Source organism: Chanos chanos, chromosome 1, assembly GCF_902362185.1.
Source record: "Chanos chanos chromosome 1, fChaCha1.1, whole genome shotgun sequence".
NCBI lineage: Eukaryota > Metazoa > Chordata > Actinopteri > Gonorynchiformes > Chanidae > Chanos > Chanos chanos.
Window position 1 is genome coordinate 33711195 of NC_044495.1, and position 72089 is coordinate 33783283.

General features: G+C 39.7%; 5 protein-coding genes across 5 annotated transcripts; 2 read left to right on the forward strand and 3 right to left on the reverse strand.

The window, feature by feature from the left end:
- Positions 1-7299: 7299 nt before the first annotated feature.
- Positions 7300-25011, forward strand: oaz2a (ornithine decarboxylase antizyme 2a). The gene is given in 9 exon segments (XM_030784130.1): positions 7300-7386; positions 10684-10814; positions 11175-11259; positions 16339-16460; positions 20455-20521; positions 20523-20603; positions 21948-22120; positions 22399-22484; positions 22763-25011. Coding segments are annotated over 9 exon segments (963 nt in total). The 3' UTR covers positions 22894-25011.
- Positions 25012-26537: 1526 nt separating this feature from the next.
- On the reverse strand, positions 26538-31962 carry psma4 (proteasome 20S subunit alpha 4). The gene is made up of 9 exons (XM_030771263.1): positions 31906-31962; positions 31215-31240; positions 30765-30807; positions 30340-30502; positions 29276-29353; positions 28805-28893; positions 28599-28729; positions 27338-27461; positions 26538-26771 (listed from the first exon to the last, which is right to left on the reverse strand). Exons 2-9 carry the CDS (start codon positions 31215-31217, stop codon positions 26617-26619), a joined length of 786 nt encoding a protein of 261 aa, XP_030627123.1. The 5' UTR covers positions 31218-31240; positions 31906-31962; the 3' UTR covers positions 26538-26616.
- An 871-nt stretch (positions 31963-32833) lies between these two features.
- ireb2 (iron-responsive element binding protein 2) lies at positions 32834-47643 on the reverse strand. Its single transcript, XM_030770279.1, has 22 exons — positions 47611-47643; positions 44775-44867; positions 44258-44423; positions 43659-43796; positions 43351-43575; positions 43181-43250; positions 42757-42940; positions 41477-41616; positions 40855-41026; positions 40646-40746; positions 40292-40408; positions 38883-39042; positions 38631-38766; positions 37916-38000; positions 37594-37750; positions 36985-37109; positions 36657-36761; positions 36415-36557; positions 35552-35699; positions 35046-35168; positions 34453-34638; positions 32834-34351 (listed from the first exon to the last, which is right to left on the reverse strand). The coding sequence occupies exons 1-22, from the start codon at positions 47633-47635 to the stop codon at positions 34238-34240; spliced, it is 2913 nt and encodes a 970-aa protein (XP_030626139.1). The 5' UTR covers positions 47636-47643; the 3' UTR covers positions 32834-34237.
- Positions 47644-48622: 979 nt separating this feature from the next.
- Positions 48623-51722, forward strand: slc25a44a (solute carrier family 25 member 44a). The gene is made up of 4 exons (XM_030781635.1): positions 48623-48765; positions 49581-50267; positions 50668-50795; positions 51468-51722. Exons 2-4 carry the CDS (start codon positions 49634-49636, stop codon positions 51657-51659), a joined length of 954 nt encoding a protein of 317 aa, XP_030637495.1. The 5' UTR covers positions 48623-48765; positions 49581-49633; the 3' UTR covers positions 51660-51722.
- A 3377-nt stretch (positions 51723-55099) lies between these two features.
- Positions 55100-61068, reverse strand: skic8 (SKI8 subunit of superkiller complex). The gene is made up of 11 exons (XM_030776132.1): positions 60994-61068; positions 60644-60710; positions 60398-60425; positions 60209-60314; positions 59040-59212; positions 58019-58167; positions 57451-57544; positions 57038-57131; positions 56686-56778; positions 56471-56549; positions 55100-55424 (listed from the first exon to the last, which is right to left on the reverse strand). Exons 2-11 carry the CDS (start codon positions 60653-60655, stop codon positions 55335-55337), a joined length of 918 nt encoding a protein of 305 aa, XP_030631992.1. The 5' UTR covers positions 60656-60710; positions 60994-61068; the 3' UTR covers positions 55100-55334.
- Positions 61069-72089: the final 11021 nt, after the last annotated feature.

The following is a 72089-nucleotide window of genomic DNA, read 5'->3' on the forward strand; positions in this document are numbered from 1 at the left end:
CGACATGGATTGTCATTTACTGAGTGTTAAAGCCCCCAACTGTTGCGCATGTAATGGAATCGTCAAATCTGTAGTTTCTACACCGTCTACTGTCATTTTCTGGAACTACGTGTTTGGCAACGTTTAATGGACATAACTGTAAGCAAAAAATATTTATTGACCAGCAAAAGTAAATAATCTTACATTCTACCCTGCAAAAGTAACTTTGCTGAAAATATGTTTGACATATTTTTGCACTTGGCTTTTGGTAAAAACGAATCTGGAAACTACTGCACCCGTTTAGAGAGTGCCCATATGGTTGGACAATTACTACAGTTTTAACGTCTCATGGCCTTCTTGATGAAAATACGTTGTACATGAACCTCATGTTATTTTTAGGAGAATATCACATTCTCACTAGCAAAAGTGTAAACAAAAGGTTTAATTTTCTTCTTTCTAGAGCCATTCTTAAACATTTTTAAGTCAAATCTAGCAAATACTGTGTTGTCATCAAGAAAAAATTGAAAGAAATAATTAGACAACTCAATTTCAAACGAAGATTCATGACTGGCTCAGCATTTTCAAATCACTTTGGCTCAGATTAAATATTATGTATTATTGGCTGCATTTATAAAAACAGACACTGGTAGGGAGAATGATGAGGACAATAACCTCTCAACTACAAAGAGCACAAGAGGGAAAAAAAATAATGGTGCCATTCAGAATAACGTTTCCATTCAGAAATGTTAGTTGCATCTCTGATGTGATCATTTTGTTGAACTTGCCATGTAACAGTCAATTAATAATGACCCTTGCCACTTTTGGATAGATATCAGATTCGTTCTTCCACCAGCCCGGTGGGGCTGAAGATGCCAATAAAGTAAAGGTCCTTACAAATATGCATTTATTTGTATAATGGCATCTGTAGGTGAACTTTTCTGTTATATACTGAATACTACTAATAACATTTATTATAATTATATATAATTGTTTTATATATACATTCATTATTCGTGTGTGTGTATATATATACATATATATATGTGTGTGTGTGTGTGTGTGTGTGTGTGTGCCTCTAGGTGTTTGGTAAAACATGACTTGATTGAATGCATGTACAGGTGTGTGTTCTCAAACATGGGCAAGTCATAATTCATTTACATTTCACAGATTGTGAAGTAAACAAAAGTTGATGTATTATAACAATGTAATATGACAGCTTGCAAACAATTTAAACTATAAAACTGTCCAACTGCATCCAGTAACTATTTTTACAGCTTTTTGTTTGTTTTTCGTTTTTGGTTTTGTGATTCTGGGCCATCAGACATTTTGCTTTCTTTTCCTTGATGGTAATGTTCTCCAACACATTTAGAAATTACGATTCTTGTAATGGCCAGTAGGTGATGCAATTACTAAGGACATGATTGTGCTGTGATACTTTCATAAATCCCAGAGTAAGTGAGACATCAGAGAGAAGAAAGACGTTCATGTGATGTAGATCCTCTTCGCTGTTCTATCTTCCGCTTGCTGCTACAGCACTCGTTCAACGTGACTTCTGTCCCGTTCTAGGGTCAGAACTGTTTTTGTTTAGACCTCATTTGCAGGTACAAAGGAAGCCGCAACACACTAATTAAAAACTACCATGTTTTGTTGACTTCAATGAACCTGAAGTCTTTAGGACTTTAAATGTGCATTTACACAATGTTAGATATGTCTTCTGATCGAATGTGTTAGGTGCTGTAACACAGATGGCTGCAGAATACAAAAAAAGAATAGCCAGAACTTCACATTCGTCAATAAAACCACTGTGCTGGTTGCTCAAGGAATGTGTGAGGATCATTGTCTGGTGCTTAATTTGAAAAGTGTCAGATTTGCCTGTTGTCCTTAATTTAAAGTTCAGGAAAAACTCCTGTACACACACTGTGTGAAACCCTGAAGAAATGTTGCCCCTTCTTGTACCATCTCTTACTTCTCTCCCACACTAGCTGGTAAGTTAGACCAAATGATTGTATCTTCTAAAGAAGACAATACATCCTTAGAATTCTCTGTGACAAAATCAGTTCTCAACCCTTTGACTTTTGATGCATCTGGTTCTGTAATACAGATACAAAAGTTTTTTTCAGTTTTTCTTAAAATCTCTTGTGAGAATACCATGAAAAAGAAGGGTCCTCTTGATGGAGATATGGAGAGTTTGCTTTGCCAGTTGACATTTGTCCAGTTGACAGGTAGTCTAAATGTGTACTGTAAGTAGATATTGGAAGAACTAAATTTAAGTCCACAGAAACATGTATTATATTGGTTGAAAACAAAACTTCCTGGAGTGGTAAGACATAGCAAGTAAACACACTTGTAGAGAGCATTGGAAGGATACAGAACATCAACATTTTGATTCCTCAATTTCAATTAACCAGAAAACCATAACCATAAAAATAAATCAGCATACACCATACGCTGTTACTCACAGACAGAACTATAAATAAATCACCCTGACTGAGGCAGGGTAAATCAAGGGGAAAGGAACAAAAAAGTAGTAGTTATTTGTTTGTTTGTTTGTTTTCTTGAATTCTCTCTGGTACTAAATGCTTTTAGACAAATTACTGCCCTCTACTGTATGTAAGTATCAGTTGTTAATATCTGGACCCTGCGAATGCCAGACGTTAATCCCCAGTGTCACCTTTCCTGATTTTGCCTCCAGACCATGGACTGGATGACTCAGGAGAGATTATCCGTACCACGCTGACTGCAAAAAAGTGAATCATCGAGATGATCAGTTGCAATCAGCGTTAACACTCTTTTGCTGATTGTATTATGTTAGTAAATTCAATATGTTCTGAAGATTTCTGAAATAAGCTGGCACAACAGAACATGCTGATCACCAGGGAGAGATTAAGCAGGAGATGGAAAAACAAGGCACTGCAACTTTTTTAATGAAAATTAGTTGTACTTTATAGTTGCTTAAAAAGTTATAAACACATAGATTGTGTGTTGCTTTTCGTAGTTCATGGATTAGCTGGGATGTACGGTAAAACCATAAAGTCAATAATGTGTGAACCATGGTTTTGTCACATAGATATGTATATCTATGAGGTATTCTCTAATTCATTACAAAATATGAAGAACATCATAGATTTCATTGAATGGTTCAGCAATAATTAGGTCTACATGGATTCAAGTTTGATTGCTCATATCTAAAACATGTAAGAGGAGAAATTGTCACTACTTATTAAAATTCTTCAGTTCTTAAACCTGAGCGCCACAGAGATACCAGAATTGTCCTTAACCAGACATGTACAAGTATAAAATAGGGAGTGTCTGTGTATAATTGTGGGTAACAAATATTATAATAGTCTGTCATTCTCCATTTCAAAAGCAGTCTGGCTTACAACCATGTTTGATATGTAAAGGCTGTATGTCAAATCAATGATCCCTGTGCCTTCAGCAATGGTGTAAACTATGAACACATTAGCAAAAATATAGTAACTGGTCTAATATATCTCTTGCATGAAAATGTATGTCATTACTCTTAGATTTTCAGTAAAGTGTCTGGAATAACATATAGGCACAGATTTGGAACAGAGCAATAATCAGGCATGAATTATTCCATATTCATGTCCTGTTTCTGCTGAGATGGTATACAGCCAAATGCATTTATGCAGCACGGTGTGGATCCCAGGCATGGTTCGATTCCTTGTGTCCAGGCAACAGTGGCCACATCCATCCTCATTTGCATCGGGGTCAGCCATTCTCTCTCTCTCCCTCTCTCTCTCCCTGGGTGTTTATATTTGAGCAAGGGGCTCAGAGGAGAGTGGATTGCATAAATAGACAGTCTTGCGTAATGTGATTTGGTACTTGTGGCCCATTCCTGAGGGGACATTTAAGATCACTATATTCCCAAGGACAATTTTCACATGAACACATCATAAACCACAGTGAACACACTCACTGTTACCTTCTAAAAGGGTGCCCTGACTGCACTGCAACTCCTTCTTTTTACACATCATGTTTTTGGTTCAAGAGTTCACACACACAGTTTAAGATTCAGGATTCAAAATGTATGAAAGTATTCATGCTGAACAAATGCATCTGCTATGGGGCACACATGCATCATGTATACAGTTTACTGATTTGCATACAATACAAACCTGGGAGAGAACATCACTGCATCACACCCTGTAGCTTATTAATGTCTATTTTAGTTTATGTTTTCCAGTCAAGCTACATGCCTCTGCCCATGAATCAGTGCTTAGTCATTGAGACATTAGTCATTCATTACAGTGGAATGTAATGCCTAATCCCACATTACCAGATTTATTCCATGTCTGCTAGGGCACGTGTTTACTGGCTATCCCATTCAACAACTCCCTTTTGAACCTTCCATTCAGACATTTCCTCTGTTTTCTTTTACCTTTAAATGCACCACTGCCATTGGTATATCACCTGAAGCCACTGTAACAAACACATTAGCAGGGTACAATGGGAGATCCATCAGAAGAGTCTCGGCTCAGGAGCATTTGAGGCCAATAGAGGCACCACGGCTAGTAAACAGCTCCCTGCTTGTGGAGTTTTACAGAGTCTGTGGCAGATTCAGCCCCAAAATAGTTTCCATAATGACATATAGCACCCAGAGGAGCGTTAGATTGGTTTCAGATCAGAGGCATTGGGAGCTGAGTCACTGCGGCTTTTACAGAGAACGGGCTGCTCAATGCTAAGCATTTATAAAGTTATGGGAGAAAAGATGATGCATCCCTAATTAAAGCATTAAAATGCTTTAGGTCTACCCTTAATTCGATGAGATTAACTGTAAATTACACATCTATCAAAACATAAGGCCTCATAAGATAATGATATGGGCCAATAAAGGAGGATCTAAATATGGGTTATGGGAAAAAATGTCAAGTATATAATTATCCTGAGCATGGAATCTGCATCCAATGGACAGGCTCAATCATTATAAAAAATATGTGAGATTGTGGTCTTTGAAAAACAGCAGTGTTTTTCAGCAGTGACACAAATGTTGTGACTAGGTCCCAAATGGGAGCCAAAGGAATTTCAGGTCATCGTGCTTCGAGAAACTTCTAAAGATCTTGTTTTAAATAGCTTGGCTTCTTTTGGATGTCAAGGGTCTGCTTGTTTGTTTGTCGTTTCACATCCCCATGAAAGACTATCCAGCACTAACAAACACTGACCAGTAGCAGAAACACTCCATGGCAGGAATCCAGCAACAGTAAGTGAAAGATACACGTAGTCTCCTCAAATTTACTTGTATTGTTTCTTCAGAAGAGTTGAAATTATGTTGATGTTTGTGGCCAAAGAGGTTTTGATCATTATACAGTTTCATAGGAGTGTTTTGAGTACAGCATAAGGCAAAGCAAAACACAGTCTGAATGCAAAGGAAGAGAAAGAGAGACAGAGAGAAACAGAGACAGAGAGAGAGAGAGGCCAGGAGTCACGTACATACTGATCTCTCTCTGTCCGGTGCTCATTTCATGGACTGCTCTGGAGCTTCCTCTTAATGGAAAGGCATCCGGTTTACATGTTTTCCAGCACATAATGTTGCATGCTAGCCGTGCAGTTCAGCCAAACCTCAATTTAAAAAAAAAAAAAAAAAAAAGATAAAAATATATACAGAAATAGGACCCAACCAGCACACCCTTTAAAAAGCAGCTACGTGCTGATACACTTAACAAATATCAGAATACACAAGTATATCTGTAGGTGTTCAATTATTGTCTTTTGTTGCTTTTGTAAATCATATTTATGGTCCTACAAACCGAAAATCTTTGTACTCCTATTGCAATTCGTTGTAGTAGACCACAACTGGAAACACAAGGTTATAAGATCAGCTTACCAAGAATGTGATTCTTTTGTACTTGTTCTGACCCAGGGACATAGTCCTGTACTGGGACGCCTTTTTTGTTTTGCTCGAGCTCAGTCACGCATACAGTGGCTCACCAGCAGGGAAGTTATGGAAAGAATTCCCCACAGTCGGCACAAATATGGACCAAGCTAAACCCCTGTTGTGCAGCCTGGCCTAGTTTGGGGCTGATTTGGATTGTGCAGGCCTGCTGCAGTGAAATGGTGTTATTCTACTCCATACAGGCTCTTCTGGGTAGTGTGTGATGCACCGGACATATCTGACATAGTTCCCTCAGGAGGCTTTGTGTCAGAACCGCAGAGATTAGGGCTGTGAGGAATGTTGCAGGTTGTTGTTGAAAAACTGTGATGCTATTTTAGACAAAAGTCTTTTAGTGGACATTGTTTTCAAGGAATTGTGCCAATGTCAAGAATACTACATTATCTGGCATGTCATAATTAGTCAGTTACACCATGATACAGAATGAATTAGTCAGTCCCATAACCTGGTGTTGGCAGTGGCTTTAATAGCTGGTAGTTGGCATCCAAAATTCAGACTCAGATCTATAAACTGAGATGTATGATTGCTAATTAAGTTCACATTAGTGTCATATTTGTTGTCTCTTGCAATGCTTTTAAAGCTACGTTCTAACATGGAGTTCATGACATTCTGAACGTAACAGAGCAAACAATTTCCATATTGCTGAAACGAAAACTTCATTGGTAATGAAGTCGTTTATCAGGAACTTGATCTCGTAAATACAGAGCCAGTACAAATCTTTTATCACGCAAAAAAAATCTGTTTAGTAATAAATCATTATGACTAGAGCACCTCCTGACGTGAGCAAAAACTGCTTCTAACAATAGACAGACCAGTGTTTTTCTCTAATATGCATTTTGCATCAGCTTAAACCTCAAATGACAGCAAGGTCTGAACAAAATAAAATAAAAGTGGATGGTATTATATAGTTATGAGGGTTTGGATCAAATATGAAGGGAAGGCAAACATGTGTTGCTCACTAAAGGATATTTATTCGTTCGGACAGTAAATGGGGAAATAAATCAGCAGTGAAGATGTAAACAGTGGCCTTGACATCGTGGGAAACTTCACTGTGAGAAAGGGACTGCTCTTTTTTTTTTTTCCTGAATGGGCTTCCAGGTCCAGAGAATTGAACGTCACACTCCCAGAAATTCCCCGCCCAGATCCAGCCTGCACATTGTGATTTGTTTGTGTGTGCGTATGTGAGTGTGTATTGGAGAAGGAGATATAGTGTGTGAATGTGTGTGTAAAAGAGAGAGAGAGAGAGAGAGAGATGCTGGATGTGTGAAAGCAGCATTTCATTGTTCTTCAGTTTCCTCACTTCTTTCTTTTCTTTTCTTTTCTCTTTCCTCTAAGTGTTTCTGGCATTTTAAATGGAAGCATTTCTCAGGGACCTGGGGCCAACATAGCCAGAGAGTTACCACGACCTCATGCCCTTCCTGCACCTCGACCACTCACAGAGGACCTGGCAGGATGTAGCTGAAGGCCTAGATCCCATTCACAGTGAGCTAATTTGGGTAAACAAACACATCTGTTGTAGAACAGGTTGGTTTATAATTGTCATTTTTTCATGAGAGTTGGGGGGGGGGGTGGTTTACAGATTGTCCAATTTTTCTCGGAAACATAACATAAATATAGACAAAATTGTGATGGGAAAAGAGGAAGTGTAACAGCTGCCAGAATTTCAGGGTTAGAGAGGGTTTTTTTAGCATAAATTAAAAAAAAAACAACAAAAAAACATGCTATCTGGCCTTTGATTTCATCACCTTTGGCATTTGGCAGTATAGAATTATTTGCATACAACAAATATCCATTGATTATATCAGTTCAAAAGTTTCATAAGAGCAATATAAACATTTGCAAATATTTATTACTTCAACCTCATTTAAAGTAAGAAAAAAAGAAAAGAAAACAAAAAGAAAACAAAAATTAAGGAAAAAATGTCATTTTCACCGTATTAAAGGTAACCTCCTATTATGGTTAAAAGTGTTTTACCAAGACATTCCATTCAGTGAGGTAAGCACAAAACCTAAATTATCATCAATCAAACTTATAAAGGAAAGCTTCACTTACATTCTAGGTTTGACATTAGCAGTGTGCAGTGTGATATAGTGATCCATCATGGCACAGCTGGGTGATCTCATATGTTAATTCTCTGTTCACCTCCTCGGGTTCTCTGTGGGACACAGTGTTCCATTTGTCACCTCCTCCCTCTGCCTCTGGTGTCTCTCAGTTAGATCAATCTGGCAATTATTGCTGCAAATTGTCCACGTGTCTGAAAGCGATCTCTGCATCGGCTGTGCTGGTACAGAACATGCTCACGCAAGGTCAACTGGGACTGATCACCTTGGCAACATTTCAGATGGAAAGGTAACTTATAAGGTTACAAGAGCTGACATAGCTGTCTTCATACCTAGTTTCTCTACAGGGTATCAGCTATGACAGAACAAAAGCAATACCTGCAACGATTTAGTGGCTATGGAGGATGAACGAGGGTTTGGAGCTTTTTCTCTGTGAGCCCAGGCTGCGCTTCACAGCTAACTAAAGCCTGAAAGTATGGGCTGAAACCATGGGCCAGACCTTTTTTTTTGAGAAATCAGAAGCACATTAGGATTAACTAGCACACAATACATGTGCAACATAGTATAAGTCTCAGTCATCATTACAGAGTTTGGCATCAAAAACAATTCAACTGAAAATTTAGTGAGGATGGAAATCTGCATTTTCACTTTTGATTTCAACATACAAAAACCACTCTTCTCACTTAAGCAATTCTGTCACAAAAACAGGCCAATGTTTCTCTTTAGAATACACCTGCACATTTGTTCACACTATGAATTACACCACATGATATCGCTAATTAGCTCACCACCAGGAGTAAGGAAAATGCCCAACCACCAAAGTCAGTTGGCGCAGTCCACAGTTGAGATAAATACTGCAGTCAGTGTGTTGCTCAACGACTGGAGTTTGACGTCTGTGTAAGCATGCAGCATCTCGTCCTGCCTGCCCAGCAGTTTATTATTTACCACCAATCTAAGATCAGCTGGGGGTGGGGGCGGGGGGGGGGTCACAGAGCCTCAAGCTATGCTTAGTTAGTGGGGGGTATTCCCGTGGAAGCTTACCATGGAAACCTGGCCTCCATGGGTGAGCTGTACAGACTATGTCCTGCGGTGGAGTTTGTTTCAGTATGGAAGAGACACTGTGCCAAAGAGCTGGCTGAGCAGCACCGGTGTTCCTTCTGATGCAGTGATACATGATTACCTCTCTTGAACTTGACTCCTAGCACAGCCCAGCAAGCGATACTCCCTGGCTGATGTCTACGAGAGCACAGTATAGCGGCATGTGTCATGAAACACTGTCGGCCGACATCAGAGTCAGTGCAGTACACTGAATATCAGCTGATGGTACAGAATTGTCATGCTAAGTAATTTTCCTGAGGAGGGACTTTGCAATCACAGAAGTCCTTGAGTGGGGTCTTAAAGTAATTTAATCCTGCTTTTAATAGGTTTCTTCTCAGGATTGTTCTTAAAAAAAATACCATCAATAAGTTGTGACATGGGCTCTATATTTACAATAGGAACCAAAGCGCTAGACGCTAATTACTGGTGACTTGCACCTGTGCAAAATAAATCCATTCAAACATGCATATTGTCAGTGTAGTCTGGCTGCTTGAATACAGAGGGAGGCCAGACAGCAGATCTGGCTCTGACATGGCATTCCTAGTGTAGGTATGGTGATAAGGGATCTCCTGTGGTTGTTTGTATCTTGGTGAAAGAGTCTTTGTAAAAAAAAAAGCAAAAAGAAAACAAAAAAACAATGTAATGGACCTTCTAATTGAACGTTTTTATATAATGAAGATGAATCGAGTGAAAACTAACACAAAGAAAAGGCAGAGGACACAGAGAGGGAGAGATTGAGAGAGGGGATGGGAAAAGAGATCAAGGTCAAACATGTTTGCAGTTGAACACTATTCATAGAATAAACTAAATTTTGTCCTTTAAACAAACATGACTCAAACTGATATTACCAAGTACCACAGCAAGTTGCAAGTTACAGGCAAAGTCCTCCCCACCATACAATCAAGACAATCAGGTCTGTGAGGAATTTTTTATCTCGACTAATCTGTGTTTGTTGCGATTACCTGACATGGGTAAATATACATTTCCCGGACATAAGAGTGCGCCAGAAGAAAAACAATGGAGCCTTTAATTAGATCAAGGAGGCTGTCCAGAGAATACAATAGAAGACATGGCCCTTCTGCATCTACAGATAATCATTCTGAGTGTCCAGAATCTGTCAGATGAACGGAGACATTTATGCATTTGTGAGGATCATGCAGAAGTGTACAAGTATTCCCCTGTGAGAGATCAGTGATTGTTTGGATGCCAGAACCCTGATTTTTCCAACCATTTTCCATTATCTGGCCCCACCATCTGGTAATAGGAGACAGTCTTCGTTTGGTACATTTTTTCCTCTTTTGTTCTCAGCTCAGGGCTGCTGAATATTTCATTGTACAGGTTGCACCAAGTCTCTGGCACCTATTGAGCTATCCTCTTTCAGGACCTCTTAAGTAGAGGAGTGTGCTGCGGAGTGATCACTGGGGTCAGAGGTGTCGACCTGTAAACAGTGGAAGGTGGAGTGGGAACACTGAAACTTGAAGGTTGCTTTGTTCTGTTGAAGAATCTACAGTAAGCTTCAGAGCAGATTCGTTTGCTCGCAGTGCACAGGCAGTGCAGAGATTAGATGGAAATGATAGAAAAGCTTCCCAGTTTGGTGGAATTTAGTATGAGATATGTTTGTGTATCTCATTCTAGGGTAGTGTGAGAAACGTGGCACAGGCACGTGTGCTGGATGGAAACAGCTTAGATAAGTCCCAGAGACGAAGAGCAGCTGAAAAGGAGCATTTACTCAGCTATAAATTATCCAAGACGAAGAACCTCACTGGGCACATAACAGAAATAATAAGATACGAACAGAAGTACAAACTTAAATAAAATACTTTCCTGGGACCCCCCCCCCCCTTTTTTTCTCTCTCTCTCTCCCTCCTTCTCTCTCTCTCTCTCTCTCTCCCTCTCTCTCCTTGATTGTGTTTTTGAATCTGTGTCTTTGTGTTTTGTGCTTGTGACTGCTATAGGAACGACAGAATCATCATACCTTTTTACAGTAGAGGGCTGGATGCGGTCAGTCTGGCAAGCACAAAAAAAAAAAAAAAAACTGCTGACTGAGTTCCTTCCAGCTGTACCAACTGTCTGCAGGCGCCTTGCTCACACAGGGGCCTCATATGCTTACTTTGGGTTTTTTTTAGCAGTACAGACAACAAGGCTCTATACCTTCATTGTGTCAAATATGAAGCACCTCCTCTCCCTACCAAGAATGAAGAGATCCAGATGGTGAGGTCTGACAAGACCAGACCCATCTGAGAATGATGGCTTTAGGACCTTGCACAAAACCCCGAGCTGAGTAAAGAGAGCTGCAACCTGCAGCTGGAGATCATGCATGTTGCAATAGCTTTAAATAAACACAGGGCACACCTGGATCCAATAGTGGTGGAGGAGCATGCCTTTGCAGGAAGAAAAAAGTTTTTCATTTGTTATTACAAATGTAAGAGGCTGACAGGGCCAGCACCCTGGGGGGTGGGGGGTGGGGTTGGGCAAAAGGGGGCACAGCCCTCTCAGATAAAATTTTGCCCCCTCAGTTTTAACTGTAGCCTAATCATAATGTACACGTTTGCTCCCTTTCAAATCTCAAATGCCCCCTAAGTCGTTGCATCTTGCAGCCGGCCCTGGAGGCTGATGCCAATGTTTCAACTGTTAAATAGCCAGAGTGATAAATTAAGATAGGGTTTAATCCAATATTTTTTATTTATAGGCCAGAACACACATATGTCACTGTCAGAAAGCATGTGTGTGCCCTTTTAAACACTTTTATTTGGGCAGGCAAAGATGGCCGTCACAGATGGCAAAATCACTAGGAAAGAGTCAGCTCATACAGTGTCGGTCCTTCTGTCTTCTCGACTTACTGAAAATAGAAGTTCTGTGCTACTAGCTGAGAGGGGACTTGAACACTTCCAAAACAAAATGGGTTAAAAAAAAAAAAATAAAAAGGACTGTGTGAAGTGGTGGGGTAGAGTGTTGTCAAAGTCAGTTGTTAAACAATGTTGCAAGTAGCCTCTCCCCATGTATTTTCCACCTCTTTTCAGCCTTTTGTTTGATTTGTGTTGTTTATTTTTTCCCCTCAATATAATTATTTAGTTATCTATTTTCTGTTTTCCTCATTCAAGATAAACTTCCTATGAGCCTGCTGAAGTTCTCTGAGGACAAGGTATCTGTCCATGCACTGGCTTCCTGGTTTTAGCAGTGGTATATTAAAGGAACATTTTAAAGGTCTCTCTCTCTCTCTCTCTCTCTCTCTCTCTCTCTCTCAATACAGTCTACTCTTGAAAGTCTCAAGAGGATCCCATTTAGTATCTGGGCAGATGAAACTTATCAGTGCCTACACACAACAGAACATGCAGTTAAGAATTCTGCAATCATACAAAATATAGTCAAGAAAAAACAATGAGGTGAGATGCCAGCTCATGTAAATAGTTATATTTCTTTTTGTAATGTTACCTTCAAATTATGTGTAATTTGACGGTACCTTCTACCCTGACTATTATTATGATTTGCGTTGTTTCATTCTTTCTTAATCTTATGGCCAATCCTTTCCTCTTGTTCTTTTTTCTTTTTTGTAGCGTTAGCATTTTTAAAAAAACATTTTTACTATTAAGATTATTCCTTACAGTTTTGACTGACTTATCTATCTAAGACAAATCAGTGGTCCATAAGAAATGTTCTTTCCCAAGGATGTATAGGCTCGTCTTTAATGGCATAATCTACACTTTGCTGGCTCTGTGACAGCCTGGGAGCTGCTCTAGATTCTTCTCTAATCCATTCTTGATTGTTCTAAAGATTGTGAATACTGTTGGAGCTCATTGTGTTTTTGTTCCCCACAACCTAGCGACCTTGATTTCACCTTGAGGTCCTTGTATTCACCGGTTTTGTATTCACTGGTTTTGTATTCACAGTTTGCTCTAATGTGACATTGGTGACATCTGGAATATCTATATCAGTCATTAGGAATCTTTTCATCTTCTTGTTGTCCATCACTATGTGGTGGAGGGTGTGTCAGAGTGCCATGACATGCTTGAATAACAATGTCCTAAATGGTGGTGAAACTGTAGATTTTGACAACACTCTCTGACATAAGTTTATACTGTTTGTCTGGCACCCATTTGTTGACAAATCAACCAGTGGATACTGTTAGCCACCCCGCTGTGTTTGTATTGATGCCAGCGTTGTGCAACCACCTACTAAGCACATTATGTTCCTCTGAAGCTAATTCTCAGAAGAATTGTCCTTATAGGGCTGTGTTCTTTATCATCTCTATTCTCTCTCCCTCTCTGTACTTGTCCTGAGTTTAGTGTTAGAATCTAGACTTTAGATAATAGTCTTCTTTCTCTCTTGTTTCTTTTAGAGGAGCACATTTAGGTTTTATTGTGTCATATGTTTTGACAAAACTCATAAACTTTAATGTAGAAAGATTAAAAGATACCTCATTGAAACGTTCTTCATTTTACACCAATTATTATCGCATTGTATTACGGACACAGTAGCGTTAAGTGCCATTTCTAGTTGATCCTGTACTGTTTTTTTTTGTTTTTTGAGGGGTTTTTTTCTTTCTTTTTTTGGTGCTTGAAGGGTCTGGCAGTTGTCACTAAGGTAACAGTGGCAGGCTCTTTCCATCAGTAGTGTCCAGATCTATCTGTTCATACACCTCCCTTTGTGCAGTTTCCAAGGCTTTCTTCACCTTTCTGCTGAATAATAAATGGCAACATTTTGAATGTGAGCTTCTGTTAGCCAGGCAGAAGTTGTGCCTCTACATTGTTGGGTTAGGTGTTACGCTGTGTTCCAGTTGATCTATGCAGTACAAAAAAAAAAAAAAAAACAACCCACAAACAGCACCTCTTATCAACTCTATTCATAGAAAGAGAAACAGAAAATAAATAACACACAAGTGAATGGCCAGGGATGAGCCTGTAATTGCAGCCATGTACATTCATTGGGACTGTAGGCAAGAGCAATGACATCTTTCATACAGCCTTCCATTGTTATATGAAATGGATTTGTTCATGTTTGATGTGTTGTCAGTTTTCAGTATCTGATATTACAAATTAATTTATTCAGTATTAACATTTTATCATTTCTTTCATCCATCTTAGCATTGCTAAAAATGGTCCACTTACCTTGCAAATTAATAAATTAGAGAGTGGAAAACAAATGTCCGTTTGTCATTGTCAAATGTTTCAGTTAATCAGTTACCTCTGTCACTTAAAGACTTTTCTTGTGGACAAGAGAATAATGTTGCACCTCCTGTTAATTTTGACCAGAATATATCATAACTTCTGAGCCAATACCGTTGTAATTATAAGTATTTTTTTCTCATATGCAACTGGATTGTATTGATTCTTTTCTTCATTGATTTTCTAGTCATTGCCACCCAGACTTACATTTACTGACTTACCCCAGCCTGTCACATTTAACCCAATTATAGCTTATGGAGACAATTCTTAATGAGCCTGTGTCCACTGCAAAATGAATGAAACTTCGCTACCTGTCAGTACAACTTGCAAGAAGGAATACCTTGTTGGCCGATGAAAAGAAATAAATATACTTGTGGTTTGAGTGATGTATGCATGTGTGACCACGCTGGTGTTTTCCTGATCTCACCAAACTGTGCCATTATTCTTATTCTTATTAAATTCAGACGCATCACAATAAGTAATAATGGCAGTTAATTATACATTACTACCAGCACAGCCATTTTGAGCACAAGTCATCATTGTCATCACAAAAGAGTGGCGATTATTGGCTTTTATATCGGATTTGATGTAATTCTGCATATTTTCCACTGAAACACAAGCCTGTAGCATTCTGAGAAGCTCAGTCCAATGGGGTGCTCCATCAGGATCAAACTCTTACCCAGTAACTGACTGATTTCTGCCCAATTCATTGCCAAGATCAAATGGTAAGCCTGGGATTGTGTTACTAATCTGGTAATCCACTTGACTGAGGGTTGTTTTCATCTTTACCCTTACATAATTATTTTCCATGCATGCGTCTAGCATGGCAAGGTGCTGTGGTTCAACCTAAATTTTTACCACAAGAGAATTCTGTGACAGGAGTAATCACGATGAGGCAATGTGAGGTGAACATGTTGGATATGAGTCTTATATTTTTTTGTCCCTAACACCAGTGTTTACTGTTGATGTCTACCATTTTCACTCACAGGTAATGCACGGTGCTTGTAATAAACCACACCTACTGTGAAACGTTTTCCTCTTTAAATGAATTAATTTGAATTGCAGCTATATGGCAAAACATTTTGTGGTCTGGTAAAGCCAAATGGAACTCTCTGGCCACCATATGAATACAGATTCGTCACAGATTCGTGTTATGGGGCTGGCTCTCACTGGCATTGATCAGGGCATTACATTGGATAGAGTGTAAAAAGAATAGGACAAAGTACTTCAGTGTCCATGGGGATAACTGGTGGTCTTCTGCAAAAAAGTTGAAACTGGAGTTGAGAGGAACCTGATGAACTGCAGACCCTTGGACTTCCAGCCACACTCAACAAGAGGGCCATGACACAACTGGGATTCAAATGTGGAACTGTATGTGCTGGTTAATGCTTGGAACAACTTTAATTTTAGTTTACCTAAATTTACAGAATTTTGCACATGTAGGGAATGGAAAATATGATTTACATAATGTTACAAATCACCATTAATTAATACTAAATGTGATGCACTGACTAAATAACAGTCTTTCTGTACAGATTTTCTGTATGCACTTTGAAATATATTTGCAAAGTCTAAACTGTATCATTTTATTTGATCAATGGCTAATAAATTGGATTTCGCGCACATTTGTGCACATTAAAGTAACAACAACAAAGACACAAGCATTCCATTAGGAAAAAAAAAACTGCGTGGTCACAGTATTGTCAGTGCAAATGAGCTGGAATATGATATGCCTCCAACTTGTGCTACTATGAAAACAATCCTAAAACCTAAATGGTAAAAGACGATGATGTTTATGAAGAATAAGTCAGCAAACTTTGTCTTTCATAATAACTAGTGAACTACTTAAAAAACATCCACAGTAACCAGAAGTTAATGACATTTTTTAGTGTAGTCTCGACCCCGTTTGCAGTTCGACTCCCTTCGCCTACATTCGTGGCGCACGGAGACTAGACTTAAAAACTTCCTCGTCTCTGCTTTCCCACAATTCCACAGCCTAGCCTTTAAATAACCCGTAAAGCCATTTGCACTGAATCAGTCTGATGAGCGTGGTGTTGGTGGAGGACTACGTTAGTGTATTGTGTGGCAGGTGTCTACCTTTGCGTTAAAGCTGGAGACGTTTCTTTAGTTCGGGTATTTTACGAATGGTGATTTTGTGGAGCTTCTTCTAAACAGTACTTACTTCGGTTGTCACCACAAACTCTCAGTTGGCCATTTCTTTGAGGAGATCATGCGTAATACAGAGGAGAGGTACGGGGAGAATGTGACTATTTTTCTGTATCCCTGTGCATGTGATCCAGTAGCCAGACGTTTGAATAATTTAGTTGATATTGACATAATAACTACATTTGTTGTCGTTGCTAAGTACTAACCATAGTTATTTTACCATGCACCACGCAAACTTGTAATATCCAGACGCTGTGCAGGGTATTCAGCATGCGTTTGCGTGCACTAGCCCACTGTTTTTGTTTTTTTTAATTTTGTTTTCGATTTTGCGTTTTTAATTAATGCTGGCCAGTGGCTATGTTACTGTGCAAGTCTGTGTGTGTAAATTATTTGTCAGGATACTTTAAACCTTTTGAACATACCGACCTAGCTTGTTCATGTCTTTCTGTCTGTCTTTCTTTCTTTCTTTCCTTCTTTCTTTCTTTCTTTCTTTCTTTCTTCCTTTTCCTTCAGTATAATTAAAGACATTGCTAAAAAGTAGTCTAGAGGCAGATAGTCTTAATTGTGATGGGGAAGCAAGAGGTGTGTTTGTCTGGACTCGGAGAAAAGAGTTTTTTTTATTCAGCTGAGGAGACGGATCAAGTTACCAGCCAAACTAAAGAAAAAAAGGAAAACATTTCCGCTCTGTACGTACCACATTATACTCAGCTGTATCTAACAGAAATCTGAGGCAGTTACTTGCGGTGTTGTGGTCATCAGTGATGCGCTAGTTAGTGAGACAACAGTGAGTCGGTGACGTTTTGTTTATAGTCAGAGGTACCACTAAGAGACATTATTATTGTTCCATCCTGTACGGCTCATCCTGTACTGTACTGTGCATCCTGTGGACTATAGTTATATCCTGTTCGCAGACAGCGACCTATTAGGGCACTGTGGATTGCTTTCATTTTTAATCGGCTTTGATGACACGTACGGTAGGGGAAATTGCTCCGCGTGAGGTGCCTGGGACCACACAAGGGGTGAGGATAATCGATGCCAGGAATATTACAGTGGCTGTATCATCTGAATTAGGCTCCAAATGCTGAGTTGATGTTTGTTATCATTAGCAACTCGGAATGGACGCAGGCTCTTTATTATGACCTATCTGCCAGTTGCAGATATCAGCTGCCCCTCCTCAGACCTCCATTACGTAACTGTCTAGCTAACAGCTTCAGTGGAAACCTGGAAAGAATCTTTTCAGTCACCTCCGTGCTTGACTTTGTAACAAGATTAAGGCCAACTCAGGAGACGGTTAGGATTCATGAGATCTGACTTTCTAAATTTTGCTTGACCTTAATGGTTAAAGCTCTTGTTGCCCTGTCCTTTATAAGAAATACTGAGAAATGTTTAAGAAGTTAAATAACTTAGATAGCCTAACTGCTTGCGCAAGACTGAAGTCCTCGAGATGAGAGAATTCCCGCTTTTGTTTACATCAAACATGGGGAAAATGTTTTCCACACATTGTTCAGTACAACAAGGATAAAACACACCTCATATGTGTATGCTGTGGAGATAAAATGGTGGGAGATCTGTTGTATCTGTTAATTCATTTTAATTCATTTGAACTGAAGGCAACATTATATTAGCAGAAAATTGGCTTGCAACACTTGTTTTTTTTCCTGAGGAGATCACCTTTGCCAAGTCGCGTGACTGGGAATAGACCCAGGTCTCGAGATGGGAGGGGTCAGAATTTCCACACCTCATTCCCAGCGAGTTCTCAACGAGCAAACCACTCAGGTTACACAAAAATGTGTCATCCCTCAGAATTCCACCCCCTCAAACTAGATGTTTGGGAACTTGAAACATGTGTCTGTTATTACACACTTGACCTGTATTTTCCTTTTGTGTACTTAGTACAATGAAATAACATGTATATTTTTTTTTAAAAAACAGAATGCATTCAGTCTACCTTTCGCTATTTATCTCTTACCAAATTCATTGCTTTAGTTCAAAGCATTTATGTAACGATGAGGAAAAGTCTTGATTGCCTGTAAGCATGTGGTCCAAATGTAGCTAAACTATTAGCCATGTAAGTTTGCTTGGTCCTGGAACTGATTGCACTTACTTACAGTGGATATTTAGCCTAGGCCTTCTGTTTTAACGCAGTCTTGTTTTGCAGAAACAGGGAAGTAACAAGCAAGCATTGAACCTGTGCCATCTCTGGCCATTGTGCGAAGCTAGGATACATGTGCAAGGGGAAATAGTGGGTTCATTAAAATCAACCTGCTGCAGGAACACTGTATCCGTACTAGAACTCTTATGCCTGTGTTATGGCGAATGTACTTACCACTTTTAAAACACTGACCTACTTCCCCTTTTAAGTGAGATTGTATAACTGGTCGGGATGTCGGGAATGGGGCTTTGAAAATCATGATCTTGCAGTAGTTAACCCTGTAGAATTGGGGGGGGGGGGGGGGGGGGGGGGGGGGGCTGATTCTGAATGTCAGAGGGTGAGAGTGTTTCCTTTCAAAACAAGCTGGCATTTTCGTTCGTTGACAGGCTTAGCGTCTCAAAAGGGTATGTTATACATATGTATGTATGTATCAGGTGCAGCTTTGAGCTTTATTTCCTCATGTGCTCCTTAGAGAACAGTTACGTTTTGAAAATTAATTTGTAATTGTTCACCATGCTAAAAGAGACCTCAGGGTAGTTGGTGCAGCAGAGACATAATGTAATGGGTTTGTTTTCCACTTCATCAACCTCGTCTCTGTGTTCTTTGATGTTGGCCAATGTGCAAATTAGGTCACCCAGGCTACCTGGCTGGTTACCAGGGCAGGGAAACCACAGCTCTTCCCTGTCCTGAGCAGTTTGCTGAGCATGGCAGTTTGTGAGCCTTCAAATATGAACTGCGAATTTGTGTCTGTTCCTCAAGCTTCCTGTTAAAATGAACCAGTTCAAGGGTTCATTCAAAACCCTTGCATATATCCCAAACAGTTCAGGGCAGCAGAAAGCCATTGGCTATATATGCCAGAGCCATAGACTCAGACCTGTGACCTGCAGGGTTTTTTTTTTTTTTTTTTTTGAATACACATCAGTGATGATGGCTACTAATATTACTGGCCTGGAACTTTGAGCTGTAATTCAAAACAGCAGTTTGCATGTTCCCAGACTCAGAGCTATTTGTGGACTTGTTTACAGATCATGTGCTTGTTTGTGATGCATGCCTTTTGACTGAACATAAGCCTTAGCTGTCTCTCTTTGGCTCTCGATTTGTTTCGCTGATAGATTCTGATACAAGCATTTGGAGGTGTAACAGGGTAAAAATGTTTGTTTCTTTTTCCAGTAAAAGGCTTTTGCAGTAGCATCTATGTCTGGATTTTGTTTATACAGCTACTAACTCAACTTTTCCAATGCCTCATTCATTTTTATCATTAGTGGCTTGACCATGAGCCAGTGCACACTCTGTTGGAACAGATGTGAGACACCGTGTAAATCCTGGTTAAATGACTTATAATTAGGTAGCATGTTGTGGTTTCTCAGAAAGCATAGAAAAGGTATGATGAACTAGGTCTGTTATGTCACAGATGAAGGTTAGCCAGAGTAAAGCATGCAGTGTTAAGTGTTTCTGAGCGTCACACAAATGGCATGACTGGAAGTCACAAGGCTGACACCTGCGTGTGACACTTCTCTGCCAGTGCTAATGTGGAGATGCTGCTATGGGTGCTGCAGCTTTTTTTCTTTTTCTTTCTTTCTTTTTTTTTTTCTTTTTTGAGGCTGCTCTCAGTTTGTTTCTTAAATGTGATTGCTCATAACATTAAGTTGGAAATCGATTAGGTTGCAGCTTCCTGCACTTTCGCCGCCTGGTCAGCCGTCTGGTTGTTTTTCTTTCTGAGGATCATCACAAACCATGATAATCACAGAGTGTGCAAGCTTAAAGGATTTTGTGAATTTATCATTGTGCAACAGTGAACAACTGAAGCAACACCTAAAAAGTTTGTTTTTGGATATAATCTCTCCTTGTACCGTCACCACTTAACCTAGTTTCTTTGTTTTTCTCGTTCACTCTCTATTCCTTTGTCGGCATCAACCTTGGCTACAGCTCTTCTCTAGTGGGATCCAGGCTCCATTGCTCCAGGCACCAGGCTCCAGGGCCTCTGTGGTGTTCCTGATGCCCCTCTCCCACTAACAAAGATCCCGGGTGGGCGAGGGACTGGCAGGGATCACTCTCTCGGTGTGCCTCTACACAAGGTCGGTCCCGCTCTCTAATCTCTCGATGCTCAGACAGTATTCGTCCGGGTCTGTTATAGTGCTGGGCGTAAGCAGCTTGCTTTACCGTGACATCACCTATCATCACGTGACCTTGTCATAGTAGATGTGTTCAGTTATGGCCCTGTAGTATAATACAATACACCCTCCTTATCTGTAATAATATTAATACATTATGGTACTTTGGGTAGTGTCCATAGAGTTGGTAAATGACTTATGTTGAACTATGCATGTATTTTCAAAAACATGCAGTATGTATAAACTCCTTGGCCTACATCAGTCATGCTCTGATAAATCTAATACAGGTTTTATTTTTCTGTGTTCAGTTTTTTTTTTTGATAGCATAAAAGTTGCAGGGTTTTTTTATTGGCCTTGTGTGACACATAAGATTTGTATTTATGTCACAATGTCTCACTTTTAAGAGCACAGTACTTTGCAGCACATTCTTTTGGAATGTCCTGATCATTTTCGCAGACTTCAGAAGAATTCATGACATTTTTGTTCTAAATTATGGTGTCTGTCTTTGTAGCCTGTTATCCTGGACTGAATTTGGTAGTGCGAGGAGTATTACATTGAAAGGCTCCAGTAACCCATTACTAGTATGTCTGATTGTTGCTTGGTAGTCTAGTCTGAAAGGACAGTCTGGTCTTTTTCATGCACAAGTAACAAACCATGTGATTGGCTGTGCAAACATTCTAGATATGCTAAAGGCGAGAGAATGCACTGACCCAGTCAGGGATACTTAAACTTAGTTTTACAGACACTGCTCCGCAGACAAACATCTGGATTTCTGAACTGTAAAGTGAATAAGTAATACAAGATGATTCAATAGAAAAACAAGAACTTTTTCACCTTCTTTACAGAGCTTATAGGTGGTTATGGGGTTATGTTTCCATCTGCCCTACATACAAGACGAGTCCTTTCCCTCTTAGTACTAGTTATGTTGAGAGAGAGCACCTGACTGTGTCCACAGAGACTGTTGCTATGGAAAGTGCTTTTGTGCTAGTTCTCTCTGTGTTGCCAGAGCCTGGAGTATTAGGCTCAAACACATCAGTCACACCTGTGATGTCGGCTCTATGAACGTGCCTTTTGTTACAGCAGGTGATTGAACTCTCTCTTTCATCATCTCAACAATAGCCTTGTTTATTTAGAGACCCCAGATACACCAAGGAAGTTTGAGGCTGTGTGCATGATTGTGCACTACTTAATAATGCAATTTTTTTATCGATACGGTCTCCTCCTGTAGGGCAGTAGGTTGACAGTGACAATAAGCAGTGTATTTATAGGTGCATGTATAGGTACAATCTCCTCTCTCCTCTGTTGCAGGATGAACAGTTGACAGTGACTCAGTCAGCACTGGTGAGTGGCACACCACCTATCCTACACTTCCAGTACAAACTGAACGAACGGCGGACATCCTGCTGGGACACAGTGCTCTCTACTGACTGTCTCTATTTGGAGATCCCTCCTGGTGCACTTCCAGAGGGCAGTAAAGAGGGGTATGTGTCTTCCTCTCAGTCAAACTAATGTACAAACTGCTGTTTCAAGCTGCAGTGCTTCATCCAAATTTTGCTTCCCTGGATTTAGATGTCCTCATGAACACTTCAGCTCTAACCATGAATATTTAAATCAAATCTAAACCAATAAAAAGATCATTGAAAACGCACGCACAGCAGTGTTGGGGACAAAATTTTGACATCACTGCAGCTTCTACTGCATTATTATGTAAGGCACACTGATTATATAAAAGTGCTACAACGTCATCTCTGTCCTGCAGGCTCACCAGTCTGCTGGAGTTTGCAGAGGAGAAACTGAAAGTCAACTATGTATTCCTATGGTTCTGCAAAAACAGAGAGGATCGATGTAAGACATTTCAACCAGCAATTCTCATTTTTATCTCATTTTTACCAGTTTGTGAGTTTACAAGTGTGGTAATCAAATTTAAGTTAGAGTAATTTTGTGCAGGATAATACTGTTTGGAGTACAGTATATAATAGTTTTAATATATACAAGTATTGGCATCAAAGTTAGCTTTTAGTTTAAGAATATATTGATGATAGACAGTGATAGAATGACCAGCAACAACATAGTATACTGTGACATTAACTACAGGATGCTTATGTTCTGCTGTTGTCTTTCAGTATCCATAACAAGGACTTTCCACTACATGGGTTTTGAGCTAGTGAAACCGGGCCACCCTCTTGTCCCAGCTCGGACAGACCTCCTCTTCATGGTCTACTCTATGGATCATAGCAGCTCTGATGAGGAATAGCATGACCCTGCTCCATGAAGACCCTTCCTCTTCTTGCCCCTGTCAAACTTCTGCCTCCCACTGCTGCCTTTCTCCTCTTCCAGTCTTTCTCTCTCTATACTCCCACCCACCTCCTTGATCAGGGTGCTCCACACCAAAAAGTGACATTTGAGGAATGTTGGAGAACTCAAGGGATTGGTTGAGTGTATTTAACCAATCGCCACATTGGTCCAGACCTTCTTGCTGTCCCACCGATTGCTGTTCATTCTTGCTCGTCCCTCTGAACTGTCACACAGGAGAGTATGTCAGCTGTTTTATCTGGGGTGTTGGTTGGTGCTCAAAGAGAAATATAGCATATCCTGTGATCTGTTGCACATAACATTACATAAAGGTCTATAATCTTCCTATTTATACCATGTCTTTTTTATTAAATACACAATTATTATTGGTAAAGTTCAGTTACAGGAGCAACAAAATGCATGATAAAACATGATAATGTACACTTGTGAAGTAGTTCTACTCATAGTGGCACAATCACAGTTCTGTGTTACAGTGCTTTAATTGCTTTTGGCAATTAAAAACTAGCCCTGTTCCTTATATTGTACCAGGTGTTTGAAGTGAAGTTTATGTAGTCAATCATAAAGTAAGCTATTTTCCTCCAACACACCAACTAAAGTAACCTTTGCAAACTGTAGTAGCTTTGTTGCGATCTAACAAAATGAACTCAGTTACCAGAGAAACATGATTTCGGTCAGTCATACGCAAGTGGAACAAGCCCAGTATTGTTTTCTTGTTTGTTCTTTTATATTCAATTTATCACACCCCTTTGTCGACAGTGTGTTACTGTGTTTACAAAAAAACGTGATGTAAGGGGGAAGAAAAAAAAACTCCAGGCTGAGTGACTGCATGAAAATAAACCACAAGTGCATGGTTCATTTTCATGCACCGTTTTGTCTTTATGTGCTCTTAACAGGCATTGGTTTAGGGAAATGTAACGTATATAAGGGAATTTAGTACTATAGATTGTGAGCTATGTCCCTGAAGTTTTGTTTTTGGGAAATGATAACCAAGCCGTGTTTGCGTTTTATGTTCTGAGAATCCTCCCTTGTTTAATGCAGTAGCGTTTTCATTAGTATTTTGTGTGTCCTCAGGGTTTTTCAGCTCAGAGTAACACACTCAGAAAAGCGTCAGGACAAAGCCCACTCATTTTTTTTTTTCTTTTCAGACTAAGGTGGTCACAGCGTCGTCCTATGGGATGATGAACTGTAGAATGGCCACTCACAGACCTAGGCAACAGTCTCTCCTCTCACTGACTTTTAGTTAAGTTTAACTAAGTTGTCAGCCCGTATGCCTAACCACATTCAAAATTCATCTGACAGAAAAACTGAGGTCTTGGTGCAGTGACACTTTTACGGAGAGTGAATCATTCCAGTTAATCTGAATTTATTTCTGATGGCAGTGAGTGCAGACTTGGACGTAACCTGAGACAACATAATGCAATAAACTTTGACTGTCTGAGCTGTTTTATTTTAGTTCCAGCTCACCCAGTGTACCCTTTAAGTAATTCTCTCAACCCCAAAGAGCATTTCTCAAGCTACAAAGGAACAAGCCTTGTTCTTATTTTTGAGGGTGTGTTTGGTAAAGGCCTTTTTCTGAACTGAATAAGAGTGCAATATTCTCATCCAGATCAGTCTTCACTGTCCCATACCTGCCCAGGAAGGGATAGACAGAAAAGAACCTCCCCCACCCACACACTTGGGTCATAGTCACTTTAGATGGACACATGCAATGCAAGCTCAGGTGCATTATGGGTACACCACAGAAAGCTGTGGGCCACAACTTTGAGATGTCTTGCAGTGTGAACAAACTTGATGTGATTGCCAAAGAAACGGTACCCATTCAATGAAAGTACAATGTGTTTCCAAATGCAATGTTTTAAAAAAACAGATAAAACTTGTTTCTCTGCAACCCATTTATAGGCTTTAGGTTATCAGTTAGATAACTACAAAAGCAAACACTCAGCAATACATTCCCCATAGATGAAGCCTCTGTCTTCATGGAAACACTGTGCTGCCTGTGGAATCAGCGTAGGTCTGTGCTTAACTTCCATCCCTGGATGCTCAGCCGGGGGGGGGGGGGGGGGGGGGCTGTAGTTCTGCATGTGTACAGCTTTTATGTTTCCATAGTTACTTTTGAGCTGTGACAATATACTTACGGAGGAAGTTTCTGTTCATTTCTTGAGATTTATTTTTGTCTATCTTGACTGATTTGATTGAATGTTCTTTATAGTGTAGAATTTTGTTTACAGTAAACAGATACAGGTAATCATTCAGAGACAATCTATACTTATATACCTTGAACTTTTCTCCATGTTTGGAAAAAAAAATAAAAGGAAAAATGTATTCCAACAGTAATGTGCATCATTTCTTCGAACTTTCACTATTTTATATATGCATTTTGCAAGACAAAGAACTAGCCAAGTGGTTCCAAAAAGGATAAGAAAATATGGATGTTTACAAGCCATACTGTCAATAATCAAGTCACTGCATGGCCACAGCATTTAAAACATTATTCATTAAAAGGGGAGCCTTAGCAGTGAGTAACACCACACTGGCTATGAGGTTAAGGCCAGTGGTAAGGCTGTTTCATAGAATTTTGCACATTAATTATGACCTTTTCTCACCGACAGAGGAATTTAAAACAAAATCCAGATGCATTTCATCCATGTTCCTAGGCTGACTCACACATACTGAATAGGTGCTTTGTGTTCAGTACTGTGGTAGAAAGCCTTTCGTTTTTTTCACTGTGGCAGGTGTATATTATTGAGTAAGAGGACACTGGTACTTGGCCCAGGCTTCTTAATCTTCCTTGCTATTTTAGTTTTATGACCTGCTACACTGAGCAGTATGTCTTCACCTTAGATCTCTAAGCTCTCATTGTCCTACTTTTTAACCTCATTCATTTTAAACTCTTGACCGGCTCTGTTGCGGCTGTTACAAATTGTGCATGACCTTGACCCTGTTGCCAAGTGACGGGGACTCTCGGGACATCTGTCGTTTTAATGGATCAAGAGGTCATATTTTAAACATTGGGTTGACTTAACAACCTATGCCTGTCTAGTTAATTACATCACTAAGTAACTGAGTACATACTGTGCAAATAAGCACTTATGTTCTCACTGAATCAAAGGTAGTATTCTACTGTAGGCTTATTACACAGGCATCGATCCAGGGCCTTTATATATCTTTACACACACCTGCAGGAACATTGGTTACAGAACACCACAGAGTTAATGTGTTTATATCACAGTTACGTAACTATCCAACTGACCACACCAGAGTGGTACAGTGTGGCATTTAAGAGAGCCTGGTACTGGGTACAGTATATCTGTATGTTACATCTCCTTAAATAGGTTCATTCTGCGTCAGTGCTGGCCAACGTGATGTCCAGTGCACAACAGGTAACAGAGAACAGAGCACGTCTTACAGTTTTTTAGACTGATAATATTTAACACAGAGCTGTCTGAACAAATCATACTGCTTTGAGACAATGAATTACACCTGCAGAGAGTTTCTGCTCAGAATGAATCTGCTGACACAACATCTGCAAAAGGCAAACACACTCACAGGACACATTTTGTTGTGGTTTATTAAAGAAACTGACAGACAGACAGACAGTGTGGTACAATTGAAGATTCAAAACTTTTTTTTTTCCCCTGTTAAGAAAAGCAGAAGTAGAAAGCTCTCATTTGTCTTTTTCCTTCTGCTCCTTCTCTTTCTTCTCTTTCTCAGCTTTGGCCTCTTCCGCTTCATGCTTCTTAATGAGCTCCTCTACCTCCTTCTGTTTCAGTACTTTGATTCTGGTTTTCCCATTCTCTCGCGTCAGTGTAGCAATCTCCACTGGAAAGACAGACAGAGACAGTCAGGGATGTGCAGGAAAGAGAAAAGACATTCAGAGATGGCTCTGATCTGAGCCTGCGTCTACATGTGACTATATGCAACAGTATCACCAGATTCTCACTTGCTGACAGGTACTGGTTTCATTTCAATCTAGGCAGAACTGTGTACACTTAAACACAGACCGCACTATGTTTCCCATCTGAGTACACTGAAAACAAATACATGTTGTTGTTTGTGGGTATGATACAGTCTGTCGCTCATTGTATTGGAGTTTAAAACGCCAACAATGGTATCCTCATAGCTGGAAACAATGGGAGAATATGAACCTGACATCTGACTGGTTGAAATCACAGGTCTTCGTTTAAATCTCTGCTTTAACAAATGTAATAATCTACCTCGTTGTCCAGTAACCTTAACATATTCAGTTCATTCCTGTGAGTACAAATGAAGACCACTCTGATTAAAATGGAAACCACCACTTGGCCATGTGTAGTGCATGCCTCAGGTGGCTGGGCAGATCATCCTGCAGTCTGTAAGGTGGTCTGTGTTTTCTCACACACTCATACCTTTTTCTGCAGACAGCTTGCTCACGTCCATGGTTTTATTCAGCACTTTGACAGCCAGGGCCAGAGCAGCAGACAGAGTCATTTCTCCCTCTTTATAGTCCTGTTTCAGCATGGAGACCGCCGCCTGGGAAAACAAGACACACACACACACGTTGAAATGAGAGGAAAACACACATAACATACTGATGGGTGCCAAATGTGGAAGCAGCAGTTATAATGGTTGAATCTAATACTGTTTTAAAGTCACTGAAATTTTACTAACTGCCCTCCACTGTTTCAGAGGGTAGGTTGGAATAAGAGAGTACTGCTAACCATGAGGTCAACACTGGAGCATGGGCACTCTCTAGTGTCAAAAGACTGGTATCGCCTTAGTCAGTGCAAACTGAAGGTCTTATGTAAATCTCCCCCCAAAAGGAGTCATAGAAATGGATTATCTGCCATGATCTTTATCAAAAGTCAGGGGACAAAAATAGCAGTGATTGGAATATTTTGAATGACCAAATTGTTTCCTGTGCAAGATTCTTCAGCAGTTTCTGAGAGAGTGCTAACAGTGTTCTATTCTATTCAGTAATATATTTTAGGGCTGCTACTAACAGTTATTTTGTAATCGAATGGTCTATTGATTACATTGTCAATTAATCTGAATGATTAATGTCATTCAAATAACTTAATTTGAAAGTATACATTCATATGAAAGTTTAAGTTAAAATTTATTTTCTCCCATGAAAACATTACTTCACGCCACACACCATTAGAGGTATCTTGAAAACAGGACATAAACAGTAGCAGCCTGCTAGTAAAGTGCGGGATGTGCAGTCAATTATAATAATTAAAGAAGCTAATCAGCAATGCTCTGAACCAAGACAAAAATGCAAAAAATGTATAAGTCAAACTGCAAAAATGCCTAACAGAAAGTAAACAAAAATACTGAGGGCTTCTATTCTTGACTACCTAGCATCAGTAGTTCAACTCAAAAAAAGAGGTTCTGCAGTAGAGGAATTTCACTGCGCCTACATGTACACAAAGAGCAAAATGCACAACAGAAAGTCAGAAAATAGTGACGTGCTGATGTTATAGGAATTACGGTATTTTTACTATTGTTAGAATAGTAATTATTTCCAAATGAAAATGGTAAAATGCTGCAGCCTAGACCAAACAAACTATGATTGTCATCAATGTCCATAAATATGTAAAACATGATGGAGACATAAAGATAACTGCCTGTATTATGTAGTGTATATAACAGTATCAGGCTACATACGGCACTGTTGTTTCCGATGCATGTGGCTTTCCAGCCTCCGTAGTTTCCACTAGGGTCACTCTGGTACAGCTGGAACCCATAGTGCTTGTCCCAGCCCATGTACAACAAAGACACGCCAAAAGGCCTCTTCCCTACAAAGTGAAAAGAGTTAGTCAACATGACAACAACAACAATATCAAGAGGGTACACTCTGTGAACCAGTTTACCTCCAAACTGTGTGTAAGCCTGTTTGATGTCACACAGTGCAGTCACCAGCTGCTCACAGGGGATTGGCTCCTGGTACTGGAGCAAATATCTACAGACAGACACATACACAAACGTTATTATCCACTGTATCTGAGTTAGTTAGAGTACATGAACTGAATCATAACTTTAAGCTCTAAGGTCTTACGCACATTCACTGCCCTGTCAGACACACTTCAACACCTTTCACCGTTCAATGTGCTGTTTGACCGTTTCTGAGCACAACTAAAATTTGGCCTGTTAAGACTCAGCAATTCCTGCCTTTTGTACACTATTCTACATGTATGCAGTAGGCGGTCGGGGTAAATAAGACAGTAGTACGTTAGTTTAAACAAGAAAATGTGTTATACAGCTACCAGAGGCCCTGAATATCATTTTCATTAATGTAACTCAAATCCTAATGCACGTGTGTAGACAGCTAAACACTCTCTTACCTCTGTGCTATCAGCCTGAGCTCATTGGTGAGGACGTTGGCATCTGACGTTATCCCAGCAACACTACAGGCCATGTCCCTGCAACATCACAGCAAATCAGTTTATGGGTTTTTACACAGCAAGTAACCACAACACATTCTGCAGTGTCTTAATGTTCTAAACCATGCAAGTAAAGGCAGCTTGCACAGGGCGTTTGAGACAAACAGACAAACATAAAGAGAGACAGATGGTGATATGCAAAAAATAGGGTATACTGATTTTTTTTACTGTTAATAAAGTCATTTTCCTCAATTTTCACTGCCCAATCACTAGCAATCTTGTAATCCTCGATTTTGCAACATCATCGTAGCCACGGCAGGGAAGGTGCATGAGACTAGCACGTGTTTTCTCCATTATGTGTGAAATCCATGACTGCTTTATCCATAGGCTTTTTATAATATCAAGCATCGAGAACGCATCAGTGGAGAGTGGTATTCACGTAATTCTGCACACAACTACATGGACACCTGACCATCAGTGACCACTACTGAGCAGGAGGGGTAGAGGGATCCTGGCTGGCTCACCCACTCAGGGGAACAAGGCTGACTGTGTTCCCACAGACCCCCTGTCACCAAAAGTATGTGTGACAGGTGAGATCTGAAGCATGAAGTCCTGATAATGGATGACAGATCTCTGCACTGTTAAACAATGCCTTAATGAGGTGCACCACTTTGGGACCGTGGATGCTCTTTCTTTTAAGATAAATCACAGTCGTACCTATATTTTGAAATATTTCATGTCAAATTATGAGTCAAGTTAAATTAAATTGTTTTTCTGAGACACCCTCTGTAAAAAATAAGCAATTGAGAGACATTATTGTTTAAACTAGCTAACAACCACAGATAATGGAAAGGACCAATATTGCACACCACATAAAATAAAAATATATAAATATTTATCCCTGTGTTTGCTTTTGTTGAGGTAAATGAGTCACTGTTTTCTGATCATACTGTCCAGCCTGATGATGGTATAAATACTCAAGTACATATTAAACAACCACTGAACAAATAAAATGCACTACTCACTCATTCAGTTTGTAGATTTTTTCTGAGAAGAACACTTCATCCAGTAGTTTGTGGATATTCCTCCTCTCTGCTGCCAGTAACACTCCATCATTGGCTAGAATCCCCAGGCATGTACCAGCATGTCCAATGGCTTCCATTGCATACTCCACCTGGTACAGGCGGCCTGGCACAGACATAAGCAATACTGTTCAACTGACAGGGTGGAAACTAGTGAACTTTTCAGCCTGTTTGTCAGGTCACTGGAGCATAAAATAAAAATTGCAGTACTTTTTCAAGCAACTAATCATTGAATGTTTGCTGCTCCATTTGCTGTATAGGTAATTTTAAGACAAAAATATGCAAGACTAGAATAAGGCATTTCTGATAAAACAGCAAGAATAAATCTCTGAGCCCAATTCATTATGGAAAAAAAACCCCATACTTGCCTTCAGGAGAAAAGATGGTCGTTCTTGAATCATACCTCCGAGACTGGAAAAAAAAAAGATTTATTTCATATTTTTAAATACAACATGAGAGTTAAAAATGTGCATGTATACTTATTCATTTAGTTGATGCACTAATCAAAAGTACCTTAATTATTATTTACTGTGTTAGAGGCTGCACACCTCTGTGGCAACCTCATGGTTAAGAGACATTGTTGGGGTCTGGTCTTAAAGAGCACCTGTCATGCACTATGTTAAAACCCCAAATCCTCATTACTGAGCCCTTTATCCTACCACTCAAAACTGATGTCATAGCCTTTTAAAACGAGAGATATTATGCAGGATACACTGAATCAAATCAAACATTTCAACTGTCACTCAAGGCAATGTAATTCATTTAGTTGAATAAATACAGTGCTCAACTGCGCATTATACTTAGTTAAAGTGCCTTACCATTGTGATTTATTAGCATATGACACCTGTAAATTAAAAAAGGAGAAAGAAATACCGTCATTCCTCCATTAAGATACGCTCTACCACGAACTACATATTTCAGCGAAATTCAAGAGGCTAGCATGTCCTCCCCTCCATTTGCTGAAATGTAAATTTATAAACACCGCTTTGACTAATTACAATACGAATGTTACAATATGTCACAATATGAATCACATTTCATATCACAGCTACAGAGGATTCAACTGTCAGGAAAAAACAGAACAGTGGTCATTTGTCGACAGAGGAAACTGAAACAGAAAGCGAGCAGGATGAAATGGCTAGCCAGCAGACTCTAACAAAAAAAAACTGCATACAACAATACAGCGCACCACTCTATGCTAAACATACAATTTGAGTGATGGGTAGTGGTTAAAGCGTAACCATATGTAAAACGAAAAATACATGCAGAGTTTGAAGCTAGCGAACAGCGGACTGTCAAGCAACTTCACTGTTCTCAATGAAAGCGAGCATGATGAAGCAGCAACTTTGAGATGCTAGCAGCATCAATTATACGGCACAAAGCTTCTTATATAATTGCCATGTAACATCAATTTTGCTCATCGTCCCATTCATTCCTGTAAATGTTATGCATTTTCCTTGACAAGATTATGGTTGTTTATTAAACTATATAATAACTAAACTAACTTACCTTCCAGCGTTACTTAGCACTTCTTGTGTTTCAGCGTTCCCTGCGTTTTACATCCGGTGCTGGCTAGACGTCACTTCTTCTTCTTCGTATACTTCAGTTGAAATTATAACAGTGCCGCTACAACTGCAGAGGCGCATTCTGCCACCTACTGGGATGGAGTATGAAGGCCGCGTCGTGAGAGAATAGGAAATGAGAGGGGCAATAGTTAGTCGTTTGGACTCCGACATATGTTACAGACAAGATATTGGTTAGACAGAAAGTATCACATCCTTCAGATACTAGATCCAACAGTTGCTCAGCATGCTTCGTACATTCATAAGAAGCAACTCCAGGGTTGAAATCTCGTAAATGAAAAGGACAGCAAGTGTTGAGTCTCTGAGTCTCTTTATGTGCCAGGAGAAATGCACATACTGCTGTTCCTCCATGTTCCTTGTAATAGCCACTGCTACTGCTACAGTAGCACTAGCATACCTTAGAGCTCAAGCTGCATGTACAACACAGGTTTTAAAGTCAAACTCATGCTGCAAAGGGGAAAAAAATCATATGTTAAGAATATAGAATTAAAACACCCAATACAGTGACCTTTGCTCCACTTCCTTCAGGACCTCCCTTAAAAACAGTTACATTCAAATTCATTCCTCTTATCCAGAGAGATCCATCATCTGTTTAGAGGGAGGTGGTAACATCCAGATTGACATATTGTACAATACCATTAAACTGTAGGCTAACAAAACTACCCAGGCGTGATTCATTCTCAACCTCATTTTTTCTGTTACATATGATTAAAGTGTCTCTGAGAATATAAAGTTAACTGTAAACACCACTGTTAAACAGTGAAGGACACCGACGTTAAAGTAATTAGAGAAACAATCCATTTATTTAGAATAACTGACACTCGAAGGTCAAATCAGCCAAATGCCAAACATGGTTGTAAATATGTAATCCTTTATTAAAAGAATAACAGGATAAAGTCGGAACAGAATGATCTGTCAGCCTCTTTCCTCCACTTCCCCTTTGCCAGTGCTTCTCTGTGACTGCTGCAGTCACATGCTGTTTCAGTTGCCACCAAAAATCATACATCTGCTAAACATGACTAAAAGGAATCAATAACATCACAGTCGTGTTGTAGACCGAAATTCACCATGTTGTTGAAAGTGCATGCTTCTTGAAAAAAACAACAACTTGATTTTACAATAGGATGATGAGATGTACAACTGAAATACAGATTTGATTGTCCTTTCTTGTCAAAATGGTTCAACACCAATATGAAACAATGTGGAGAAAAGCAGCGTATATCAAGGCAACAAATACCCACGATGCAGTTGGACTACTAAAGGTGAATCAAGGTCATATCAGATTCCTTGTGGAAAATTGCTTTGGCAATGGACAGGAGTGACATTAAAAATGTTTGCAAGGAAACACCACTGTAATAATAAGGTTCACTGTGGACGACAATTTTATTCTTTAGAACAAAAGTGACAGCCTCCGTGGACAGCCTAAGACAAAACACTAAAGAAATACTCATTCATGTGTATTGTATTTATTACAATATAGCATTACCCAAAGAACCATAGGTTCAATCCATCCATCATTTCAGAAGAGACATACACTGAATCAGAAAAAAAACAGTGCCTTTTAATGTAGCCAGCAGTAGGTGAGGTAAAAAATTTGCATGGCAAAACTAACTATGAATCATAATAGAACAAGAGGAAAAGGAAGAAATGACTGAAAGATAAACATTTTAGTGAGACATTTCACACATCAGCTTCTTCTTTTAAATTATTATTTGGTACATATGAAATTTTAGCAATTTTTTTGCCATTATGAAGGTAAGTACGCTTGCTCGTGAACTGCAGCGCGATAATGACTTTGTGAATGAATCACTTCAAGAAGCACCACTCATGAGGGCATTACGTTGAGTTTCTCTTTAACTTCAGCACCATTAATTATGACACTTGACAGTAAATCTCAAAAGAAAAAAAAAAAGTTCAACAATGTACTGCAGAGCAGATATTAGCAGACATCCCAAACAGAGGTAAATGGACATATTTGTAAGTGCAAGGACAGATGAGTCCGTGGGGACCGATGCACTGGGATGGATGATGTCAGCACTACAAGCGCACGCTTGCTGAGAGGGCGGGGCCTGCTTACAGGGGCTGCGGCAAAATTGGTCCAGTCTCAGCACTGAAGCAAACAAAGACCGATCACTCCTGAAGCCTTTGCACGCTGTGTCAAGCCACCCTGCACTTCTACTTCTCTTTTTCTCTTTTGAACCAGAGAGACAGTGTCGTTCCGCTGCGCCAGTCAAATGACCTTGGTGTGGTGGGCGGGGCTACTGAAGCATTCTCCGTGCCACGTATTTCATGACGCCGCCGTGTTGGTGGAATGCCACGTCCACCTGGTTCTCAAACAGCGCTCTGACTCTGAAGGTCTTTCCAGTGTTCGTCTGAGAAAAACAGGATATCACAAACGTCAAGAAACTGGAAGAACAAGACGATCATGAACAAACAAAGTGCATTTGGCTTCATCTGGGGTTCCAGACGGTACCTTGACTGTGAGCTCTTGTTGAGGGGAAAGGTCCTCTGGGATTGTGATGGTGAATCTCTCTTTACCGCTGAGCTCCAGGGAATCGGCGTTTTCTCCAGGGAGGAACTGCAGTGGGGCAATGCCCATGCCAACCAGGTGGTTCTTATGCATCTTGGCAAAGCTCTGGGCTATCACTGCCCGCACCCCCTGTTAATCAAAACCCACAGGACGACCTTCAACAACTTCTAACATTCAACAAATCCTTCCACTGCTATGGACAGCTGACAAAGGCCAAAGGTTACCCATGCTGAAAAGGATTTTATTAAATTAAAAAAAAGAAAGACATTGATCAGCTAATGAAGTTAATGAACACTAGGTGTTCCACCTCTACAATACACCATGAATGAGCTGCCTAATGCATCAAGGCAGATTTAACTCATTGCCAGACTTCTGGTACTGGCGGGCAGATAATACTCTTTTGAAGTCTAATGGAAACCTTGAGCATTCCACGAAAGACAAGCTAACTCTGAGTCCCCACAGATAACTTGAGACTTTTCCTCATGCAACTACACCTAATGACTGAGTCCAGATAAATTACAAACTGGGCCACTCACCAGCAGGTAGGGACCTTTGGCTGTCCAGTCACGAGAGCTGCCTGAGCCGTACTCCTTTCCAGCCAGGATTATAAGGGGAATGCCATCTCGCTGATATCGCTCTGCAGCTTCAAAAACGTCCATCTGCACCATTCATACACACACACACACACACGCACGAAAATAAAATACGTAAGAGTGGCACTCCCACACACACTTACCAGACCTTTACCTTTTTAAATATTACTATACAAATCAAGCCAATGAAAATATTATTCTGTCAATATCATTTCACTACTCATTTTAGAAAGCTTTCCTCAAGCTCTATATATTGAACAGAGCAACTGTACAATGAGCTACATACTGACCCACCAGTGCGACTCAAGTAGATTAAAGCTTGAAATACCGTATTACACTAATACAGTTGGGCATGCGCTAACAGAACCGCAGGCATTGATAAGAGCGACTGGGCCAGCGGCTGCAGTACAGGCACTCTCTGACTGGTGTCCAGTCACGGTCATACTCACTGTCTGACCAGAGGGAATGTGCAGGGTCTTGGGGCCGGTCTTGCCTATGAAACGGTTCTGGAGCTTAATGCTGGCGAATGTGCCGCGGGTCATCACTGCGTCGTTTCCTCTCCGAGCACCGTAAGAGTTAAACTCACGAGGGGTGAGGCTGAAAGGACGGTTAAAGAAATTGAACATCACATGTTATGTTTACAACCATAAAAAGATCAGTCTTCTTCACACCGTTTAATGGTAAGGATGAACAAGAGCATTGTTTTCTTCATGTTCAACTGGTCAGTGGCTGATATAAATGCTGACAAACCAAAAAGCTTGTTTATGCGGTCCATACTGAGCCACCACAGACCAGTTTCAGGTCTGCTCTGTGGATTTCTTACAGCAATTTAAAAATGTTAACTGACAGTTTACAAAAAAATCAGCTTAGACACTTCACAGCAATTAAGTGACAACTGGTTCTTCTGACCCATTCCTCCTACGTAATCAATCGTTGGCACAGCTGATGAATTATGCCCTTCGTAAACCAGGTCCCTATCAAACATGTCACCATCATCTGAAGAAATGATTACACTCTTCACCACATGAAGTATTGAGTCAATCCCCATCGTTTCAATTCATCAACCAAATAAATTATATCTTTCACATTTAACATGTCTTCACCTGTCAGTCATTGATAGGAACATAACCTCTGGATGTTTACGGTGAAGGAGATCATATATTTCTCACATTTGGTATGTTTCTGACCTTAGACTATTATGACGTTCTACAAACCATGAGGTGTACGGCGAATACTGTATACTGGAAAAATGCCTCGTCTAAGAGTTGACAGGTGAGAAGGGACTGGTATGATCAGAGAGACAGTCTCTCACCGTTTGCTCTGCAGGTACTTGGCCGCTGGACTGACCCGCGCGATACTGCCAGCAGGTGATATGTGGTCTGTGGTCACATTGTCTCCCAGGAAGAGAAGAGCATGGGCATTCTCAATGGACTGAGGACCGGACATCTCTTTATCCTGCGAAGGCGCATACATATGGTACATCACAGGAGGATACTCCATGCAGTACTGTACTGTGTCATATATGGCTGGGAAAATCTCGCGGCGCAAACTCACAAATTTGTTAAGGAAGGGAGGACATCGAATATACGTTGATTTGGGATCCCATGGGAACATTACTGACTCTGGACATTCAAGGTTGTTCCAAAACTTGCTTCCTTTCTGGAAATGAGCATAAATGAGAAATGAACCACAAATATCAGAAACGACAAAAATGCTAACATGAACTACCAACAAAATGCAAAAAGAGCCAATGAGCACTTCACAAAACGTTTAACTCACTTATGATCAGATCATGCAACGAGAGGTATTCTGTTCTCCAAAACTTAAGATCTGCAAAATCACGCCCTCCCAACACTATCACATCCTCCATAAATCATCGTACCTCCATCCTAATCTTCACATCCCTGAAAATAGAGGCAATGACGGTGTGCTCCTCTATATGAAGGACTTCCTCTTTAGAAGGCCAAACATCCCGCAGGTACACCTCTTTCCCCTCTGAGGTAACCCCTATAAACATTACCAAAAAAAAAAAAAAAAAGACAAACACAATTATTAGCAGACAACTCAAATAAACAGCACTTTGTGCTGTTTGTGCTGCAAATGCGGTTCTTAAATTAGCAAAGAGTTATTCCACACGACTAATACCTTTAAAGGATCATTTAATTTCAAGTGAATTTTTATACATGTCAAATCATTAATATGAGAATAGAGCAATAACAACTAAGGAAAAAGAGCAGGTTACAGTTGGCTATTTGCAGACCTAGGCATTTCTTTATGTTTCTTTATGTTATGTTGTGTCTGCATACAACAATTATCTTAGTGAAGTCCAAAGGTAATAAACAAGACTGGGTAATGACTGCTCTTCAAAAAACTGTCTTATGCCAGTACTGTCTTATGCCAGTACTTTGGAAAACCATTATCTTCAGTAAAATGGACCATCACCAAAAGTTGGCTTGGAGAAACAGAACGGTCGTCTTTAACACTCTCTTACCCAGAGGCTCCTTCTCGAAGTCGATGTCGACAGTACCGGCGATGGCATAAGCCACAACCAGTGGCGGTGAGGCTAGGTAGTTGGCACGGACACAATCGCACAGGCGCCCTTCAAAATGTCTGTTTCCAGAGAGCACCCCACATGCGACTAAATCACCCTGCACAACCGTGAGTGAGGCAGGTTAATGAAGAAAACAAAAAAAACACAGCTACTTGATCACTTTGAAAGAAGTGTAACAGTGAAAGAAAAATAATAGCAAACCTTCCCCAAGTACTGTGGAGGATGGAAATGACAGAGAGGAGAGAAATGGTAGTATCAGTACCTGTTTAATGGCATCAACTACATTTTCTGGTAAAGGCGCAGTGTTCCCTACACAGGTGGCACATCCATATCCTATCACCTCAAACCTAGGTCAAACACAGGGTACACAAAGCCAATTTATACAGGTGCATTCCAAACAATGTCAAAACCTTAGCCACTGCTATTCTAGGGACCATAATAAGCAGCACCTAAATCTAGACTCAGTGACAATTTTTCACAAGCCAACAGAGAAATAAAAGTCATCAACCTCTCAGGATCTGCTCTGAAACTGAGAGATTGCCTAATGTCGTAAGTACTTTTATAAGCCTATCCATTTTTCTTTGTTTTTGGGGTGTGTGACACAGACTGTGAGAGACCATGAGACATGGCTAAGTACGCTAACTAGTAGCTCGACCACAAACAGTTCAAATCTGACAATAAGAAATCTGCTGATAACGAAATCTGGCAATGGCAAAACCTTGTGGTGAAAGTCCATATGGTTTGTGCGGATTGCTGGCTATTGCTGCTGTTTGATAGCTTGGTGCTTTTCTAAACCTTTTCACAGTGATTAGTGTCTGTTCCTTTACCATGTACATCCGTGCAACTAAAGTTGAGCGTCAGGTCACTGTAGGGCACCAATAATGTGGTGACGGAAAGAAATCTGTGTCCTGAGTGGAAAACATTTATAACTGTGATCCAGGAGTGAGTGACAAGTGGGGGTGCAATGCTGGGCTCACCCTAGCTGACTTAAATAAGGCAATACACCGCTGGTGTTGAGGTAGTGGGTCACCAGGCCGCTGCCCGGGGCCAGGCTGGTTCTGATGTAAGGCTTGACGGTAAGGCCCGCCTCAGCGGCTTTCTTCGCTAGTAAACCTGTCAATCAAAAATACAGCAAATATCAGTAACTGCATACCATTTACTCAGTGGTTCTATGTCCAGTTGCCATATTAACAGCGTATCTGAAAGGTCCGTCCTGGCCTCACGCTCACCTGCCGCCAGCATGACAGAGGGGTTGCAGTTATTGGTGCAGCTGATGACGGCGGCAATGACCACGGAGCCGTGGGCTAATTTGTACTCTGTTCCTTTGTGCAGAAAGGGTACTAGGACCTTCTGCTTCTCTTTGGCGATGTGGAACCCTTTGAACCCAACCTGAAACAGAAGATTATTTAACGACAGTTAGTGGCAAAGGGCTGAGAAAACACTGTAATTCAAAAGCCTACTTTACAAACTACTTTACAAACAATGTGTATGGGGGAAAACTGAGTTTCCCGTTTGCGTCAGCTTCAAGAGAGCTGGGAGAAAAACTCAAGTCATGTCATGATGGGGAAGTGGGTCAAAAAACACTGAATTTTCAAGTGAAGTAGCATGATACCAGTGAAACAGCATTTTCCTAATGATTGCAAGCACAATATCTTCTTTGATATACTTCTGTCCCTGAGAAGCAACATGAAGCTTAGTTGCCCATGTAGGGAAATGCAATGTTTTTCTTAACCAAAAACATACACAGCTGTGCATTTTTATAAATATTACATTCTTTGGGAAAATATTTCCACTATTTTTTATAGTTCCTGTTCCTCACAATAAGAACACAAATGTACAGTGTGTCCTGTTCTTACAAAATCCCAATGGAAAAATGAACTTTTGGCTACAGCAGCTCTGATCATGGAACTCTGGACATTGACTCTCAACAGGAAACATATTAACTAGTGACACACTGAAATTAAAGCTCTTGGCCGGGGTCAAAGCCCAATTAGAGGGGTGCTCAATACCTTCATTTTTTCATTCATTTTCCAGTTTGTTTTTGTACCATGTCAAACTGTGGTGGAGGGGCATTAAACTTACAGTGGACAAGTTCTTTGGTGTTGTACCATCTCTAGATAATTCAGCTGAACAGAGTTTGCAAATGACTAATGTAACCGTGTAGTAGTAGTCTGTAGTATGAAACCATGGTTCCATACTACTGACAGGTTCTCTGTTGAGGGTAGCTGTCGTTGACTTTTAAAGAGCAGGAACAGGGTCTAGACAGCATGGCCTGCTGGTTCAGTTTGAACAAGTCTTCTGTAACCAGCGCAGGAGAGCAACGAAAGCATCATCACATCTTCAGTCAAAACACTGAGCATTTTTACTCATTCAGACATATACCTAATGTCCTATGTCTGCTGTTTTTGGTCAAATATTTTTTCTGGCTGGACATTTGGTGCATCCCATAAGTGAATCATTTACACTGACACATCAGCTGTACAGTCAGTGTGCATAGAGTGGGATGTACTCTCTCAAGGAGATAAAAGAATAACAGCATCAGAAAATCAAAACTAGCAAATGAAGACTGCTAGTCCTCAAAAGGAAAAAAAAAAAAAACGCAGCTAAGTGGCATTCGAAGTAAGTGTTAAAGACTCACCTTCTCATTCAGACAGTTGAGAAAATCCTCTTTCATGCAGCTGACTGCCACCCTGTCTTGAGGCCGCTTAGGACCACTCACATGGGGCACGATGGAGCCAAGGTTGATCTCAATAACCTTTAGAAAAGGTTTCCAAATTCATACATTTCTTCAGGTGGATTTGACACGGTCAAGTGTTTTGTTGCTTATGTTCTGTCTGATCATGGTTACATTTAATAAGTTAAACAGCAAATGCAGTTTATGGTTCTGAGGACACCACAGTAAATATGAAACGTGTAGAGTAAATACCTTTATATATGTGAAGAGTCTGATTACCATTAACCCATGTCAAGATATTCTTAAGTGATACTTTACCTGAGAGTACTGGGGATCTTCTGTCTGCTGGTCATAGCTCCTAAACATCTTCATAGCTTTAAGGTAAGCCTCCATGATTTCAAGTCTCTCTTCACTAAAGTCTGAGAGATAGAAACAGGGCAAATCTTATCCAATCATGAATAACATTTCACTAAACTTCCTTCAAACATACCGAGTCACATGTCAGAAGGTGCGGTGTGTGAACTTACTAGTTTGTTTAAAGTGCTCAAGTGTGACATTGTCCACAGGGAAGAAGCTGACAGTGGCATTGTACTCTGGGCACATATTGGCTATGGTCGTCCTGTCAGGAGCAGACAGCTGCACGACGCCCGGTCCAAAGAACTCCACAAATTTCCCTCCGATCCCCGCCTGCCGTAGATGCTGTGCACAGCCACACGTACGTTGCATTAGAGCCAGAAAGTTTTTTTGTGTGTGTGTGTGAGACTTTGTGTGTGACATAAAACTTTTTTGTGTGTGTGACAAATTCAAAGGTGAGGTAGAAGGTCCCCTTCAGTTTGCCTTCCAACAGTATTACCAGATATACAAAAAACAGATAAAGTTCACTGCGATGTCAGAGAGCAATACAGTTTGTGTAACAGCTGTTTGCCTGCACTTGTGACCCCTTGTGCACTTACTGAACTTGCTTTTCTTAACCCCATGGCTTCTTGCCCTCTCCAGCACCTGTTATTGTCCTCTACTCATTACAACCCCGTTTTAAACCTGCATTTGACCTTCACACAGCACCCTGTCAGTGGATTAGCTATACACTATATTTGATTTTGATATGAAGAAAACTGCACTAAATTAAGAAAAAGGAATTAAACACTCTACCTTGGTTATTCCCAGCACTATATCGATGGACGTGGCCAGAGTGTTGACGGATCCGACTAGTTTACAGCCTACTACCTGTGGGAGTGTCAAAGACACAGGCTGACCCAGCATCACTGCCTCTGACTCTATGCCTCCAACACCTGTGGGAGACAGAGATTAACATGTTTATCAAGTTGTCTGCAGGACACAAGTAACACACTGAAATGAATAGCAGTGTTATGACAGAGAGGACGGAGCACCATGTGGTTTGGTACTGTGGGACTAAGTTAAAACAATGATAAATCAAAGCGTCTGTCTTCATTTGAACAGAATTCTTTATCAGCGTGATTATAACACAGTGGATCTGCACAAGTTGAATTCCTCAATTAACATGCCACATGCTTTGTCTTGTGAGGAAAATACCATAGTTACAGTCCTGAGGGATTCGTAAACGATCTGATCAGATGTCATTAACCCAAAATCAAAATCTAACAGTGCCGACAGGATATGTTCACACGACATGAGGTTTTTCTTTATTTACCAGTACGTTCCAGTGTATCTGACTACGTAAAATGAAGCACTTAATTCCTCATTAAATTAAATCTGCTTATTTTATTATGATGAACAGATGAGACAGAAGAACAGAAAAAGAAGTAAATTCAGTAGAACAACATTTCCCAATTCTGCCTCGAGAGACTTCGGCCTCTTCCTGCTCTTGTGCTCCCGTCTCAGTTAAACAAGGGCGTGACAATTAGCTGATGAGCTTACTCAGTGTGTCAGAGTAGAGAGAGACTTTTTGACATAACCATTTACTGTGCATTCCTGGATTATATACCTTGTTGATGTCACTGATGTTATAGACTTTCCCTTCTGAAAAAAAATCATGCCTTCGCCTTAGCTCCTAAGTTGGAAAACTCCAACTTACACATGGAAACAGTGTTTCTGAATTCCAGTAATTAGGATACATGGTTGACTTTGGTTTATGCTAAACACCAGCACACTGTCTTCAGCATGTGGAGGACTCAGCCCTTCATAGATAAGCTGAATCAGGTAAGATAGCATGGTGCTAGAACACTTGTGGACTGCAACTACAAACCGCTATGTTTAAGTGTCCGAGCAAAATCCCCTTGTCTATAAATAAGTTGTCTTTAGCTATGAAAACACATTGTGCTCCAATATCAGCATGGCTGAGGCATGTTGGATACCCTGGTTGGCACTTTAGGGTTTAGCCAACATCATAACCTACATAATTGAGGAGATTATCTGCTGTAGTAAAAAGATAAGGACAGAGATGCTCTCACCCCAGCCTAAGATCCCCAGGCCGTTGACCATGGTGGTGTGGGAATCAGTGCCCACCACGCTGTCTGGGCAGACGAAGCCTTCGCTCTCCTGTACTACCTTTGAGATATACTCCAGGTTCACCTGATGTATTGCCCCAACGTCTGGAGGCACCACATTCACATTTTTAAATGCTTTTGAGCACCACTGTGGAAAAGAGCACGTGAAAAAAGGGTCATTAAAAGAAAATGAAGTTGAAAGAAGCAATGACAGTAGGCTGGTCTCATGGGCCAACAATTTTTCATTTTCAGCTTCATTTTTTTTTATCCTGAAGTATGACGCATTGGTTTCATTTCCCCAAAGTGTCTAATAACTGGGGTGTACAGATCTAACAGATGAACATTTCGCAATCTGGTTAAAAATACAAACAAAAGAAGAACAACACACCTTGAAAAACTGTAACCTTTCTTTGTTTCTGATGAGCTCCATTTCCTGGTTCTTGAACGCTGTCTCGACCCTATAGAGAGTAATTATAGAGATATCTGCATGTTAAAAATATGCCTGTATGTTAAAAGACAACTTTCTAACCATGTGGTATAAGCAAGCCACTGACTTACTCTGACACAGGCTGCAGGTGGAAAGGACAGAGAAGCGGTGTGTTCTCAATTTGGACGGCAGGTCCTCGCCCTGAACTGGCTGGCGGGTCTCTGCATGAGCCCTTGCTACATGCACCCCTCTGATCGCCACACTGTCCCCCACGGAGGGTTGGTCTGGCAGGGGACGAGTGGACCGGGGTCCCCTGGCCCTCTCCTCCTCCAGGGTTGGGAGCATTCTGTATGGCACTGAGAGAGGAAAATGACATCAGCTACAGACACACATAACTATCTGGACAGATCTCTTAAAAAATCCGCAGATCTATTATTACCATTTGCTGAAGTCGATCTGTAGGGAGTGATCCACAATGAGATCTGTGGGACACTTGGGATTGACAAGGCTGGGATCCACTCCATTCTTCGCCACGGCATCTCGCATAGCGGCCAGATCTACCATGGCAGGGATACCCCTGTGGGATTCAACAGTGAGCCATCACATTCACACACAAACCTCAGTCTGTATGGTCTAAAACAACCCTCAGGACCGTAGTGAGCATTTGGTCCTCTACCACTAACAAAACCAGGATCCCAGCTTGGGCTTGGTGAATTGATTTGTCATGCACCCATCATCAGGCATAAGAAGAAAAGTGAAACTCTACAACTACAGAACATGACCGTACGTACCATGGGGGATATATTTCATGCTCTAAAGTTACTGTAATTCGCACAATGAGAATCTCATTCCATGACGACAAAAAGTTACAATACTGTTTGCTTTGAGCATTACTAAATCTGACTTCCAAATGCCAATAGTACAATTCTCAGGCAAAATACTTAGATTTTCCCCAGAATATGCAAAAATGATAACAAAACTAAAACCATAGAGTGTCTTGTGTTATATACAGGCTGTGTACCAAATGCGGACACTCACGTAAAGTCCTGCAGTAGGACCCGGGCAGGAGAGAAAGGGACCTCAGCCACATTCTGTTGCTGCTGCCAGTCCAGTATGTTCTCCACATCCTTCTTCTTCACATAAAAGCCATCACACTTTCTAACAGCTGCCTCCAGCAGGACGCGGATACACAGAGGAAGCTTCTCTGTGGGGCAGGACGTGAACAGGGAATCAGCACAACTACCCGTTATCCCTGCTTTTGTAAAATGTACTATCACTGAGCTCATCTCTACCCAGCCAACAGCTGAAACATCCCTCCTCAAACGGAAATGATGTTGCTTACTCAAACAGGTCTATGAAGTCTGTGACTCATCACTTTTTGTATACAACTATGACTATTAACTGACAAAATTGCCAATGCATTGGCACAAACTTGTTCCTGACAGGTTGACTATTGGCAGTTAATGAGCAAATGTGAAAATATTCACAAAATCATTTTCAACTGAATCATAGATTTTTGTTGTTTTTTTTTAATTGGTTTAACAAAGGTACTCACCATATCTAGAGTCACCGAGCTTCTGTAAACTGAAATATTTCCGATCTTCATATTTTTCACTTAGGCTTTCAATCAAATTGCTGAAGGGATGCTCTGTAAGTGCAGGAAATAGATAAGGGTGGAATGTCATTAGTGGTTGCCACTGGAAACAATCTGTTCGTTCAGCAACACTAACAGGCCTAACAGGCTAAAATAAAATAAATCTTTAATCTGTTCTGAAACAACCCCAAAGTGTCAAAAGTATGTGAAAACCAATTCTTCTTTTTACATGGGCTGTTTACTCTGGATAATGTTGTGCTTTCAGAGTCTTCTAAAATGTTATAAAGTGATCTGAATGTACTCCCTCTCCAAATTCACTTTGATCAAAGCCCAACAGATTTTGGTCTCCCTCAGAAAAGAATTCTAAAGAAATGCAGTCTGTTCTTTGTTCAGCTTTCTCCTCTGCCTGTTCAGCACAATTCACTGCACAGTTAGCTACTGAGTCTATTCAGTGAACAAAGGAGATGTGTGTTGGCATGAGATATTTGGTGAGAAAATACCAGATCTGAAGTCTAAAGGACAATGTCATCATGATAAAGATGAACAAGCAAGTAATATGTATAAAATGACTGATAAAGGTAGAGAATTGGACAAAAGTCAAACTTCTTCTTCAAAAAAGGGAAAAAGGACCTATACTGTAACATCTTGCTAATTTTTCCAAGTAAAAAGTAAGAATACAAAACTCCAACAAGAATAAAGCCATGCAAAGTAGCAGCTTTTCTCAGCTGTCATGTGGCATCAAATAGCTTTTTTGTATCACCATATTTGTAAAAATAAGGAAACACATATATAGCATACATTTGTCACTTATTACCATATGGGAAGAAAAAAATCACTCTCATAAGAAAGAAAACAAACCAAAGATGACATCAAGCTTAGAGCTGGTTTCAGAGAAAAAGACACTGCTTTCCACTGCCATGTCAGCAATCAAGATCAAGTCCACTACAAAAAGAGTAAAGCTGTCTGATAGAAGATTCAAATGTATCCAACCCCTAAAGTGGCAGATAGTTTGGCAGACAAAAACAATCCATGGGCCACAACTGGAGATGTGATAAACTTGGCTGCAGCTTAGAGAGACAAAATCTCCTGATCGACCATGAGATATCACTTCTATGTCAATAAGTGCTTTGAAAGAACCCCCCTCAAAAAAAAAAGAACTCAGTGAAAAAAGGAATCACAATATAAGCCTGGACTTGTGATTGTTTGGGGTTTTTTTGTCCTGTGAGACCAAAACGGTGCTTATTTTGACAGGAGCCTCATTCCTATGGTGACATGTGATGGTGGATTTTCAGTGACACAGGGGCTGTTGATACTGTCAGCACTGAAATGCAGAAACACCGCACCTCACTAAAGATCTAGCCTCACCTACAGAACAAAGCGAAGGGATTTTAAGTAACACTTTTAAATTCTCTCTCACACAAGTCTTATTCAGCTATTGAAGGGAATATATAAGGTAAAAACCTTAGTTTTCTGATGCAGGCAGGAAAGGACATAAAAGAGTCTGTGCATGGTTTATGTTTGTAATCATACTAGTACACAATATTACATGTATACAAACCACTCAAAATTTCATGCATTCAACATGTTTATCACACTTGGACTCTGAAAATGTGTCTTTATTTAAGTTTATTCTTTATTCTACCAAGTTCATCTGTCTCTCACCCAGAAAAGATGCAAATATCTGATATATATTTTATATTAAGGTGAAAACTGTGATAAAACACAACGAACAACACTCAGGAAAACAACGCCCTTGTTTTATCCTAAGCTTGATGCACAACCATGTGTTGACATAAAAACTTTGAGATGCTGCTTTTCCTACTAAACTCTCTTTAGAAACAACATGCCTTAAGTACAGGACATACAATGCTAGTAAATAAACACGACGTGTTGCTTTGTATGATCTGATAATCTGAATGACATTACAGAATGAAAATAACAATAAAACAGTATAAATAAGGCTGACACGGTTGTGTCCAAAATCAAAATATAGTCAGATAATCATATTGCACTGACCAAACTGACATAAATATGCCGTTAAGCACAAGGGGAACAGTGGGACAGAAGCAATAAGAACTGGGAGGGACACAATTTTCTTATCATCTGAAACCTACCATGCTCCTTCTCAAATGTTGTAGACAGATTAGCGTGAATTATTAAATTTCAATGGTTAAGCCGGTTATGATACACACTGAGTATCTTGGCTGCATTGAAAACTACTGACATCGCTTATGAATTTGGAGTAACATAATGTCATGTAAAATACACGCGTTTTATTATACTCGCGTGATGAAACACATCGTTCCACACAATCAGCGGCTTCTGCGGAGGCTTAAGTCGCACGCTATAGGCAACAAACAGGCAATGTCAGTAACGTCAGTTTACTTCTCCTAGCAATTTACCTGGTCAACTCCAAAGCATAACAAAGTAAACAGTTATCTATATATTTTTTAGCAACACTTATTTAAATACCTTGATTCTGACTTGTCACATTTGACAGAGTACGGTGCTAGTAGCATGAAAATGCCTTCGTGATAACATAGCCCACCTGGTTAGATTTAGTGGCTTGTTAGCTAAGCTAACGTTACTGACTTAGCAAGCTAGGTTAGCGAGATAAGAGGGTTTCAAAGCAGATACCCTGACACATAGTACGGAAGGGTTTATATATTGGGGTACTTTAGACATTCTCACTTTCTTTTACCATTCTATAGTCTAATCAATGTCTTTTATGTTAGTCGATAGAAGCTAAGAGTGAATTGTATTTTTTTCTCGCAGCTTTCAAAAGAAGGGTCCCTACCTAGAGCAGCTGAAGTAAGCGCCATGATGACTTCCAAATTTAACACGACTTCACTCGTTCTGGCCATGAAAACGCCTCTCTGAAAATCATCCAATCAGTAAGCTTGGTCTTTTCATAACAACACGCCCACCGCTTGATTTTTACGTCGGTGTAGCTCACGAGTGTCAATGCACGATGTGGTAGTCCCGCAGCATGAAAACTACAGGTGATCAGTCCTCAGAGAAACAGAGAGAAACTTTCTAGAGTATTCTTTGTTTTCTTTTAACTTGAAGTGAACTGTAGCCGATATTTTTACGCTATGTTTGTCGACTATTCACGGCTGAATTTCATATGTGCAGTTTATTCATTAGATACACATAGTTAGTAACTGCACCTTGAACTGTGAGAGGAGAGTTACACCAGAAGTTCAAAGTACAGCCGCACTTTCGACTGCAGGCCATACAAAGACACCATCCACGCACATTTAGAGGCCTATTGGAAGTTGGCATTGCCAAGTGTCTAGGGCACTTTTCATTTAAAACAACGCAGAAATATCTCCATCCATAAGGAATCCTGTCTTTGCTGTGTGGGGTGGTCAAGCAGTCTACATCCCAGAATTTTGGATAGCAACCTAAGCATGCATTATGGCTTTACTGGCACGTGGTGAAGTTTCGTCATGACTACGTGAATTAAGTTAAGCAGTAGGTCAAGCAGCGTGTCTGGCACGGCTGGACAAGTTATGCACTGAATGTACGCGGCGCTGATGCTCACGAACAAACATAGATTCGTCACACTTCCGCGTGTCATGACATCACATTGCTTGTGTAATGAATGTGTTTTTTACATTAGCCAGTAATTATTATTCTCGTTTTATTCCATGACAAATACATTTTTAAGACATTTTATTCCGGCACGCATCAAAGCTGGATTATTTAAGACGGCACAATTCAATACCGGACATGACCTTTCACCCTGCTCGCTGTAGCAATGGTCAAATCATACAGAGGGAGTGAACGGCATGAGTTGCTCGCAGTCATTCGTAAACTAGGCCGAAAACGACGAACTGTTTCGTGATTATTTTTAATAAGTTAGAATATGTGCTAAATTTTGTTGTGTAAACTGGCCTCTATTGCTTACTACTGTATGGGAATGGAAGAAGGATGACAAATTAACAAGGTAACACTGTGTTCTTGTTGAAAGCAGCTAACACTGTTAGGTCAAATATGCTGTTAACCAGTAAAAGTTGAGGAGCGCATGAATTAAATTCTTACTTTGGACTTTTGCAGTTACATGTAAGCAATGGTGACCGAATTATCAGTTACTGGCATGGTGGTCTTAAGAATCAGATGGAGGTCGCTTGTTTGTATATGAACGCTGTATTGTGTAATATTGTGCGAAGGGGTCACAAATTCTCTGCATGCATAACACTACTGCAGTGAAGTAGGTTATAACACACGTGAGGTACTGTCTTATTTGTGCACAACGGATTTGCATGAGCTGTTGCGAGAAGTATCTCGTTTGTCAACTAGGTCTGTCCTAGGGCTATTTATACGAAACTGGTCTTGAATGGATTGTTTGTGTTGTGTAACAAACTTAGCCGATCTTAGATCCAATTTTAAAATCATTTAAAATTGGATCTAAAGTGAAAATAGTAGGTTCATTTTTGTACAACTGTATATATTGCGGGGCAGGGATGATGATTGTCCCTTTCCAGAGCATATTGCCATATCAGTTGTTCTGCGTCTAAAATGCGAAGACGCCTTGTGGCGAACCGAATAGTGCTTGTTCTGTTGTAGAGACCCTGTGTGACTTTTTAAAATTACTTCTTCGTACTGTTGCACAATATTTAGTAAGGAAAGCTGAAGACCTTTAGTAACAGTAGCCAGTCTTGTGAAAAATGACACGATGCACCAAAACTGTATTGACCATGTGAAGTGAATGGCTTTTTAACTTACCTTTGCATGTGTGCATCTAAACCTTACCATCTGCAGAGTCGTTGGGAGGTGTGGTCTGTCCACTGAGGATTGTGCTCCCACAAGGCAAGATGCAACAGAAACGAAACATTCGCATCATTGAATGGGAGGACCTAGACAAGAGGAAGTTCTACTCTCTGGGGGTTTTCATGACGATGACCACCCGTGCTGCTGTCTATCCTTTCACTTTAATCCGTACTCGGCTGCAGGTACAGAAAGGCAGGTCTCTGTACAACGGTACATTTGATGCCTTCTGCAAGATTCTCAAAGCCGAGGGGGTTCGTGGCCTCTATAGAGGCTTCATGGTGAACACCTTCACGCTTATTTCAGGTCAGGCTTACATCACAACCTATGAGCTGGTTAGAAAGTATGTTTCCTACCACACCTCCAACAACACGCTCAAGTCACTGGTGGCAGGAGGGTCAGCGTCGCTCGTGGCCCAGAGCATCACGGTGCCCATTGATGTCGTTTCCCAACAGCTCATGATGCAAGGTCAGGGTGAGCACCTCACCCGATTTAAGGTCAAGCCCAAGATGATGATGGCGGCGGCCAAGCAGAAAGTGACTTTTGGTCAGACGAAGGACATAATCATGCAGATTTTTGTGGCAGATGGCCTTCGGGGCTTCTACAGGGGTTACGTGGCCTCCCTCCTCACGTACATCCCAAACAGTGCTGTCTGGTGGCCTTTTTATCACTTTTATGCAGGTAAATTGTAGTATTTTTCCTTTTTAGTCAGCAAAAGACATGCTTTGTTTTGATGTAGCGGGGAAGAAAATGAATAGGTAACCACCAAAAAAATTACCAAAAAAAAAGAGAAAAAAAATAGATTGATGTCAGTCAATTCAGTCCTTTAAAGGTAGGCACCTTGACAGACTTTGAAAAGTGTGTTCTTTGAAACCATACTGCAATTATAAAAATAATCAGATAGTGGTCAGTTTCAATGTAAATGACTGAATTGTGTTTTTTTTTTTCAATTAAAAAAAACACTTTTTATTAATCATTTTCAAACGATGTCTTGTTTTTACATTTATGTGGAACAGCACATCATGTACAGGCTGAGATCATGCATAACTCAAGCCATGAATTTACTGTTGTCTCTCAACAGAGCAGCTGTCCAAGCTTGCACCAAGTAACTGTCCTCACCTGGTGCTGCAGGCCTTGGCTGGGCCAATGGCTGCTGCCACTGCCTCCACAATCACCAACCCCATGGATGTGATCAGGGCCAGAGTTCAGGTGAACCCAGTACTACCTATTTTATCTTTAGATCTTGTCTGAGTTCTTTTTGGCTACACACTCTGACAGAATGGGAAGTTGTATGCAATGAATGGATAAAAGCCTACAGTGCTCCGAATTAAAATTGGGTTGGTTAAAAATCAGGGAAATAGCTCCTTCATTTACTTATTTCTCAAAAAAGTGTTTAACATTAATGTTTTTTTTGTAATAATAACACCTCCTCCAAAGCTTCTGCATGGTGACGGTTAAGAGAGATCTTAAGTCATAGAGATATTTAGTTATTCTTATGTGGAATTAAGCAGAGAGGCACTCATCTGCCACCCTTAAGGTGTTGTGTGAGTCAGTCAGTGACTGGCAGCATAATTTGTCATTTCAAATTAAGTATTTACATGTCTGCTAATTCAGGTGAACCATTCAAAAGCTGACGGCACATAACCAGAATAGAAGTTTCTGAAACATTTGTGGCATGTTCTCTAACACTCCATAGTCCTGTCATTCTAAAAGCAAAGCAAAGCCTGTTTTTCTGGTTTGAGAATCTTTGGTTTTCTTTAGAGAATATAATCATGTTTTCATATGGTTGCTGATTAAAGGACACCGGTACTGTGTATGTTTTTTTTGTGGCTCTCATTAATATATCTTGGTATTTCTTCATTTCATTGCTCTTTGTATTAGGTGGAAGGCAGATCCTCTGTCATCGAGACATTCAAACAGCTCATGGCAGAGGAGGGTGCCTGGGGTCTTACCAAGGGCCTGTCAGCCCGCATCATCTCCTCCACCCCAACAGCCATCGTTATTGTGGTGGGTTACGAGACCCTGAAGAGGCTGAGCCTCAGGCCTGAGCTCGTGGATTCCAGACACTGGTAAAGAGCTGAATGGAAGAAGGGCACAAACTTGAACTATACACCCAGTTCGGGCCTCCTGTACCTCAGCCACCGTTTCATGGGCATGCACCCCCTGAGTCTTTTTTAAAAAAAATTGTTGCCTTTTTAATATTTTAATATGAGGTCACGTAATGGGCTTTTTTTTTTTTTTTTTGACATTTATGTTAAGCAGGGGAAAGGAAGAACTGTGACTTGTGTCACTGTACACTGTACACAGTTTTTTTCTTTTTCTTTTTCGGAGGATTCTGTATATTTTGGAAGCTGTGATCTATCACTAAGAAACGTCTAAGTGTTTGTGACAAAGCATGAGGTGATAACAGGGTTCAGGTTATATGGCAGGTGTAACCCATGCCAGTTTCAACCCTTTGGAAATTCCTTTCATGCCGTCCTGACAGTATCAAACTTGTGACTTCGTACAGTGTTAGATTTGACTCAAATAGGAGAGAGTTCTCTCATTTATTTCACAATTTTTTTATGTTTTCTTCTGCAAATCTCATGAAAGTTCAACAAGTTATTCTTAGGTGGTTTTAAGATTTGCTTACATTTGCTTAATACTGTGATAACCCTGCATTTCTGGTTGGTATCCTCAAAATTTCACTTTCCTATACCTGACCAAACCTATTTCTAGTTATCTTCTAAGGCATCAGTGGAATTGGGAACATGTGAATATCCACGTGCATCAGCAGCAAGAGGCTGGAACCCACTGCTAACACTCACAGCAGTGAACAGGTCATGAATACTCGTGAGTTGGTGAACGCGGAAGTGTTTTGTTCCGTTTTTTTGTTTTGTTTTGTTTTGATTTCCAAATGATGTGGAGATAGACGACACCATCATCGACTCCCCTGTCTCTGGTCTCCTCTCTATTAGAATCACTTTAAAAACTTTACCTCTCCAACAGTCTAAACTGAGATTATTGAAATTTGATTTCATTCGTTCACTTAGGTTGGTAAATATGCCGTCTCACACATTGCTTCACTGCTTGGCATCTGAGAGCACTGTAGATTAATCGTGTCTTGTTGTCTAACCTTGTTTGTGAAGGTACCAAATACTTTGAGGTAGTATTTTTTGTTGTATTTGAAATGCCTTGTAATACAGTAACACTGATCTGGTGTTTGGGGCCAAAGTTTTACACACAAAATAAGGTTTTGTAATTGTTTAGGCATATTTTTCTGAAAAACATAAAGTAAAACCAGTGTTTTAGTCCTGGATGAAAATCCATGTTTTCTGTTTTGTTTTGTTTTTTTCGTTTTGTTTTGTTTTTTTACTCTTTTCTGTAGTCTGTGCTTCTGTGTTGCAAGCACCTGAATGGACCCTCTTTTAAAGAATTCTGATTAATTCTAAATCAAAATCAGTTAAATATTACTAACACATTCCTCCTAATAGAGACTCTTTGATCAAATGTAATCGCTGACATTTAAGTTACCGCAGAGTGCATCATGCAACACTAAACCTTTTGAGTGCCTCAGTGAGTCCTTATACGGGCCTTATCCCAAACAGCAGTTCAGTGCTGCCTGCTGGGCTACTGTCTGTTAAATATTTCTGTTTGATTTGAAGTATGGTTCCAAACAATATGGTGACAAGCCAACACACTTTTCCATAAAGATTCTGTGCATAAGGCCAATCTTTCTAGCCCAGAATCATATTCATAGCTTTTCCAGATTTCAAAACTTATTTTTGTACAACTCTGGTCAACTGTACATGTGGTGCAATTTAGATATTTGTTTGTCTACATTTAACCTTAAACCTTTCCGATGTAGTATCAGTTCTTTAACGGAATCTTTCAGTAGTCTCAATTTGGGACGTGTTGGTCATAAACTCTCGAATGTGAACTCTGTGTCTTTGTCTTGTGTCTGAATGTATAGTCTAGGGGAAAAAACACTTCTACATGTTGCCTTGTCAACATCGTCATGGTTTAAAAATGACATCAGTGCAGTGGTAATCCTTATCCTGTAGAGGGAGTGCTGTATAATATTTATAGACAGATTCAGGATATATCCCCGGCAGCTTTTGTCATACATCTGAAATGCCCAAACATAATATTTAACTTTTCAAATACAGAGTGCTTAGGATATCTTTAAGCTTTTAGAAGATCCTGTCTTTTCCTCTGTCAACACTGCCATTCCAGTCCAAGTTTAAGATTACTGATTAGTTTTTCTAATGTGTAAGCAGCACAGGACATCTTTATCCTGATGGGTATACTATGGTTCAGGATTTCTCAGTAAGATGGATAGCATTAAGCTATTCCTATTGGACAGTCTTGACTTTTGGCTTTGTACTATCCAGTTGACATACAGTTTCTGTTTTTGAAGTACACCCTGAGTGGATGTAAGGTCAGGATGAGCTTCGTTCTTTAAGTCACCTCCAAGTTACTGGGTAACATTTCCTTAAAACTCTCCAAATGAGGCCTTTTTTTTGTAAGTACTCTTTATCACAGCACAAAGCAGCAGAAATAACCTCTGATGTCACAATATTTATATTTATGTAGAGCCTAGGCTGGGCATTTCCGTGGCTATCTCTCGTTAGGGTTTAAACAGCTGAAAATCAATTCCTTCATCTGTCTGTTCTCCAGATAGCAAGTAATGGATCACTTTGTCAGGGGCAATACATGCAGTCTATGGTCTGACCTCTCAAAGATTATTTAGTAAAACTCAGATGTAGGTAATGTGTAAGGACTGTGAAAGAACATAATGCATTTGTGAGGGTGCTGTGTGCACGGTTTTTCAGGGTGCAATATTTGTCAAAATAACATGCGGCATTTTCTTTTTCCAGAAGATGACTTGTAACAATCATTCTAATAAATGTTAAACGTATGTTATGGTTCTGTGTATCAGTTTGTACAGTACAGCATACACTGGTAGGGATTTGACTCTCAGTGACACCACTGTTTGGTATGTTGGGCACTGTTAGGCATTACAACAAAAAAAGAGAAGTGACCATTGTCTGGATGGTTCAGCCAGACACACTGTACTTTCTGTAACTCCTCACTGACGAGTTTCTTTCTGTAACTCCTCACAAAATCACTGGCAAATCTAGGGGAAGTAGCATTGACCCTAACACACACTCTGTTCCCATAGACACTTGTAAATTGGGCAGGTGAAAAGAGGTGGTGGCTGCTTGTAATGTTTCAGAGGTTACATATGCTAGTCTTCAGCTTCCCAGATTAACACTGGGGCTTTGCATTGCAGGGACAAAAGTGTACAGGGAAACGGTGATTCAAAATCGGAGGAAAAAGGTGCTCATAACTCAAATTAGTAAATTGTTACTGCACAGATTTAAGTTCCCAAAGAAATTCACTGAAAATTACTATAATAATAACCTGATAGACAGAGGCTTGTAACTGTACATTTATGCAAAATCCTCACAGAAACTAAGCAAAACATAATCAGTAAACCAGCATTAAACAGAATCGAAATACAAAAAAAAAGTAGGTTTTATTCATGTCAGCCACTGATTTAAATTTCGCAATAGCAAGAAATAAACTTAAAAAAAATATATATTCACAATTATTCTTGCATCACCACCTATGTGAGCAATACCAGAGCCTTTTCAGCCTGGCACTGGTTCCTCAGTGGGCAGAACAGGACTGGCAGGGCTGGACTTGGCCAGGGTGTCTCCAGGACCCCACATTACAGTCCCTCATGGCTCTTGGGACGTGGCCTCACATCGGGCAGTCGTATATATGGATGGCTCGGTCATCTCCAGCCGAGATGATTTTAGATCCAGTGCTGTTATACTTGACACTCCACACCTGAAAATGGAGGAAAATGAGCAGTGAGGAGCAATGACACAAATTGGGGAAGTCTGTGAATGTCTGAATTTGTGAGGTACAGAGCACATAGTCTAACAAAAATAAAATTAGATATGTTCTGTGGTGGTAAATCAAATTGTGCAATCTAAACCAGAGACTTGACTTGATTATTGAATTAACTCATAGTTAGGACACTTAAAACATCAGCATTAGGAGAGACAGCTTTAACTGGAAGAAAATGAAATATGACTTATGAAATACGAGGGTTATGTTGGTCCTGATTATTAAAGAAAATCTGTAAATCAGATAACGGAGAAGTACTCTATAGACTCTCAATACACTGGAAAGACAACGATAACATGGCTAATGCACCACAACGAAATCACAGGTTAATAAAAGATGATTTGTCACCTGTGATCAGTACATGTCATTCTGCATATGAAACAATGATGTGTTTGTGTTGGTGGAAGGTAAACGTCCTGGACATCTGTCCATTTGGGACAAAGTTCATTGGTTTTTGTTACAGACTTGATGTTCAGTGCTCATTTTGGGAGACAGTGACGTGCTAGCTTTGGCCTGGCCTAAATGGTCCATCATTTTTGTCATATAATACTGAGGACAATACACACCAGAGCCACAACCGCAGCATCACTTTTTCTCCAAACAGATGGCACTGCAGTGCCTCAAATAAGGCCATTAAAAGTACTGAAGCCCTGGTCATTAAAACTGTTGAGGCTCTACAAAAACCTAAGTTAATTACCATTCATTTACTCATACTGTCGCACACGTTCAATTCTACACAGCTCCATGAAGCAAAGTCATTTCACAGAAAATTACCAGCTAATGAACTTGACAGGGAAAAAAAAAAGACAGCTTATAAATGGTGCTGAGGCAGAGCAGGTTCTTCCGAGCACTGACAGAATGTGGAGTGATCTAATGGAGACTCAGACCATTAAACCTGAGAATGCTGAGACACAGGGGAAAAGCAAAACTGGGTTAACAAAGGGGAACTTCCAAACAGATCTGAGAGAAATGTAGACTCTCACCTGATCTTGATGGTCAAAGAATGTATTCACGCATGCTCGAGAGCTGGCATCCCACACCTTAACACACTTGTCTGAAGAGCTGAAACCAAAGTAAATAAATTGAATTAAGATTAAGGAATAACAACTGCCATTTACTTTGTTGTTAGTGACACGTTAACATTCTTCAATTTCTGATCTTTATTTTTCACATTCAAAACAATTATGGTGTGTCATACCTGGACACAAAATGTGTGTCATCTGGAGAGAAGGCCACATTTAAGACCCAGGATGCATGGCCACTCAGGGTGCCTGCCAAGTTAGCGTGCTGCCTGTGAAACATACACAAGTTTATTACTTAAGAACAGGCTCAAGTGAACCTGTCCCTCAAAAACATGTCAAATCTAACCCTCCACTGACAGACAATTATAGACACATCATGTTCAGAACTGACTGCAGCAAAATTACAAACATGGAAGCAGTAGTTACACATTCTTTTTATATATATGTTTAAGTAGAATTATTCAAGAAAAGCTTCGGCTGGTTGATAATTCATAAAAAGTGAGCATTTTAAGTGAGCGGAATACTCACACGTCGTAGATTTTGATGTATCCATCATCGGAGGCCGTAACCAGGAGCTGGGAGTCAGGTGAGAAGGTCAGCGATCTAATGGGCATGGCATGACCTGAGGAGGAATACAACATGTTACAGCTTCCGCACATACAGTCTCCCATCTGTCTGCACCACCCAACACAACAGAGAGTGAGACTACATATACTAATCAGTCCCTCGTACTTTAGACACAGTCATCCAGCAATATTTTTTTCTGACTAAACCAGAGCCAACTGATTAGTGGACTGACTCCCTTTTCATGTTAGCTACACAAGAATTTATATAAGAAAATCACAACTGGAGTACTGTGGAACAGCAGTAGAGGAGCTGTTCTGATGTATCAGTTTGCTGAGATCCAGTGAAAATAACTGCGTTCTATGTACTAGATTTACCTTCTAGCGTGTGGAGCAGTTTGCCAGTTGCAATATCAAAGATATTAATGATGCCATCTATTGCTCCACTGGCTAGATACTTTCCATCTGGACTCTGAGAGAGCGGGAACAAATAAGTAAAAAAAAAAAAAACAGATTAAGACATAGAATATTACAAATGAAAGTGTTTCACCATATCCATTAAGAGTGCATGTGCATGTATCTTCTAAACAAAATGATGAAGTAGGAACACACTGTGGAACATCAACACTTAATAGAGATTACACTTGTATTTACACTGCCATTTTCTCTAAATAAACAAGATTTGTTGTCATTGTTCTGTGTGTTTATTAACAACAGTTTTAAGTAATTTTATGAACTTGCAGCTGCATAAATCACTTAAAGACCGATTCATTTAGAAAAGTAGCACCAATCAATGGAAAAATATTTGGTTAGCTGATAAAGATATATTTTGTATCCACGAACAATAAAAAATATAATACTTTCTCAGATTCAGCCAAATGAATACATGAGAGGCAAGCTTAACAAGGCAAATATGATTTAGCCAAAGAAAAAAATCATGTCTTACATAGGCAATGCTCAAAATGAATTTCCCTCTGGTGTCTAAGGAGTATTCTTTCTTTCCACTTTCCACTCCAAAAATGTTGACCTTCCCAAGATGGCTTCCTGTGGCAATGTATTTGGAGTCGGGAGAAAAAGCCACAGTCCATGCATCCACTGTGAGAAAATGGGAGTTTTGTTAAATTAAAAAACAAAAAAAAAACCTCACTCGTTTTGGATTTCATTAAGATATTATATGCAGTATGTAGGTTTTCTCCCTGTAAACTATGATTTCTATTCAGGAGCCTAAACGACCCAGTCAGTTTGGACAAGAAAGAACCATTGTATCTCTAAAAAAACTCTGCATCCTCTCTATGCCTTCAATTTAAACTAACCATAGAGCTGAACTTGTATAGCAGTGAAAAAAAAGGGATGATTTCCCCAGGCTGCACAAAAACATGCTCAAACAACCAGTTTACTGGACAGTGCTTCTGGGGTATAGGCTTAAGTCTATATAGTATGGTATAATAGAGCCCTATAACTTTACAAAATGACTGGTTTCTCATTTTACTACTATATCAAAAATGATCAATTACAAACAAATTCAGTTGATAGTGTTAGTTTTTTGTGGAAAAAAAATATCTATATTTATCATTTTATTATTTTTTTTAACTCTATAGCAACCCTTAAACTGGAAGAATACTCAAGCAGGACTTTATCCAACCAACACACCAACGCACCAGAATTCTCAAAACCTTGATCATCTACAACAACTGGAACAATTTGTAAATTGGAACAAAAGCTAAAACGCTCTGCAACGTTTAAAAAGGACAACTACTGACCCAGCGTACTGTGAAAAACTCCTCCGAAATCCTAACTAGAACAAACACTGAGACTCGTGTACTTTAAACTACAATCATGCTGTAAGCCACATTATCTAAGCAAAGCAGACAGTGATTTAAAAAAAAAACAAAAACAAACACCCACCAGAAGTCCCTTAATCAGTCACTAAGATGATAAATGCCTAAGACACAATACTATGGCTTTACCTGGTCCAGCATCCATGGATTTGATCTGTTTGCCTGATTCTAAATCCCACAAGCGTATATGTGCATCAAGTGAGCTGGACGCTGCAATGGCACCATTATGACTGATGTCCACAGAGACAATACCGAGCTGATGGCCCTCTAGAGTCCACTGCAGCTCCAGTTTTTCATCTGACCTGGAAAATGAGATTTAGGGGCGTGTCATTTAATACAGCTTTGAGGGTATATTATGGTTTAACGATAGCTTTACTGTAGTATTTCTTGACTCTTGTCATGCAGACCACATAGACCTTTCTACTCTATCCAAAAGTAAACACACTCAAATCAAATCTTTGTGTTGAGAAAAGTGTTTTAGTTCTGAGCTGGGAGATGAAAACGTGCAATTCAGTCAGTCAGCACCTACATCAGCTTCTCAGTGATCTAGGTTAGGCAGTCTCATAAACCATGATGTCAAAACAATCAGGATTTAACTGCAGTAAGGGCAGCAGTCCAGTAACCAGAGTGCTGACATCGAACTTGATGGCCCCCTGCCCATGTCCCCTTGAACGAGGCATGGAAATGTAAGGTCGCTCTAGAGGCATGTGATATGACGCATCAAAACTGTTGAAGCTGTTCTGCATAAGAGGGTGAATGAAGTGAACAGATTACAAGTCATTCCCTTGAATACATAGACTGCTCTGCTTTGTCTTAGGGTCATCAGGAGATCTAAAAACTACAAAGGCTTGTCTATGCCTGCAAAACATCTGGTGACTGTTTTTGTTCACTTAGTATTTTAAACCTTTCACTGAACTGAAAACACACCATTCTCTATAAGTGAGTAGCAGCCTATGTTTCAGGCCCTTGTGTTGTGTAACCATTTAAAGTAACAGATTGTTGTATAATAGCTTGCCATATACCAGAATGAAATCAAACAGCAAGATTGAACCCTGCAGACAAAACATCCACACCCTCGATAAAGAAGACTGGCAATGTATTACCAAGTTTGGACACATAATAATGTTATTGATCTTAAAAAAGTGATGTGTTTGATGAAACAGCTACTCTTAAGACTAGCAAGTAACTTGCTGGTTTGCAACATGCTATGTTCCAGCAAAAGGTCATGCTAAAACCATGAAATGCTTATATTTATACTGGATGTTAACATGTACCCTATGTATGGATTTATTACTTACCATTTCCACACTTTGACCATGTCGTCTAAAGAACCAGTGACGATGGTCTCTGAACCATCCTTCTCACTTTTGCCCCAAGCTGCACTCCATATGGCATCATCATGGGCTACAGCCAAAAAACACATCACCAGATCAGACAAATATTCATTCCCGAAGAATAGCTTATTTCCTTAATTCCAGTTTACTTACCATGCTCCTGTTTAAACAGTATGCTGTACTAGAATGAGAAACGAAATTGAAAAAAAGTTAAATGACACGTTAAGGCAGCTATATTAAATAAGCTGGGTGGCTGCCTACAGTACCAACTCAGTGAGTGGAATTATAATATGGACTCATCTAAAATATTGAATCAAGTTAGTTTTAAAGTAATAACCAATCAAATGGCTGCAGTTTCTTTAAAGTTAATTACAGTACGTAGTTAACTCTCAGACTTACTTGAGTACTCATCCTGATTGCAGAGGTCTTGACTGTCTGGAATCGCCTTGCAACATTAACACTCAAACTGCGAAAAATAAAATCTAAATTATTGACAGTGCATGTCGAGTTGCACTCTTTTGAGGTATGTTGACAAAGGGTCGTTGGCTGTGGACCCCAACTGGAAAACTAATCTGCCATCTAAAAACAATTAGGCTAGTTAGCATATCTATAGAGGCTACGTTAAAACTTCTAGTTAGAATCGGAACTTAACAACAACAGAGCAATGCTAATTCGTGGAAAACCTTGATAAAGTAGCTGGTTGAAGTGATTAAAGATATGTATGCTAAAATCAAAGAAAAATGCACGACCTGATCCGCTCGGAAAACACCAAATTACGGCTTAAACACTAGCTGAACAGCGTTCTTCCTCAACAGAGAGACGCCATGACAACTCTGAAGTGCATTGTGGGTGTAGAGATGCTGCAGTCTGGAGCTACCCATTACGCGTAAAACCGGTTACAAGATTAGTGTGAAAGGCCCCAGTACGCGTGTAAGGGAACCTTATATATGATACGCAGACATGCAGACGGTCGTCCGATCATTTTTAGGCAAATGCGTTGAAGCCTGACCCAGCTTAAGGTTTTCAATTTATTTGTCAAACTCTTATGCAAAAAAGCAACACAATATCTTTTTATCTTAATTAAATATATAGGGACTTTTTAGCATTATATTTTAATTCAGAGATTCATATGTTTGTCCCGCAGAGCCAGAAAGTACAAATTTTAGAAATTATACTTAACTCAAAAAAGTTTCTTTGATTTTCAGTAATATCAGCTTCTTATAGAGCCCTCATACTCCTGTATAATAAACCTATTCATGTTATGCTACGGTGATAAGAGTGATAAATACGTTAGAAGACCAATAATGAAAACGGAGTATTTATTTCACAGTATCTTGACATGCTACTACTGAGTCTTGAGTTTTAAAATAGAGTGTGATGGAAGACGTGTTAAGGGGCATTTATGACCATTTTTGTTCAGCTTTCAGTTACCAAGCCATCATATTTCAAATAACCTATATCCTTTTCTGTACCTGAGTTCATAGCAAATGTATTACTTACTGGGTTTAACCACAACTATTTGCAAACTTTCTGCCAGAGGTCCAGGCACCACACCCATTTCCACGGGTAGCGATATTTTTGTGTTTGTGTTTGTGGTATTTTCAGATATTTTGCACTGTGACCTTAAATGACCCATTCTCTCATATGTGTTTGAGTTTGAACGGCAGATTGTTCCGACATTGCAAGGACCCGTTTCGATGGATTTTCCAATGGAGATGATTTTATTGCGAACGTGCATGGTCAATATAAGCTACTTTCTGTGAAATTTGAAATGTTGTGGTTTACATAGATTAACGAAGGTGGTTCAAAAAAATGAAGGGGATGGGATTAATTCAGGGACAGAACTGAATTTTGTCATATCAGAGAGTAGTTGTCACACTCCTATACCATTTACACCTTAAAATATAGTACAACCTCCCAACCACTCGGGGGAGCTGAAGTACCAACTATGTAGAAATCTGTTTATTGAAGCAGAGTACTTCATGCGAGAATGTGTAAAGGCACCCAGAGCTGGTTCACAGCTAATGTTGCTAATGTTATTAATCTAAGTGTTTGCCTGTTGTGTATGTATATGAAGGCATCCGCTCGAGTGAGCTTCTTTGCTGCTCTCAGAGTGAGCCAGGAGCACATTATGGAAACATGTAGAAGAAGAAGCATATCAATGCACAAATGCAGATTTTAATGTGGCACAATATCCAGTATCATAATGTTCACTAAATCAGCGTTCGGCCTTTTAATGCATTTATTATGTTAAAGATTTCTCACACAATCCACTTTAATCCATGGCCTAAACAAACCAAAGTACTGTAACCTGAAGAATTTCAGGAAACTAAAAGTACAATTTAATGTGGATATCTCCAATAACAGATTAAAATATGGCAAATTATTTCATGTTATTGCAGTACTGACACATGAGCATGTGAATAGTCAATGCCAAATAAGTTGCAGTTACCTGTGCAGTGGTGTTCAATGCATCTAGCACAACCCTCACCAGCTTCTGGTAAGTCAAACATGCCATAAATATACACTTCTATGATCAGGTGAAAAGCATGATAGTGGCAGAATAATGCAGAGGTACTCTAGTGAAAATCCCCTTCTTGTCCTCAGTTTCAGCGAATTCATTAACTCTAGCAGTGGGAGACGGCTCCTTGTGCATCTGTCAGACTGGCTTGTCGTCAGGGCCTACGCACCGGCCAGAAGTGGGTCAGTCTGCCACTCTAGGAGAGGAGTGGCTCGTCTTTCACCTGTCTACATGCATCAGATCTACCCATTGTTAAGCCCTGGTTGCAACCACTGTAACATGGAGGGCTATTGCTTAGGGATAACCTCAAATAGAATTCGATTTTCACTTGTAATGAGACAAATTTGTTGAAATTTAACGATAAGAAATTTTGTTTCTCAACGTTTTGGCAATTTTACAATTTTCCAGTGCCAGCTAGGTGTGTGTGGAATATATCAAGCTAGTGTTGCTTTGTTCAGCCAGTTCTTGATAACTGTAACTCATTTTTAACATGAGTAACAGTTTTTTTACAATGTTAAATTTCAGCATCAAAAATAGATTTATGACTAATCATTTGACGGCATCCCTCATTTGGGGCTTACTGACTAATTGTGCCCATAGTGTTCACAGTTTGTGTCACGAATTCAGAGCGACTAGATACAAGTTTAATCCAAATGCAAACTTTAATCCAGATTGTAATCCAAGTACAAACTCAAAACACACAGATTTCAGTACACAAGAACCAGGCCACTGTGGGTTAGGCAATAAATCAGCTATTTGGAAACAAGCAAAGGTCAATACACAGAAATTGACAAGCTAATTGGGGACAGGGACGCTAACAAGGATCTTGGAGGCTAACAAGGAGCTGGGAGGCTAGCAGCGAACAGGTATGCTAATAGGAAACAAGGAGTTAAACATGACCATGGAAGGCTATAAATAGCATGGTTCAGGCCACTCCTGAAAGAAAGAATTGTCATAGGTGACTTATGGAAACCTAGGAGCTTTTAATGTTACCCAAGACTTGATGATATAATAGGGGACAGGTTTACATGATAATCAAACGATTAGGTGGTAACAGTGATTAAAAGACAGAACATTGACTGACCAGAAGACTGAGATGGAAACAGGAGTGTAACACTTTGTGAATGGCAGACTCTTACAGGGATTACATATGAAGACAGTGTTGCCAGTGAGTGAACTTGGTGAAAAGATCTCCCCAGAGGAGCATGGTCAGTGTGCTCCCTTGGACTCATATTTAAGTGGATGGAGGAAGTGTAAAGTGCTGTTAGTTTGGGAAACATGTCTGAGACTGGAAGACAAATGGAATGTCCACCTGTAGGCCCACACTGAATTAAAATAAATACCTTTGCAAGGTGAATGTGAAAACAGAGAACATCTTATGATTTCTGCTGGAGCTCTACAGGTGCACTTAATTTTACATGCTTTCACAATAGTAGAGTTTGGATAGAGGACATGTCTTGCAGGAGTCTTCACACACCTTGATGGCTCTCTCCTTGGTAAAGCATGAAAAGGAAACCCCAATATTATTCCTAATCTTGAGAGAGCATTTTTAAGTCAATGCTGTGAAAATGTTTGCAATGCCATATTCTGCAGGGAACTGATGTGTGTGGTACACCAGTTTCAACTCTGTCCTCGCTCAGCATTTTCCTGGAGGCCATTTGTTGGGTGCGGAGGGTTAAATATTATTTGGCTTCTACTGTCACAGGCTTCTTATGGGGCTAGTGGAAAAAAATCACAAAGGGAATACTCGCCCCTTGATCTGATTGTTCAGTCCTTGTTTTTCTGTGCCCTCTTTTGTCAAGACCTTTTCCCTCTTTTAAGAGTGTTCCTCTTTTTATAAGAACGCCAGTGCTGACCTAACTGAAACCTTTCACAAAACCCTCAAAAAGTCACGCTATGGAGGACTAGAACCACACTTTTGTATACAGATAAGCAAAGAAAAGATATGAGCAAAGGCACCTAAAAGCTGTGAAATATCAGGAATCACGCCACACTCTTGTACTGTCAGCTGTGCATATGTCAAAAATGTCAACCACATGGAAATTGGACTTTGTCATGGGCAAGCAGCAGGGAAGCTAGATGGTTACACTGAATACAGCAAAATTATGAAGCGACCACACAAATTATCAGTCATCTGAAATATAGAGAAAACCAAATGTAAAACTATTTTTCATGAAGATCACTCACTACATCAGTAATCCCATTATGGCTGTTTTTACACTCAGTCGTGTGCGTTTTTCCAAGTTAAGTCCTTCAGACCAGTGCACAAGACAAAAAATGAAAAGAAAAAAATGCAGACATAATCCCAAATTTGTCAAACCACAGCCGAGCACTGAGGAAAGAGGAAGCCAAAATTCATGTGGCACACTTGCATCATGCCATTATGTGTAGCTTTTCCAATCCTTCCTCTAATGCATCTTGCCTGATTTCAAACATAATATAAAAACCAATCAATTTATAACCCCTGCTGAGCACGCTGGGCAGAGAGTGCTTTTTACACAGTCTTTTGGACTCTCAGAGAGTTCCATGGGTTGCCATTTGGGGTATGCAGTGCCTCAGGGACATTTCTGAGACTCATGGTGGGGATGTCTGGTGATGTACTTGGTGATGTTGGTCCTAATGGTCCTATTTGGATAATATACTGTTCTCCAATGTTCAACAGCAACTGGAGTGGTTGGAGACAGTGTTGTCTTATTTAAAGCAATGGGGCCTGAAGGGCAACTTTTTTTTTTTTTAAAGTAGTACTCCATTGTGAGGATGTGAGTTATCTGGCTCAAGTGTGGTTGAAGGAGTGTATCTACAAACACAAAGTGCTTCCTTGGTTGCTAAGCAAACCCCTTCCTCTCCTAATAGAAAAATGAGCAATAGCTCCCATAGGTATGTTTTGTCCTGAATTTAGCCATTCATTTCATCAAAGGAATGCTTAGTAGCTAGTGATCTGGAAATTCTGTTATCCAGATGATAGTGCATTTCTTTAGTCTGCTAGAAAGTCTGTAAAGTTGTTTGTAACATTTTAACACTATAACTTGGCTGTCTTGAAATTCAAATCAATACTCTGTGAAACAACAATTTACCCTGTTAATTTTAAAACAAGATTATTAATTCCTTTAAAATTTCTGTGGTTTTACTGAGGACTTTTGATGCACTTTGCCTGCAAAACATATGTAAAATTGGTTAAGCGCTCACTATAATCACACTGTATGTCTGTGGCAGCCACGCTATTTTAAGTAGTTTTAATTTTCAATTTTAAAAACTTTACTTTGTTGTTGCTGTACAAAATACATTTAGTTATCCAGTTAGAACTATAAGTAATTTTGTAAGTTTGTCATGATTGTGAGGTCAGTTCCACTTACAACATATAATCTAGTGATGCTAATAATTGTGTGTAATGCTTTAAAGTTCACAAAATGGGCCTACAGCCTGGTGTAACGCCCACTAACCTTCACCATTAACCTTAGTTTGCTAACACTAAAACAAAGTCACTTACTGTGGCAGGCTACCATATGAGGAGAAAAGTGTGAGCCACACATTGTTGGTCTATGAGCTAGACATGTGCACAAGTGTAATTTTTGTCAAATATTTGGTGAATGATTATTTCCTTAATTAGGATTAAAAGTCCAAAAGCTGTGTAATCGTACCGAGATTGTAGTAAATATGGTTGATAAGGTCTGGACATGTCCATGGTTATAGGCATTGTCTTTTATGCACATAAAATGAGGCTTTCAAGTTTGTTAATCCCTAATGTTGCTCTAGAAATTCTCACTATGAAGTCTTTCATTAAAATCAGTCCAGTGTCATTCAGTGGAATTGGTGCATGTCATAGGATAAACAGAAATATGTACATAATAATCAGCTCATGAGCAAAAATATATGACAATAGTCATTATTTTGGTCAATGAGGTAAATATAATCTGGGACATTTGGTTACCAAATTAACTAACAGAAGAATCGTCCTTACATACAACATTGTCTATCGCCTTATGTAAGGGTAGAAAATTAGTTCAGTTTAGAGCAGAGGTTAGTTTAAAGCACTACAGTTTGATCTAAAAGAGTACACAAAGGATCCCAGGAGGAGTCTTGTGAGGGTGTTTCAGTCTGATGAGGGTTATAAAATGTTATTGCACAACATTTTGGGATTCATTAGTCCGCTGTAAGAGACGTAGTCTACAAAGATTTGGATCTCTCACCAAATTAATCTAAAGAACAACAAGAAAATTTAACATATTATCCAGAAGTACTCTTGGACTACATTTGGACATGAAGGCCCCTTTTGTTCCTGATGATGACTATGTTTATATATCAACAATATGATGTAAGCTGAAGAGCAATGAAATTCATGGGAGCTTAGCCAGTAGACCTTTCTCTCAACAAAAGATCATCATTGACTCTCTGCAGTTTGTAAGATGAAAAACTAGTCTCAGAAAAAATATTGGAGGAAAATATTCTCTGGAGTAATGAGTTCTCTAGACTGGTCTTCATTTTACCATAAAAAAACTAAATGTTTGCCAAAAACCCAAAATGGCCACTATCAAACCAGACTTTTTGTGTCTTGGAATGGCTTAGCCAAAGTCCGGAACTTGACCCAATCAAATGCTGCTGAAGCATTTACTGCAGTGGTACATAAATATGGAGTAGCAAGAGCACGTCTACAAGGACGAATGGGCAGAAATTCCTTAGGGAAAATGAGAGTTCTCAGTATTTATAGGGAAACATTTGGTTGTGTTCTGCACTATTAAAAATGTGCCATAGCTCATTAAATCAAGTGTGTGTGTGTGTGTTTGTGTGTGTGTTTGTGTGGCAGCATGAATCCTTGGTCAGAGGAGCCACAGATAAGACAGTGAAAAAGACACATCAAACCTTTTGATATAATTTTCAATGTAATGTTGATTGTGTAGTGTTTAAATCTGCTGAAATCTGGTGTGCATTTATTGTGAATGTCTCCACATTAACAATGGTCACTTAATGGTAAATACATTTAGATTGGATTAGATTAAATTAGATAAGATTAGATTAAACTTTATTGTCATTGTGCAGAGTACAGGTACAAAGCCAATGAAATGCAGTAGCATCTAACCAGAAGTGCAAAAGCATAGTATTATTTACAGATAAGCGCAGGTATAAGTGAATACTACAGCATAAGTGATGCTATATCTTACAGTATGTACAGCATTATAGACAGTGGTGAGTAATATAATGTTGTTTCCTTGGGGGAAAGAATTTGATCAGATTGGTTATTTGGTTTTCAAATACATCACCTTTCCATTTTGACATGAGTTTTGTTTCTTTATTTTACTTATCCTGAGACTGGTGGGTGTTATACAAATCTAATCATGTGACAGGATAGAAAATGAAAGTGGCTTTTGCACTGATAAATGTATAGAGTGAACAACACAAGTGAAATGATGCTTCCTTATAGAGATTTGTTATATAGTACACAAAGTGGAGGTGTGCTATTATTTGAACGATTATGATTGGATGGTCATATTCTGAGCGTATGAGTAAAATGGGCTGTCAATTATAAGCAAACACAGAGCTTAGCACTATCAAGTAAATTAAGAAGTAACTACGCCTGTAACAGTGACTATGCAACATGCAACTATACAGCGCTACTAGACCCCAATATTAACACTACTTAATGTGATGTTGAAAGCTCTCTTAAAGTAAGATGAATTAGTGATAACTATAGTGATAAGCTATATTTTGGCCAAAAAGTGCATGTTACCATGTTATATCTGTGGACCATTTCACCCTGGTAGTTCATCTAAAAATTGCCCAATTACAGCACCATTTGCCTCAGTGCTGTACACGGAAGTCACTTGACTCAAATAAGTGGAGCTTGAAAAAATTCTTGCTCATTCACTTGACCAAGTTCTCTGACAGTCTATTGAAAAGCCCACCCCATGACAGAGTATGATGTCATGCTTACAATGCATGCATCAATTAGGCTCTAATTTTCTCAGTTCACAAAAATCAGAGGCCCCTTTTTGTCCTGAGCAACCCCCCCACCACCAAACCCCTCTTTTGTCAATGGAAGCATGAGTAAAGGGACTGTGGTCCGTTGGCCTCAGTTGCATTTACAGAAAGCCGACTGTTTGAGGCCCAGCCTGGTACCTTGTGAGGATCTGCCACAGTGCCCTTCCTGAGTTCTGGCAAACTGGGTCTATCTAACAATAACCAGATTCAAATGCATGGCAAACCATCATCACAGCCATAGCCCATCGTTTAATTAACATTGTGCTGTACTCACACCTCAGTAGACGCTAACAGGGCCACAGTGTCAGCCGAAGGGAGACTTCCTCTCTTAATCGATATCAGGTCAAAAAGCAGGGGATTCATAATCTGGGGCCATGTTACCATGGTGACTCACTAATGAGAAATCACCATGCAGCCAAGTTCCACCTTGTGAGGGGTCCCGCTGAAAATGAAGCCTTTCAGGTTCTTGGCAGACATGAACAATGAAGACAGATTTGCTGTTTGTGTTTGATGTTTTGTGCTCTTGTTTGACAGTAAGGTTGTAGATACGATTTTTGTTGGATCTGAGGTAAAGGCACATCAAAATACAATAAGTTTCAAAATGAAACACTGGGGAATCTGTTTACAATACTTAATATGGTGGTCCTCAGTTCTGGTCACAGAGTTCTGAAGGACCACACAGTAAAAACTTAATTTGCATGGTAAGAGCCCAAGGAGCAGTTGACAAGATGAAAAGAGCAAGTTGGTGCCAGAACCAAAATTTGCACGTCTGTTGTTAACTCATTATTTTATGGCAGTCATTTTATTTTGTATGGGACAAATATTATTTACTAAATGTACCTCATGTATAGAATTTTCCAAATCAAATACAATTAAATCTAATGCAATCTGAAGAGGGTTACAAAGCAAGCTAAAATAAAACTTACCTGTCAGCAGTTGCTCAGTCTCACTAAAAACTATGAGTTGTCCATCTGTAAAAATTACTAGTCAGCCAAATGTGCAGATGGCACTCGGTCACAGAGCAATTTACAACATAGAGGCACCACTTGTCTACAAGAACACCAGATTGACTTATCTGTTGCAAAGACTTACCTCACCTGCAGTTTAGGACCTGTTTGCTTTAATTTGCAACAGATTCTTTCTTAAGAACTAATAATATCTTCTGTTGTAAAAGCCTCCCAGTTATAAATTGGTGGAAAACATGAAGATGTGTTTTCATGAACTATGATCAGATTACCATTCAGAAACAAAAGTTAACTTTGATGCAAAGTACACAAAAACTATAGATCCCAGAATCTCTGTCAGAAGTCTTTGAAGGGAAGTGTCCAACTCTTTTCATGTGGAAAATGTTAACTAATAACAGACAGAAGGGACAAATAGTTATTAAATATGGGACCATTTACCATCCTCATTAACGGTGATATCCGTAAATTTAAAACTGAATCTGAAGTGAACTCAGATACTGATGGTTGAGCACCTAGAAGTGTTTTTGGAATATTGTAAAGGTGGTGTGTGAAAAGGGTACTAGGCTCAGGCTTGCAGGGCAGTCAGACACTAGTAAGATTTAGGACCATGAAGCCAGAACATAAATTTATATGCTGACTGTTCCTTAGTAATAAAGAAAATTTTACAAGGCCAGACTCCCAATTGAGCAGGTATTTAAAAGCATCTACCTGTTGGATGTTGTTGATTCACCACCTCATAACAATGTTGACAACAAGTGGCTGAGAGGTTGAGCGCAAAAGACCTGGGTATCAACAATATTTGGATAAAATCCAGGATTTAAGGGAATATTGTAATTTTTTACAATTTGTGTTCTTTCCACAAAGGACAATAAAAATGCATGTTTGAAAGTTGTTTAGAAGTCAAGTTGGGAAAAGCAAAGGTTAATTTAGATTCCTAGATAATTAAAACCAAGTTCAGGAAGATGAAAGGGTAAAGTCCATTCCATTTTTGAGAGTCCACCCATTAATAGGTAATTTTTTGACCATTTAATTTGTTGCCAGACAGAACAGTCCTTCAAAATACAAACTATATTATGGGCATTAGATACAAGGTCAGTGACAGTCAGCAGTACATCATCTGCATACAGGAGCAATTAATGTTTGTGTCATCCTTGAAATGGAATAGAATTGGAAAAGTCTTTTGATAGGCGTACAAAAGATAGGTCCATTAAATTAATTTATTACAAAACATATTTTTCCCAAAATGGAACATGGCCGTTTAATACTTTTAAATGCTTTCTTCATCAAATGCTCTAAGAAGTCTTCTGAGATTTCCAGCTATACAGGTAATTATATATTAAGAAATATAAACTGGATCCTCTGAATAATGGAGAACGAATGACATCTTTTTTGTAAATCTTGTGCATTCCTCTTATTTAATATTGGGAAGAGATGGTTCTGGTCTTGGATTCTTTTATTTGTCATAAAATCTATATTTGTGTGTTTAACTTTTAACTTTTGTGTGTCTCTGAGTCCACAGTACATCACCACAATGATCTATGATATCTGCCATTTTAGAAGTCTGTTTTCCCTTGTGTCACATAATCAACTCCTGACAAATCTTGAAACATCTTCTGAAGGTCTTATTTGTGGTATTCATTAGTAGAAAGTATGAGAGCAGTGTGATATTAATTTGGGAGGGGCTAATGCCTGATTTTGTAATCTAGTCACATACTGCAGAGTTCTTGCCAGCTAGGATGTTGAGGGTGGTCTTTCCAATGCATTATCCAGTTTTCAGGACATGTGTGGCTCATGTAGGACATTAGCTGCTTAAAATTTGGGGCCTTACTTGATCATCTGGCATATTTTAATACAGACCTCCCTCCATAACTGCTGCTTGAAGTTGTGTTAAAACTGCGGTTGTCTCAGCATTGTACAAAACTTTTTGAGGATGTAAGCTATCTTGTCATCTAACTCAGTTCCTTTAAAGTCTTCTACGGAGTGAGGTGGAGAACGTTAAGCTGATTTGGTTGAAGGAGCTCAGAAACTTCTTGGCTTGACTCATCAGTTTTACGGATTTTACTTTTTTCTAGTTTTCTCTCACAGTGTCTGATCTAGTGAAGCCTGACAAAATGTAATGTTATGTAAAATTCAGTGTAGATGTCTCAGCATAAAGCTATGAGGACTAAGGCTTTCTTCCTGTTTTCCGTGAGGGAGCTGACTGTTCTATGCTTTGTTGATGGCTCTTCTGTTACTTCCTAAGTGCACTCTTTAACAAGGGGAAACCATCATAGAGTCTCTGTTAAGGCAGTCATTTGTGCCTTGTGATTGCTACAGGGTTTACAATGTGTTTCATTTGCTGCCTTGAGGGAGAAACTTATAGTCTGGCACATTGTCTACTGAATGA

Coding starts and splice junctions, on each gene's coding strand:
- skic8 (XM_030776132.1), bottom strand. Junction 57,132..57,450: donor ACTGCTCCACACGCTAGAAG/GTAAATCTAGTA, acceptor ATTCCTCCTCAG/GTCATGCCATGCCCATTAGA. Junction 55,425..56,470: donor TCTTTGACCATCAAGATCAG/GTGAGAGTCTAC, acceptor CTCCATTTTCAG/GTGTGGAGTGTCAAGTATAA.
- slc25a44a (XM_030781635.1), top strand. CDS start 49,634: ATGCAACAGAAACGAAACATTCGCATCATTGAATGGGAGGACCTAGAC. Junction 50,268..50,667: donor TTTTTATCACTTTTATGCAG/GTAAATTGTAGT, acceptor GTCTCTCAACAG/AGCAGCTGTCCAAGCTTGCA. Junction 50,796..51,467: donor TGATCAGGGCCAGAGTTCAG/GTGAACCCAGTA, acceptor TCTTTGTATTAG/GTGGAAGGCAGATCCTCTGT.
- psma4 (XM_030771263.1), bottom strand. Junction 30,503..30,764: donor GACCATCTTTTCTCCTGAAG/GCAAGTATGGGG, acceptor TGTCTGTGCCAG/GCCGCCTGTACCAGGTGGAG. Junction 26,772..27,337: donor CAAGCTGTCTGCAGAAAAAG/GTATGAGTGTGT, acceptor CTGTCTTTCCAG/TGGAGATTGCTACACTGACG.
- ireb2 (XM_030770279.1), bottom strand. CDS start 47,635: ATGGCGCTTACTTCAGCTGCTCTAG. Junction 36,762..36,984: donor ATGTGAAGATTAGGATGGAG/GTACGATGATTT, acceptor GCTCATTTCCAG/AAAGGAAGCAAGTTTTGGAA. Junction 34,639..35,045: donor CCAAAGGTCCCTACCTGCTG/GTGAGTGGCCCA, acceptor TTTGATTAACAG/GGGGTGCGGGCAGTGATAGC.